The sequence below is a fragment of the Glycine soja genome, chromosome 4, assembly GCF_004193775.1.
Source record: "Glycine soja cultivar W05 chromosome 4, ASM419377v2, whole genome shotgun sequence".
Taxonomy (NCBI): Eukaryota; Viridiplantae; Streptophyta; class Magnoliopsida; order Fabales; family Fabaceae; genus Glycine; species Glycine soja.
In genome coordinates this window covers 31,130,694-31,202,782 of record NC_041005.1, presented here as the reverse complement: position 1 = coordinate 31,202,782, position 72,089 = coordinate 31,130,694, and the positions used below count along the sequence as shown (strand labels likewise).

General features: G+C 37.4%; 1 protein-coding gene and 1 non-coding gene across 2 annotated transcripts; both read left to right on the top strand.

Moving 5' to 3' along the window:
- Nucleotides 1-11,319: 11,319 nt before the first annotated feature.
- On the top strand, nucleotides 11,320-11,426 carry LOC114411026. The gene has a single exon (XR_003666413.1). It is a non-coding gene; the product is annotated as a small nucleolar RNA R71 (small nucleolar RNA).
- Nucleotides 11,427-33,884: 22,458 nt separating this feature from the next.
- LOC114409590 (protein arginine N-methyltransferase PRMT10-like) lies at nucleotides 33,885-47,122 on the top strand. The gene is made up of 8 exons (XM_028373093.1): nucleotides 33,885-34,175; nucleotides 34,765-34,957; nucleotides 35,351-35,456; nucleotides 36,297-36,486; nucleotides 44,506-44,691; nucleotides 44,771-44,854; nucleotides 45,554-45,769; nucleotides 46,745-47,122. Exons 1-7 carry the CDS (start codon nucleotides 33,987-33,989, stop codon nucleotides 45,728-45,730), a joined length of 1,125 nt encoding a protein of 374 aa, XP_028228894.1. The 5' UTR covers nucleotides 33,885-33,986; the 3' UTR covers nucleotides 45,731-45,769; nucleotides 46,745-47,122.
- The last annotated feature ends 24,967 nt before the right edge of the window (nucleotides 47,123-72,089 follow it).

Below are 72,089 nucleotides of genomic sequence, written 5' to 3'. Positions count from 1 at the left end.
TACTAGTACCCAAGGGTCCACCTTTATGAGAAAGCAAGAGATCGACTCATCGAGAGGGCAGGTCATCCAAAAAGATTGGACACGAGATGTAGGAAATCTATGCAGTTAACATGATTTTTAGGGATGCAGACACATGCAACCTTTGTTGTGAAATTTGGTAATGCTGACCGCACATGAAACAAAGCAATGCAATGGAAATTTGTACAATGTTCATGACATTCTTTCCCTATTTCGTGATTTTGATTTTGATTTAATTTTTTTTGGAAAACACAGATTGACTGTCCTTTTGAAAAAAGGTGATAATTCATGCAACCTTATCCTATCTTTTGCAAATCTCTCCGGGAACTCCCTCAGAGTGTATATTCTGTTTGATTCAGTCACGACCATTTTGGAGCGACGACAATGGAGTCGTTTGACGTTTAATCCCTCTATTGAAATTCCAGGGCTTGTATCCCTTTTTTTTCTTGTTTAAAAACATCGACGGGTGAGAACTTTTGATCTGCCCCTATGTTCACTTGAGGCTCATGCACGATGCCCATCATTGCCCCAGTGTAAGGCTTTGAGGTACCAATTGTTATCTTTCGTCATGACCTTGTAGTTGGGAACCTATCGGGTGAGAACTTCTAATCTGCCCCTAGGCTCGCTTGAGGTTTTTGCATGGTGCCTTTCATTGCCCCAGTGTAGGGCTTAGAGGTACCAATTGTTGTCTAGTTTTCACAACCTCGTAGTGAGGAAGAATGAAAGAAGCAGTTGACTCTTGCAAAAAAAAATTTCCAAGGACGAGAAATAGTTGAAGGATTTTTCAGTTGATGGATTTAAGTCAAATGACTCCTATGTAGAAGCAAGATGTTTTGATGTCTTGATGATGCTAAAGGATCAAGTGCTTCTAAGTTTTATTCAAGACAAGAATCCAAGAAAATCAAAATATATGATCAAGTTGATCTCTAGAATCTTTAGGAAGAAGTTTCCAAATTGAAAATACAAAAGGTTTGACCAAAGAATTCTATCATTTCAAATTGAGATTTTCTCTATGGTAATCGATTACCGGCAGTTGAAAATGTTTATCACAGTCACTAGAAATTTGAATTCAAAATTTATAATGTGTAATTGATTACCAGAGGGGATTTTCAGAAAATAATTGCCAAGAGTCACACCTACTCAAAATTTTTATGAATGACCATCAAAGGTGACTTGGAAACACGAACTTAAAGGGAGTTTTCATTGCCCAAAAAGTTTTATCCTCTTAAAAGATTAAGAGTTTTTCTGAACTGAAATATTTTATCCTCTCAAAAAGATTCCTTGGTCAACCACTTGCATATTCAATAAGGAATTTTGATTGATCTTCATTGTACATTCTATCTCTTTTAAGAGAGATTTCTTCTTCTCTTCTTCTTATTTATGAAAAGGGATTAAGAGACCGTGGGTCTCTTGTTGTAGGGGATTCTTGAACACAAGGGAAGGGTTGTCCCTGTGTGCATTGTTAATCCGTAAAGAGAGAGTGAAAGTTTAATTGGGGAATAATCTCCGTATCTTAATTCAACCCCCATTTTTCTTAAGGTAACTGAGGCCAACATCCTATTCTTGATAACTCACTTCTCTCTAAAAAGACAAACTTTCCGGAATGATAAAATGAGGTCATATGAACGTCTTGAAAACACAGTCAATCAAATGTTTTTTTTTTCTTTTTGAACCTTTTTTTTATTTTTATTTTTATTTTGAAATTTTTTTGTTTTGAACTTTACTTGTTGTTTTACAGCAGCCCCACCAACGTGCAAGACGAGTAATCTCTGATTGAATGGTCTTGGAAGTCCAAACTCAAGAGCACAGGTCGCTTGAGCAAATGGACCAATGGCTTGCACTCAATTCTGGTGAAAGTTGAAAATCCTGACGAGTCATTAGAGACATCTAACAACAGCTTTCAAAATTGCCCCATGTGTGGCATCTCTTGTTAATGTCAGGATATACATGCGATTCTCCTCAAATTTCAGCCAGCACGCATCAATTAGACCTTGCACCTTACGCTTCAAAGCCCTACAATGCTCAATGGAACGCCCCGGGGCTTCTCCGTGACAAGCACACGTTGCGTTCGAGTCGTATTCTCGGAGAAATGGAGGTTGATGAACCTTGGTTGGGGTTATGGCTACCATTGAATTATCAAGTAGATATGGGAGCAAGTCAGCCTAGGACACCGGAATTGGGGTGAATTCTACAGGCTTTCTCGTTGCAAAATTCATTTCTTGGTTGGTGTTTTTGGATTGTGCTAAAGGTGATGTTCGTCATTGGAAGTGCAGTAGACAGACTTTGTGGTTGTTTTAGGGATGGCCTTTGTGGATAACTGGGCGGTGGGTAAGGAGAAGGTTGGTTATTGGCTGAGTAATGACATTGTTGGGTTGGTGGGAAACTTGGCTGTATAGGAATGGCAGTCACAGCATGGGCTTCTCCTTCATCCTCACCCTCTTTATTTGCCCCAGTTTTCTCATTCGTCCAAGCAGGATGACTAAATTTGCCTCTTTTCAGACCCACATCGATCCTTTCACTGGCAAAGACCAAATCCACAAAGCTTTGAAGGTGCGTAACCCACCATTTCCATAATAGAACATTGGTAACGTGTCTACTATCATTGTGATAATCTCTTTCTCTGTTATTGGGGGCGCTACTTGAGCTGCCAAGTCTCTCCATCTTTGGGCGTATCCTTTGAAAGATCCGTGCCCTCTTTTTGCACATGTTCTGTAGTTGCATCTTATCCGAAGCCATTATACTGACACTGCCTAACGAAGGCAACCACTAGGTCCTTCCAAGAATGGACTCGGGAAGGTTCCAAGTTAGTGTACCAGGTAACAGTTACCCCAGTAAGACTTTCTTGGAAGGAATGTATCAGCAATTCATCATTTTTTGTGTATGCCCCCATCTTCTGACAATACATCTTTAGATGGTTCTTGGGGCAAGTAGTCCCCTTGTACTCGTCAAAGTCTGGCACCTTGAACTTGGGAGGGGTGATGATATTGGGTACTAGGAACAACTCTTCTAGTTTAGCAAAGGCATAATCTTTACCTCCTTCAATGGCCCTGGGCCTTTCCTCTAGATGATCCAACTTTCCCATTTCTGTCATAGCATGAGGGTTTTTACTTGTCTTGGAATGCAAGAGGTGTAGTTGTGGGTGATACTGAGGGCCCTCTAGAGGGTTTTGTAGGGGTATACCACCAACTGCTTGCCCTTCAGTGGCATATCTGAGGCAAGACTCGAAGTCGGCTAGATTGTGGTGGGGAATTTCATGTGTCTCCCCCACGGTTTAAGAGACATGTGCATGATCAGTTTGGGGTTGTTGGCTCTCAATGGGTATAGGAGTGGAGTTGTTGACATTATTATTGGGAGTGTACGCCACATTGGGTGGCGTATAGTTGAGAGGCAAACCATATGGCGGGAAGGCGTGCTCGTTTTGAATTTGAACATCATGGGGGCCGCCCGTACTTCCCAAATCTTTGCCTACCATATCTGAGGTTGGATGATTCATTGATGCCGGATGGGGACGTCGGGTTCACCTTAGCAACAACGCTGGTAGCGGCAATTGCAACCGCATTGGCTTCCATTATCTTCTTCACGCTCATCATGGCCTCAATCATTGTGGCCATTTTCTCTTTAATGGCCTCCATGTCGGCCTTTATCTTCTCTTGTATCTCCTCTACTTCACCCATTACTCTAGCTCTAGCACAAGTTCGGTGAGGGCACCGTAAAGCATGTTTTTTTCCTTTTTTATAACAATGATTAAGTTTTTTTTTTCAAGGAAAGAATGCAATGAGCAATGCAACCAATGAACAACATGGATGTATGCGAATGATGCACAGTTGAAGTATTACGAATTTGTACACTGGATATGGGGTTGAATCAATTTAGATTTTCAACATGGTCCATGACATCTTCGTCAAGGTGAAACTGGAAGTAACAGGGACATCAGCAACCCTAAATGTGTTTGGCAGTAGACGAAGCAGCGATGTAACACGATCTTTTGCCCCAATTTTTGCAAGATGGTCACTTCCATGCTTCAACTTGACTCGATGAACCTTTTCGTAAAAGCGGGAGCTTGGTTCAACCCCATATCCCAGGGAATGGCAATTTTGATCGCCAATACTTCAACAAAATTTCATAGGGATGAAAGACTCAAGAATACGCATGCTATGCATGGAAAATGTAATTATGAGATTGAGATGCCCGAAGAGACATCTTTTCTTAATTAACCACGCATTAGGTACCATGCTCAATCATTTTGTTTTGTTGTTTGTGTTTTTTTTTTTAATTTTAGAAATGGGTTTATGATCCCAACATGGTTGGCTCATGGTACCTAACACATGCAACTAAGAATGCATCATGAATTTTCATGCTTCCCCTTTTTTTTGTTTTTGTTTTGTAGAGGAAAATACAAGGATCATGTATGAGCAAACATGTAGAACAAAAAGTATGTTGAACGCATATGCATGATGATGCAATGACTCATGCAAAATGGGAATGTGATAACGGACAAATGCAGGAACGATATGTTCATTATGATGCTAAAGAGATGTTTATGCGGTGCATGATATGAATGCATTTACGGACACGAGAGCCCGGAAAATTATCTCTCCTTATTGCGCATTTGGGGGGCGCAGTGCCCCATGTGTGCAGTTAAGAAGACGATATGGATCTTCCGGCTTCCCATGACAAAAGACGAGACCCACATTCAACGCATGTGTGACGGTATGATGCAGATGCGCATGCATGAAACGGAAAGAAAACAACACAAAGGGGTAATTCACACATACGAGACTGCAGAGATCCAACTTTAATGCTACGTTTTGGGCATGATGGCGCCTCAACGTAGTATTAAAAATGTTACGTATTACTCTAAAGAAACCAAACATCACTAGCAAAACTATAAACTAGTGCTATTTACCAAAAAAATGCATGAGAACGAATGGCACGGAGCGTGTTTGCTCTTTGCCCCTATTCGGGAACCTATAGGACAATATCTAGGGGTCTCTAATAACTACTCCCAACGATTCATAGCTCACACGGCTGTTTTCTAGAGGTATCATCACTCAAGATAATAATATTGTGGCGGTATGGAATACCAGCGACAACACATTATAAAGAGAGAAAGCTCTAGACGAGGTTTCACTATTATCAAGCAAGTCGGAGACCTAGCATGATGATAGATTCACCTCCACTCCTTAAATTCCCATGAACCCGGGTATAGGGCCCCTTTTTTACTCAAACCCGTGGGTGCTTAGAATGCAGTGTAAAGAATGCGAAATAGACAACAATTATTTACATTTTACACAGTTCAACAAATTCACACACGAAGTTTCACAAATCCACAATTCCTTAAAATAGGCCTAACTCACAAAAATAGTCCCCAGTGGAGTCGCCAACTGTCGCAACGTGCCCTTCGTGGGCGAGCGAGGCGAGGCTCACAGGTGCGCTTTCCAAAGGAGGAAAGATGCGCGGAGTCGCCACCAACGTTTATTTGTGGAAAACGTCGGAAAAACCCAAGGAAACCGCTCAAAAAGAAAATTCTAAGTTCGGGAGTTGTATTTACGCTTGAGGAAGGTATTAGCACCTCTCACATTTGTCTCAAAGGACAATAGCCTATTTTTTAGAATTGTGGAAATTGTGTTACCTTAACTTTTATTTATTTTTATTTTTTGAGGTCGACAAAAGCGGGGCTTTTGCTCCAACGTACCCTCCATCGAAGAGGAAATCAGACCTACGTAGTTCTTTCCTAAGCGTGAATCAAGCGATTCTTTTTACTTGAAAGGTGATCACTTAAAGGTGTTGGGCCTTTAAAAATGATCCATTTAACTTGGTAAGAAAAGCTGAGATAAAACTTTCAAATTCTATTTTTTGTGGACGAGCTTGACTAGGCGAGTTGATTTTAGCCTTAGTTTCACTTTAGTTATTAGTCAATTCAATTAAGAATGAGAAATCCCAAAGAGAAAACGTCCGATTGATTTTTGTGCTTCATTTTACTAAAGATATTTTTTTGATTATTATATTATTATTTTACCTCTTTTTGATTTCCAACGTGGTTACGGCACGACCGAACGGTCGGAATTCATTTTAACAGAAATTAACGAATACTACAATTCAAACGATCGGTGGAAATTTATTTTATTTTTAGATTAGGCGAGGAATGACTTAAATAAATGACTTAAGCACGTCAAAAGGGGGTATAAAAAGCGAATGAAAACGAGAATAAAAATACGTGAAACAAAATGTGGACCACCACGGGTACATAGAATGAATTGAAAAGCTCGGTTTGAGGTACTTACCCGTTGAAGACTGAAGAAAATGAAGAACGAACGATGAATGTTGAAGAACGGTCTAGAATCTTCGCGTAATTACTCACGAAAACGTTATGGAAACGTTACAGAAGCGCCTCGGCTTGGATTTTCTTCACGGAAATAATTTTCCTCAACAATTTCGAGAGAATAAGAAGTGCCAAGAAAGCTGAACCCTTTTCTTCTTCACTCCTCCCCCTATTTATAGCAAAATAAGGGAGGCGCTTGCCACCCAGCTCGCCCAGGCGAGCAAGGTTGCTTCCTCCAGAAGCAACAGCCTTCTGGAGGAAGGATCTGGAAGGCCCAAGTGGGCCAGATTGCTATTTGTACCCCCCTTTTTACTAAATGCACCCCCTTCTATTTTTTTTGGTAATTCTTTTTCCGTAACGTTACGAAACTTTACGAATTTCGTAACGATACTTATTTTCCATCCGCAAGGTTACGAATCCTTACGGATTATGTATTTACTCTTTTTTAGCTTTCAAAGAAGTTACGGAAACTCACGGATAGCAAAAAAACACATCTTTTCGATTTCCGCCACATTACGGAATTTCACGGATCGCGCAAGCCTGCTTCCTTTTGATTTTCGGCACGTCTCGGGACTTCACATATTGTGCAACAAAGGGTGCCAAGTATCTTGAAGCGGCCAATCAAAGGTTGTATATTATCAAATAACAATCCCCGGACAAAATTAGGGTATGACACAACCCTATACTTTTTAAGCAAGGCATGCTTTGATTTGTTGCAAAAATGGGTTCCTTGATCACTAACGAATTCTTTAGGTACTCCAAACCTGCAAAACAGATTAGATCTGACAAAATCTACAACAACCTTAGCATCACTAGTTCTAGTGGGCTTGGCTTCCACCCATTTTGAAACATAATCAACTGCAAGGAGAATGTAAACATAACCAAAAGATACAGGAAAAAGGCCCATGAAATCTATACCCCAGACATCAAACACCTCACAGAATAGCATAGGTTGTTGTGGCATTTGTTGTCGCCATGTAAGTGCACTTCCTGCTCTCTGACACTGCTCACAAGTGCTACAAATCTTCCACGCATCTTTAAATATGGTGGGCCAATAAAATCCATAGTCAAGCACTTTGCGGGCTGTCCTTTGAACACCCAGATGACCTCCCGGTGCGGAAGAATGACAGAACTGCACGACTGACTCAGCCTCATGATCTGGAATGCATCGTCTAATAACCTGATCACAGCACAATTTCCACAAGTAGGGGTCATCCCAAATAAAATGCTTAGCATCACTTTTAATTTTATCTTTTTGGGCCTTAGATGCTAAGGGAGGAAAAACAGAAGCAACTAAATAATTGACAATGTTAGCAAACCAGGGAGTAGAAAGAGAATCATAAATACAATACAATATATATAAATGATCATCTGGGAAATCATCCCGAATGGGTGAGTCCTCATCAGACACATGTTTGATCCGACTCAAATGATCAGCAACTAAATTTTGTGCTCCGCTCCTATCACAGATCTCCAAGTCAAATTCTTGGAGCCAGAGCATCCATCGAATCAACCTAGGCTTTGAATCAGCCTTCTGCAACAAGTACTTTAAAGCTGCATGGTTAGTATAAACAATAATGCGAGTACCAAGCAAATAAGAACGAAATTTTTCAAGAGCAAAAACTATGGCTAGTAGCTCTTTCTCAGTAGTAGTATAATTCGCTTGGGTAGCATCTAAAGTCCTAGAAGCATAATATATCACCCTAGGCAATTTATCAATTTTATGAGCAAGGACAGCCCCCAATGCATAATTTGATGCATCACACATAAGCTCAAAAGGGGCTGTCCAGTCGGGTGCCTGGATGATGGGGGTGGTAGTCAGTGCTCTTTTGAGGCAATCAAAAGCCTCTTTGCATTTATCATTAAAGTTAAACTCCACCTCCTTTTGCAACAAGTTGGATAGTGGAAGGGCTACTTTACTAAAATCTCTTATAAAGCACCTGTAGAATCCTGCATGACCAAGAAAAGATCGCACCTCTCTCACGCAAGAGGGGTAAGGCAATTGTGAAATAATAGAAATTTTTGCAGGATCTACTTCAATGCCCTTATTGGAAATAATGTGGCCTAAAACTATACCTTGCTCAACCATAAAATGACATTTTTCAAAATTTAGAACAAGGTTAGTTTCAGTGCATCTATTCAAAACCTTTTCCAGACTATCCAAACAAACATCAAAAGAGGATCCATATACAGTGAAATCATCCATAAACACCTCTATGCAATTTTCTAAAAAATCACTAAAAATACTAATCATGCACCGCTGGAAGGTACTAGGGGCATTGCACAGGCCGAAAGGCGTCCTCCTATAGGCAAAAGCGTTGAAGGGGCAGGTGAATGTGGTATTTTCCTGATCCTCAGGAGCAATAGTGATTTGCATATAACCAGAAAAACCATCAAGGAAACAGTAGTGAGATTTACCTGCCAGGCATTCAAGCATCTGGTCAATGAATGGCAGTGGAAAATGGTCCTTTTTGGTAACCTGGTTCAGCCTCCTATAGTTGATGCATACTCTCCAACTGATCTGCACCCGAGTCGGAATCAGCTCCTCCTTCTCATTTTTTATCACGGTGAGGCCGGTTTTCTTTGGAACTACCTGGACGGGACTCACCCATTGGTTGTCGGAGATAGGATAAATGATTCCAGCTTGCAAAAGCTTGGTTACCTCCTTCTTCACTACATCAAGAATCACCGGGTTGAGTCTTCTCTGTGGCTGTCTTACTGGTTTAGCCCCATCTTCTAAATTTATTTGATGCATACATGTGGATGGGCTAATACCAGGAATGTCCGCCAGGGTCCAACCTATAGCCTTCTTATGCTTCTTGAGAACTGATAACAGCTTCTCCTCTTGCTCATCAACAAGGGAGGCAGATATAATTACTTGAAAACTTTTGCTATCATCCAAGTAAGCATATTTTAAATTTGATGGCAGAGGCTTCAATTCTGGTGTGGGCGGCTGGATAGTGGTAGAAAGAGATGGTTTCTCAGCCTGCACCTCATAAAGAAAGTCTGAGGTATGTGTACTTACTGAAACATGGTTAGTTCGATCTGACTCTATAAAATCAATCTCAAGAAGTAAGACATCACCAGAAGTGTAATCAATATCAAATTCAGATTCACTCTCAACATCAAATTCAGACATATGATCAAGTGAAAATTCAGATTCAATGCATGAAGAGTGACAGGCATGTAGATTAAAATGAAGATTAGTCATGTATTCATCAACAATATGGTCAATTATTTCAACACGAAATACAGAAATATCTTTAGATGGGTGTTTCATAGCATCAAGAATATTAAAATGAACAGTTATATCACCAAACTCCATAGATAGTGTGCCTGCATATACATCTATCTTAGTTCTAGCAGTTATCATAAAAGATCTGCCTAGAATGATGGGAACTGATCCTTTAGAAAATCCCTTTTCCATATTTAAAATATAAAAATCAACAGGGAAAATCAACTCACCAACTCTAACTAAGACATACTCTATGAAACCAACAGGATAGGCAACACTTCTATTAGCTAAATGAATTACCAAATCAGTTGACTGGAAAGGACCTAGAGATAGAGAATTAAAAATAGACAGAGGCATAACACTAACAGAAGCTCCTAAATCTAGCATGGCATTGTCAAACTTATTGTTCCCTATAATACAAGGTATGTTGAATGTACCTGGATCTTTACATTTTTCAGGGATTTGGGGAATAAATTTACCAATCAATGCGGAGACATTTCTGCCCATACTAATTCTTTCACTTCCTTTAAGCTTCCGCTTATTAGTGCACTGCTCCTTCAAGAATTTAGCATATCTTGGAAGTTGCTTTATTGCATCTAGTAGAGGTATGTTTACCTCTACTTTCCTAAATGTTTCCAAGATCTCCTTCTCTGCCTCTTCCATTTTTTTGTTGGAAATTGCTCTTGGAGGGAATGGAAGAGAGATATGTTGCTTCTCTTTAGATTCACCTGCACATAAATTGTTAGGTAACTTACTCTTTAAATTTGTGTCACCATCTTTTTCTGGAGTAGAGTGAGGTTGGGCAGGTTCATTGGCGGATGAGGAAGATGCTACTGGTTGAGGTCCTTGACACTGTTTTCCTGACCTCAATGTAATGGCACTCTCATTTTTGGGATTCTAGACAGATTGAGAAGGTAATCTATTAGAATTCTGGGACTGTTGTTGATTTAATTGTGTAGCCAACTGTCCCATCTGATTAGTTAAGCTCTGAATGGAGGCTCTGGTCTCTTGCTGAAACTGCATGTCTTGCATAGTCATTTGCCTCACAAGTTCTTCAAGGGAAGGTTGCGGAGGGGCCTCAACTGTTTGCTGTTTCTGGGGTTGTTGCTGTTGCTGTTGTTGTTGTTGCTGCTGGATTGGTGGAGGAACATATGGTCTACTTGGGCCAGCAGCATTTTGAAAATAAGTCTGTTGTTGTTGCTACTGCTGTTATGAAGGATTCGACCATCTAAGGTTGGGATGATTCCTCCATCCGAGATTGTACCTGTTGCTGGAGAGGTCATAATTATTCTGTTGTGGCTGATTTTGCTGTTGAGGTTGAGGAGGTCTGTTGTAGATGTTTGCAGCATAAGCTTCAGGCTGTTCAATTGCTTCAGATTGTTGCACAAAAGGGCAAAGGTCTGTGTGGTGGTCGACAGAGGAGCATAAACCATAGAGACTGGCGACAGGTGCAGATTTTTTATTCATGGCCAGTTGGGTTACCTGGTTAACCAAGGCATCTAGTTTACCTTCAAGCTTCTTAGTCTCACCTGATGAATTCGTGGCTACTTCATGCACTCCTCTAATGACAATAGCATCACTTATGGCACTAAATTGCTGGGAGTTTGAAGCCATCTTCTCAATTAAATTTCTGGCTTCAGCAGGGGTCATGTCTCCAAGGGCTCCACTACTGGCAGCATCTATCATACTTCTCTCCATGTTGTTGAGTCCTTCATAAAAATATTGGAGAAGAAGCTGCTTTGAAATCTGGTGGTGAGGGCAACTGGCACATAATTTTTTAAATCTCTCCTAGTATTCATATAGGTTCTCTCCACTAAGTTGTCTAATACCTGAAATATCCTTTCTGATGGTCGTGGTCCTGGAAGCAGGGAAAAAATTTTCTAAGAATACTCTCTTGAGGTCATCCCAGCTCGTGATAGACCTTGGAGCAAGGTAATATAGCCAGTCCTTTGCCATTCCCTCTAAAGAATGAGGAAAGGCCTTCAGAAATATGTGATCCTTCTGGACATCTGGTGGTTTCATGGTGGAGCAAACAATATGGAATTCTTTTAGATGCTTGTGTGTGTCTTCACCTGCAAGGCCATGAAACTTTGGAAGCAAATAGATCAGTCCAGTTTTAATAACATATGGGACATCCTCATCAGGGTATTGGATGCACAAGCTTTCGTAGGTGAAATCAGGTGCAATCATTTCCCTTAGAGTCCTCTCACGGGGTGGAGGTTGTGCCATATTCTCAGAATGTACAAAATTAGAATGTTCAAAATTATAATGCTCAAAATCACCAATATCAGAATGCTCAGGATGCTCAAAAGGTACTAAATGATGTCTAACTAATCTATGAAATGTCCTATCTATCTCAGGATCAAAGGGTTGTAAGTCAGATGGATTTCCTCTAGTCATACACTAAATTCAGCATGCACAACTAGTTGCCTTCTCATGCAAGTAACAGTGTAGGTTTGAACTACAGCTACCATTAAATGATATCCAAATGACTTGAAATTTTGTGAGCAACCTTATAAAATGATGAGAAGATATCACAAAAAATTTCAAATGAAAATTCGAAGTCTAACTATATAAGCTAAAAATGATAAGTTAAGAAAAATAAGAGAAAAATACTTGAAAAATAAAAAAACTTTTGACAGAATCACTTTTTTTGGACGATGGAGACCTCAGCCAGCATAACAAAAGCTGCCACGGCGTAGGAAATTTTTTTCTACCCCAAATACATATACAATAATTGTGATTCTGATAACCGGAGCAAAAGTTATGGCCATTTAAAGTTTTGACAAAAATCAAATTTGATACTTTTTTGGAACTTTCAAATCTGACCAAACTAAAGGCTCTAGATATTTTTCCCACAAAATATAGATTAAAAGAAGTTACCACAAAAAAATTCAGCCAAAAATAACAACTCTAGCTACTGAAACAAAAAATCTCAAATAATTCAGCAATGGTGGTCACTAAAATCCGTCGTTACATGATTTCCACAACTACAATGTTTTGCCGCATGCAAAAGTGGTCGCTAAATCCATCGCAAAACACCCAAAACTGAAACAGGGGAAGCGCTTAACAGAAAAACTAAAACAAAACACACACTAAACAAAATACCAAGACACTAAACAACACTAACACACACACTAACACAACACTAACAATTAAACATAAAACACGAAAGAATTAAACACTAACACGACACTAGCTATTATGAACCTTTGGACACTGCTCCCCGGCAACGGTGCCAAATTTGATCTAGGCCGTACCCGAATCAAATAAATATTAAAATGTAGTAGGAAGTGATCCTAGGTCGTTTTCCAACGAGCAATGATAAACCAAATGTTCATAACAGATAGTAGGAAATAGTAACAAATTGGGGGGGGGGGGGGGGTTGTTTGTTTTTGTAAATTAAACAACGAGTAAAATTTAATTAGAAAATATCATAATTAAAATATGTTGCTTCCCCTTGATTCACAAACAAGTCTCTTATCCTAGGTTGCGAGAATTTATCCTTATTCAGTTCAACCACTTAATCCAACCCTAAATTAAATTACTAAGCGAAATTCAACATAAGGCATTCATTATGTGATTAAGCATCACATACACCAATTACTCATAAATGATCATTAAGCATGAACGTAAATTAAGCGCAGAGACAATTAATCAAGCACTAAGCATGCATGAATTAATAGCAACAAATTCAGAGTAATTAGTGAAGAGGAAAAAGAACTGAACAGAATTCAACAATAATAATAGAACCTCAAAGAGAATTGTGCTTAATCCTCAAGAGAAAACAACGCTGGGGACTTAGCCTTCCATTAATCAGATAGAGAACAAAATTTTATTGATAAAACTAAAAGTCTGAACTGGAATTGTAAAAAAACGAAAAATAGAAGAGAGAGAGGAGAGAGAGAGAGAGCTAAACTAGAACCTTGGTGCTGTTATATAGTTTTTCAGCCCCAAAGCTTACAAATCTGTTTTAAATCCAAGCCCATAAGTAAAATCAAATCAAATCTAGATAAGATAAGATAAGATAAGATCTAGATGAGATCAAATCTAAATAATATCTAGATAAGATACGATCTAATTTTGTAGAATAAATTAGTCTGTCCTCTTCAAGTTCAAGCCCAATTCTGGATTCAAGCCCAATGCTTCATTAATTCCTGAAATTAGATTAAAAACATCATGATGGAAGCTTGCTTGTGGAGCTTCTATGGAGGCTGGATCTTTGAGCTTCAATGAGGTCCTTCAATGGTGATTTTACACTATGGAGATGCAGCGGAAGGCAAAGGAGAAGAGGAGAGGGGAGGCACCATCCACTAGGGAATAAGCCAAGGAAGAAGGAGCTTCACCACCAAGAATTGCCTTGGATAAGAAGCTTGAAGAGGATGCTTTAATGGAGGAAAAGAAAGAGAGAAGGGGGAGCACGAAATTGAAGGAATAAAAGAGGGAAAGAAGTGGAACTTTGAAGTGTGTCTCATAATACTTTCATTCATCAAAGTTACAACAAGTGTTACACATGTTTCTATTTATAGACTAGGTAGCTTCCTTGAGAAGCTTTCTTGAGAAAACTTCCTTGAGAAGCTTCTTTGAGAAAACTTCCTTGAGAAGCTAGAGCTTAGCTACACACACCCCTCTAATAACTAAGCTCACCTCCTTGAGAAGCATCCTTGAAAAGATTCCTAAAGAAGCTAGAGCTTAGCAACACACACCTCTCTAATAGCTAAGCTCACGTCCTTGAGATGAGAAGCTAGAACTTAGCTACACACCCCCTATAATAGCTAAGCTCACCCCCATGACAAAATACATGAAAATACAAAAGAAGTCCCTACTACAAAGACTACTCAAAATGCCTCGAAATACAAGGCTAAAACCCTATAATACTAGAATGGCCAAAATACAAGGCCTAAACGAAGGAAAAAACATATTCTAATATTTACAAAGATAAGCGGGCTCATACTTAGCCCATGGGCTCAAAATCTACCCTAAGGCTCATGAGAACCCTAGGGCCTTCCCTTGGATCTCTAGCCCAATCTACTTGGAGTCTTCTATCCAATGCCCTTGCGGGGTAGGATTGCATCACATCAAATTAGCTGAATGGGCCCAAATAATAAAGCTGCCTAATAAATTTGACAATTAAGACTAATCAGTATTTAAAATGGTGCAAAAAGGGTTAAGAAATAGGAGAAAATAATGGCACATCACTCGCGCTAAGCGCGATGTCGCGATTTTAGAGCCTATTTAAGCCTAAATTGTCAGAATTAGGGTACACAACAGATGATTTTGAGAGACCAGAGCTGCATATTTTTGCACAGACTTTGAGAATAGTGCTTTGGAGGTAGTAGAGAGGCAATAACTGTGCAAAGAAGCCTAGGGTTCTACATTTTTAGAGAGATTTGTGAGTGTTAGAGTGATTGTGAGGTGCTAAGAAGAGGAGGAGGGATCCCCCTTCTTGTGTAAGCAACAATTATTTTGTACTCTCTATCTCATTTGTGTTAGGGTTTCTGTGTATGGCTAGCTAAAAACCCTAGTTGGGGATTTCTAATGAACAGTTGATGTAATTACTTTTCATATCTAATTAATTATGTTTTGTGTGTTCAATTCTTCTTTCAATACTTAATTACTGCATGCTCTTGGCCTGATCATCCATTTGTGTGTACTGTTAGGTGACTTTAGCATTGGGAAATGTACTGTTGCCTTAGAACTTGATAGAAGTAGGACTAAATAACTACATTACCAGGGATGGATTGTGGGGTTTCGGTTTTCTAAATATGTTGTCATGATAATGCTGTTTAAGTTAAGCCTAGTCTTACAAGATGGATCTGCAGATGAAGCTTAGGTTAAATTAGTCTAAACTTACGAGGGATCGAGGTTTAGTACTTTAGGCTATAGCATAGAACACAAGAACATGATTAATTAGAGAAATATCCTCATATGCATCAACTTGTTTGTTAGAAAGACCCAACGCTTTCTACCTATTGCTGTCAACTTTTACTTACTTGCATTTACTGTTTTTACCATAAGAATTAGTCTACTTATGTTTTTAACCATCAATTATCAATGTTTGTTCCAACAATGCCTTACATCTAAATAAAACTCTGTCTAATAAGCAAGTTCCCTGAGTTTGGAACTCGAATAACTCCATTTTAATTTTAAATACTTGACGACCCGGTGCGCTTTCTGGTATTTCATTTCCCATGAATATATTTGTTGAAAATTGGAGAAAAAGGAACCATATGGGAAAGTGAACGGTAGGAGGGACTCTTTCCACCGCAAAATGCAAGGGTTGTGGTTATGGGCAAAATTGAGGGCCCTCCAAAGTCTTTTGCAGGGGTACACCACCAACTGCTTGCCCCTTAGTGGCATATCTGAGGCCAGGCTTGAAGTCAGCTAGATTGTGGTGGGGTATTGCATGTGTCTCCCCCATGGGTTGAGAGACATGTGCATGATCAGATTGAAGTTGTTGGCCCTCAATGAGTATGGAAGTGGAGTTGTTGACATTCTCATCGGGAGTGTGCACCACATTGGGTCGGTTATAGTTGGGCGGCAAGCCAGATGGCGGGAAGGCATGCTTGTTCTGAACATGCACAAAATGGGGGTCGTCCGTACTTCCCAACTCTTTGCCTCCCTGACCTACCATTTCCGAGGTTGGATGATTTATTTGGTTGAGGCCAGATGGGGGAGTCGGGTCCACCTCAGAAATGGTGCTGGTAGCGGCAACTACAGCTGCATTGTACCTCCATTATCTTCTTCATGCTCATCATTATGGTCATTTGCTCTTTCATGGCCTCCATGTCGGCCTTCATATGCTCTTGCACCTCCTCTATTTCACCCATTACTCTAGCTCTAGCATATGTTCGATAAGGGCACCGTAAAGCGCATTCTTTCCTTTTGATAACAATGATTACAGTTCTGATTTCAAGGAAAGAATGCAAAGATCAATGCAACCAATGAAAAGCATGGATGTATGTGAATGATGCATTGTCGAAGTATTGCAAATTTTAAACGGGACATTCAGTAGGACACAGGGTCGAATCAATTCAGACGACATTCTTTATTACATCTTGCCAAAGTCAAAGTGAAACTGGAAGTAACATGGACATCAACAGTCCTTATTTTTGTAACTCATGTGTTGGCAGTAGACAAAGAAGCGATGTAACTCGATTCATCTTCTACCCCAATTTTTGCAAGCCGGTTACTTCCATACTTGACATGTGCTTGGTTCAACCCCATAATCCGAGGAAAAGAAATTTTGATTGGCAATACTTTTGCGACCTATCATAAAGCTGAATGACTAGGGCATACTCATGATATGCATGGCAAATGTAATTATGAGATGCCCTAAGAACCATCATTCCCTAGCTAACCATGCATTAGGTACCATGTTCAATCATTTTTTTAAGAGAAATAAGTGTATAATCCCAACATGGTTGGTTTATAGCCATCATCATGGTACCTCAAAGAAGCCTCTTGAGAAAGCTTCTCAAAGAAGCCACGATGAAGCTTCTGGAGAAAGCCTCTTAATGAAGCTTTTAGAGAAAACTACATGAAGCTGCCTCGGTAAAAACGCTGCCCAGCCTTTGTTAACCATTGGATCTTCTCGAAATGTGGTCTGCAACTTCACAAGACACTTGTCCATGATCTGACCGTTGGGATCTTTGAGAAGATGTCTGGAGTCTGCTAGAAGTTTCCGTTCCCGAGAGCATCTCTTATTTAAGCATTTCAACCTTTGCTTTCGTGTAGCTTAGGAAAAACGCCATTTCTTCTTCTTTCTTTCTTCCAAAGTCATTTCTAAAGTTCCAAGCACTTTCTCCATCACCCACAACCACCATTAGCCACCACAAACCATCATTGTTCTCCACACCGAGAGGAACCCTTCAACCAAAGCGGAATCTTCCAACTTGGCTTGCGGTTTTGGTAGAGAACGAAACCCTAATCTGACCTTTCGTTTTCTTTCGAGGTAACCATGGTTCTACGCTTGTCTCTTGTTAGTTTCATCTTGTCTTTGCATCTTTTCTGACTTTGGAACCGCCATTGTATGTCTTATGCTTCCTTTGAAAAACCTTAGAGAAAGAGACTTTGAAAACGTTATCCTTTCATGAAATGCATGTTATTTTTGTAACCTACACTGAACCCCGGTCACATTGGCGTGGTCGGAATTTCCAAATGATGTTCCTTTGTAAAACCGGAAATGCTCTCAGCTCTTTCATGTAGTGATGTGGGTTTTTGACCCAGAGCACTGTTACTAGCTTTATTTTCTGAAATCCATACTAAGTCTCCTTCGTTTTGGCATAGTAGAGGCTTGCGTGGAATCGACGAGCAAGGACGAAAAGGAATCTTCAAGTGACGCGACGAGGAATCCGCGGGGTAGCTCACGATAGGTAAGGGGAGTTTATTATAAAATTTACCGTTTTAACACCATAGTTAGGGTCAGGGAACCTAGCTATGAGGATATCTGCCTGACCCTGTCGCATGCTGATTTTTCTTCAAAGAAAATTACGTTTTAACTAATGGGATGCGATATATATATATATATATATATATATGTGTGTGTGTGTGTGTGTGTGTGTGTGTGTGTGTGTGTGTGTGTGTGTGTGTGTGTGTGTGTGTGTGTGTGTGTGTGTGTGTATTGTGATGAATGATATTGCTGTGGTTGTTTGATTTGTGTTGTTTGAAGACCTGTGAGTGTGAATCTTAGGCATGAAAGATATATATGTATATATGTGCGAAATGCAATTTGTTATTGATGTTGCTATTGAGGATTTTAATTGATATGTGATGATAATGATGATTATGATGATATTGATTTGAGATGACGTTGTTAATAAAGACCATGTCAACATGAATTGTTATATGTGAATATAAAATGAGGTTGTTGTTGTTGTTGATAATGCATTGAGACGAGATGATATTTATGTTGAGAATGACATGGAAATGGAATGTTGATTGATGTTGGAAATGCATTAGCATGTGCATGTTATGTATGTTCGTGGGGGGCACTGTGCACTGACCTTCCAGGGTCTTTAGCACTAGCTTTTGGCCGCGTTCATACGTTGGATGTTGTGTATGTTCGTGGGGGGCACTATGCACTGACCTTCCAGGGTCTTTGGCACTAGCTTTTGGCCACGAACATACGTCGTATGGAGTGTATGTCATGGGGGGTAGAGTGCACTGACCTTGTCGGATGGCCCAGACGTGGGTAACTAGCGTGGTTAGAGAATCTAAGCATTTCTGAGGGGATGCTTAGGCGCTTTAATTGGTCCATGGTCTTTGGCACTTACTTTTGGCCGTGATCATAGCTCATACGACACAGGAAATAGAGTAATTGTTGCCAAGTGTACTTTGTACTAGGGGGCTGTCACCTGGTAGGGAACACCTTTGGGCTCCCAGGCTGATCACCTTTGGGAGGGGGGCTGTTACATGCACAACTGGGTGGTCTCGACAAACTCAGCACAGTTCCCTAAGTGAGAGTGTCGTGTGGACACACTTAGGCTATTTCCTGAGATTTGGTTGTTGTTGGTACGTACCACATTGCATCTGAGTGTTGAGTCAGGTGCATGCATCATTCTATGCAGTCTTGATTGGGTCCAGGATGGATGATGAGTAATTGTTGGTTGTGAATGATGAATATTTGTTGGATATGAGTGTTGAATAATGATTGTTGTGTATGCTTATCATGTTTGCCTATGTTCCTTGCTAATTGTGGTTATTTGGAATTGGTATTGGTTCTTTTATAATAAACTCACCCTTGCAATTTTGTATCATGTGGTTGATACCTGTGATGATCACGAACCTTGTTCGTGGGAGCAGAATGACAGTGGCAGGGTGTAGGGAGTAAGATTCTGGTGAGGAGCTGCCAAGCTGACATGATGACGTTGGCGTTATTTTGGGAAAGAGTTGTGTTTTGTAATTAACTCCTCCGTAGTTGGTTTTTAAGTTTTATTTTGTTGAGTTAAAGATGTAAAACTGGAATTTTAATTTTATATATATATATATATATATATATATATATATATATATATGAACATATTTAATTTTCGTTATGTGTATGACATGTACTGAATTATTGTTTCTATGTAATTATGCATATTAACTTAAGTAATGGCGTGTTGTTGGATGAATTTATGTTGTGACAAAATCACTTTTATTTTCATAATCAAAAATTAAGGGAGTTCTTTTTATAAAAATTGAAATTATCGAATATTAGAGTGTGGATACCGTAGCGACGAGGCAGGTCGTTACACTATCAGCGATAATGCATCACTAAAAGAGGAAAACTCTAGATGAGGCTTCACTGTCATCAAGCGAGTCGGAGACCCAACATGACCACAGATCGACCTCCACTCCTTATGGCTCACATAGACTCGAGTATAGGGTCGAATATCTCAATGTGTGTGCGAGGTGTAGGTGTCATGTGTGTGTAGAAAAAAAATATTTCTAACTATGAATGTAATCGATAGACAAACACACACCAAATGCAACAACATAACAAAGGTTATATACAACTATGGACAAAACAAAAGATAGAAGGGAAAAGGGAACATAAATAACGAAGTCATGATAAAAAAACATTTCACACTTACTAAATGGCCTAACTCTCTAATTGTCCCCAGCGGAGTCGCCAACTATCGCAATCTACCCTTCGGTGGGGGCGCAAAAAGGCCAAAACATGGCCCAAAGCGTTTGTCTCCAAGGGAGAAAACAAGCGGAGTCGCCACCAACGTTTATTTGAGGAAAACACTAGAAAAACCAAAAAGATGATGGTTTGTGAATTTTGAAAATGAGGGTTCGGGAGTCATTTACGCACGGGGAAGGTATTAGCACCTCACGCGCCCGTCACAAGGGACGGTAGCCTCTAATCGAGTGTGCAAATCATGACTTCAATATTAATTATTTTCCCTTTTATTTTTTTATGTATTTTCCCTTTTTTATGTTTTTTTTTTATTTTTTGGGGTCGACAAGGGTGTTGCCCTTGCTCCTATGTATCCTCTGGTGCGATGAGGAAATCAGACCTACGTAGTTCTTAATTCTGAAATCAGACCTACAATCTCTTGATTTTATTTTTTGATGAAATGAGGAAGTTTATGAGTTATTTTTTTTTTGGTTTTTGCTTATTAATCTTCAATCCTTTTTTAAAGATAACTTGCAGCGTTAATGATCTGTTAAAACTTACTTACAAAAGAAAAGCGATTACTGATGATCGAAGAAGGAGATGAAGATGCACACAAACAATAAAGAGGACCCCTAAGGGTGCATAGAGTGAATTCAAAACTTCAAAATCAAAACTAACCGGTCAAAGAATGAAGAACGATGAAGAATGGACAAAGAACGACCGAAGAACAACCAAAGAATGATATAGAAATTGATTGCAGTCGTGATTCGGCGATGTTTTAGCTTCTTTTTCTCTTCTTTCTTCTTCTTTTCTCTTCCTTCTTCTCAATTATGGACCTATGGACCTTGGAACCTCTTTCCTTCAGCCCCCTCACGCTTGTTTATTACAAATGAGGGGTGAAGGTTGCACAGCAGCTCGCCTGGGCGAGCTAGGTTGCTTTTGGACAAGCTGGTTGCTTCATCCCTAAGCTTTCTTGTGGGCCCAGGGACTGAAAAATGTCCCAAAGTGACCATTTTGCCCTTCTTTTGAATATTTTGCACATTTCCTTCCGAAACGTCACAAAACCCTTTGGACTGCACGGCAATTAGTATTAAGCAGCTCAATTCGGCCTGCAAGAATCCAAATGTTGGCAAACGATTGTCCCTGGACGAAATAAGGGTATGACAAGTATAAAATTTTATTTTTTGTTGTGCTTCCTGCTTCATTTATAGGTTTCAAGAATGTGACTGTTGTGGGGACCAAAGCCTTCTAAAAGTATATGTTTTCTCATAGAGCTTGTCTTATTGCAACGTGGTAGCTTGGGGTGGAGAGAGAAACACACAATAGTATTGTCTTTCTTCTAAGCAACATTCATGTTGTCTCCACTATTTATATGAAAATGGTTTTACAAAGAATGTGTGTTGGCCTGTCTCCTACACACTTGAAATTCAAATGATAAGTTAGTTTCAAAAAGATAGGGGAACAAAATGTACATAAACTTTTGAGCACAATTATCCTTGTTCTATGTACAATATATACTCTGAGGATTGGACGAAAGGAAACTTAGATATAAAACAGTGTGAAAGATTTTTAGCTCTATTTTGGATGTTCAAAAGGCTTAGCACATTGGATGCTAGTTTTCACAATTACTTTTGGATGCATGTTAGATTATAGTACGTTGGATGCTAGATAGGTCTTTTAAGAAAACAAGTATCAAAGATCATAAAATTGTATTGGGCGCATAAATAATATGATCAAAACATAGTTAAAGTTAGAAAGTTCAACACGAAAATTGTTTTGGACGAATATGTTCCTATAATACTCAATGAAATGCATTAGTCCATCAAATTATAATACCTTTGTTATAATCAAAACTACGAGATTTTTGAAGCATCCATGTCTTTGGTTCTAACAATCTCTCCCTTTTTATGATGACAAAACGTATTAAAATTTTGATCAAGAATATAACATAATCATGCAAAGAGGCATCAAAGACAGAATTAAGTTACCATGATATGTTATGCAAGAGAATATATATATATATATTCTCTTGCATAACATATCCAAGAAAAAAGGTGAAGAAAGATGTAGACACCCCTTGAGTCCAACACTTTCTATCATGAAAAACATATATCATATATCAAAGCTTATGATGGTTACAAAAGGTAAGATACCACATCATATAAGGAGTATATAAGAAAAATAAAGGTATTAGAGTATAGATATTTCAAGATAAAGAAAATGACTTCAACCACTCACATATTAATGAAAGTTTCCATAAACAAGATGATGTATCATAATATAAGCAATAAGACAGAAATTGAAAGGGCTACATAAAAACTGATATCTCCCTAACTTATCAAAATTTAAATTCCCCCCTTTTGACATCAACAAAAAGGAATAGACAATGGAAAGATGATGGTGATTACTTATTGGAGTATTGATTTGTATTGAGGTAGGTGATAATTACAAGTTAGAAGCACAATATTTTTATTACAAAAAATACTATAATATATATTAGTGGTGTTAAAGAAAAGAAAAACAAAAGGTAAAGCTGTAGCTTCAAAACAAAAATCTTGACACGTGGTAATGATACATAATACACTTGTTAAAAAAATCAAATGATATTGCATGCAAAGGACGCATTCATAGTAAATCCGACACTTTGTAATAAGTTGGAATAACAAAAGGTTAATTTAACTTAGACAAAAATATGTGACAAATGGGTGTAAGTTGTAAATGGTTCTTAATTACATTTAAGTATCTACAATTTACAAAAAGAATCACATTTTTATTCAGAAAAAAGTACTTGCAAAATTCTACAATTTAAGTCTAGCGAAATTGAAACAATGATTTTCTTTTAAAAGAATTCGGAATTAAAAATATAGAAAATTTATCCTATTTTGGTTCCTCTAATTTCTTGATCTTTTAATAGTTGAGCCACAAAATAACAACTATTACTTTGTATGAATTTGACTTTGAAAACCAACATTTATCCAAAACATTGTCAATGACCTCAGGATTGGACATTAGATCAAACTCACCCTCTTGTAATGCACAAGAGAGAAATTATTACTATTTAAAACAAACTATTGTTACTTTCAACTTCAAAAATTTGGACAATGTAAGAGCTACCTTCTTTGAGTTGACTTTTCCATTTTTTTTTTTGTCTTCAAAATTTCACTTGAGCTTGTATTTTGTCCCCCTAGGCCATGAAAAAAGCAAACAAAATAAATTAATGATGGGATAACATTCAAATACAGATACTTTGATCATTAGAAAAAGAAAGTTATCTTTTTATCCATGAAATCATTTTAATTGTTGACCTTTGATAGCTATGAATACTCTAAATATTTATGATTCTCATAACTAAATTTTCAATTTTATCTGAAGTAGTTAAACTCTTTATTTGAGTTTAGTTTATGGGCCATGATCGAGGCCGTACCCGAATCAAATAAACATTAAAAATGCAGTATCAAGGAAGTGATCCTAGGTCGTCTCTCAGTGAGCAATGATCAACCAAACGTTCATAACATATGTTAATCAAACAGTAACGAAGTGGGGGGGTTGTTTGTTTTTGTAATTTAAATAGTAAGCAAACTTGAATAAGAAAATAACATAATTAAAACATGTTGTTTCCCCTTGATTCAAAAGCAAGTCTCTTATCCTAGGTTATGAAAATTTATCCCTAATCAGTTCAACCACTTAATCCAACTCTAAATTAATTAACTAAGCGAAAATTAACATAAGGTTGTCATTATGTGATTAAGCAACACATACACCAATTAATCCCTCTCACATGTTCATTAAGCATGAATGAAACTGATCATTAAGCATGAACGTAAATTAAGCACAGAGATAATTAATCAAGCATTAAGCATGCATGGATTAATAGCAACAAATACAGAGCAATTGGTAAAGGAGAAAAACTAATCAGAATTCAATAGTAATAACAAAACCTCAAAGAGAGTTGTGCTTGATCCTCAAGAGAAAACAGCACTGGAGACTTAGCCTTCCATTAATCAACAGAAAACGAAAATGAATTCAAAGGTAGAAGCAGAAAATGAAATTGCAAATTGAAGCAGAAAACGAACTTTGATTGCCACGTGAACAGTGCACGTGAACAATAATACGAAATTGAAAATGCAAAACCCTAAAATTTTTCTCCTATGTCAACAGTCTCCCTTCTACTAAAACCCTGGTGCTGTTATATAGGTCCTCAACCCCAAAGCTTACAAATCTGTTTTAAGTCCAAGCCCAAAAATGAAATAAAATAAAACTGGACGAAATAAAATAAAATTGTCTGTTCTCTTCAAGTCCAAGCCGGTTCAACCCAATTCTGGATCCAAGCCCAATTGCTTATAATTCTCCAGAATTTAAATTAAAAACACAAAATTAGTCAAGTAGGCCCAAATGATAAAACTGCATAATTAATTTGACAATTAAGGCTAATCAGTAATTAAAATGGTGACAAAAAGGGTTAAGAAATAGGAGAAAATAATGACACATCAGGCCATCCTTAGTTATTTGTCACAAGATAGGTAATAGTAAAAAGTAGGTGTTCCTCCAAAATTGTAGAAAAATAAAATAAACTTCACAATGAAAGATCATTTTTTTAATAGTAGTTAGCAAGTAGATTCGTCAAAATGGGTCATGGGCCAACCCGACCCGCCATGGGTTCAGACTGGTTCGGTTGAAAAAAAGAAGTGTCTTCGATTATCTTAAAAATTAGACTCAACCCACTTATGACTAGGCATGGATGTATGTGAATGATGCATTGTCGAAGTATTGCAAATTTTAAACGGGACATTCAATAGGACACAGGGTCGAATCAATTCAGACGACATTCTTTATTACATCTTGTCAAAGTCAAAGTGAAACTGGAAGTAACATGGACATCAACAGTCCTTATTTTTGTAACTCATGTGTTGGCAGTAGACAAAGAAGCGATGTAACTCGATTCATCTTCTACCCCAATTTTTGCAAGCCGGTTACTTCCATACTTGACATGTGCTTGGTTCAACCCCATAATCCGAGGAAAAGAAATTTTGATTGGCAATACTTTTGCGACCTATCATAAAGCTGAATGACTAGGGCATACTCATGATATGCATGGCAAATGTAATTATGAGATGCCCTAAGAACCATCATTCCCTAGCTAACCATGCATTAGGTACCATGTTCAATCATTTTTTTAAGAGAAATAAGTGTATAATCCCAACATGGTTGGTTTATAGCCATCATCATGGTACCCAACACATGTAACTAAGAATGTGGTGTGAACCTTCATGCTTCATTGTGACTTTCTTTTTGTTCTTTTTTTGTTCTTTTTTCTATTTTTTTTTTCTTTTTGTTTTTTCTTTGTGTTTTTTTTTTGGTTCCCCTTTTTTTTGTAGAGGAAAATGCAAGGACCATGCATGAGTGAACATAACATGTATGCAGTTGGCAGAACAAAAGCATGCTAAATGAAGATGTATGATGGTGCAATGACTCGTGCAAAAAGCAATGCATGAATATGATAAATGAAAAATGCAGGAATGATTTGTCCATTATGATGCTATGAAGAGATGCATGATGCGATCAAGGAACAAGCCGAAGTAAGTTTTCTATGTGCCCCCTAAGTTTAGGAATCTAATGGAAAGGATCCAAAAGTCCACTTTTAGTGATAATTCCCAAGGGTGGTTTCATGTAACCTTACTGGCTTCTAGAGATATCATCCTCTTAAGTTATACATTATGGCGATAGGGACTATCTGTAACACCCTGATATATATATCTATATATTATTAGTAATTATGTTTGATGTTTGATTATTTGTTGCGTTATTTTCATCCGTAATTATTTTTAAGGAAGTTAATTTAGTTAATAGAGGGGTGTGGATAGATAAGGACCTAGCTTCTCAAAGAAGCCTCTTGAGAAAGCTTCTCAAAGAAGCCACGAGGAAGCTTCTGGAGGAAGCCTCTTAATGAAGCTTCTAGAGAAAACTACATGAAGCTGCCTCGGTAAAAACGCTGTCCAGCCTTCGTTAACCATTGGATCTTCTCGAAATTTGGTCTGCAACTTCACAAGACACTTGTCCATGATCTGACCGTTGGGATCTTTGAGAAGATGTCTGGAGTCTGCTAGAAATTTCCGTTCCCGAGAGCATCTCTTATTTAAGCATTTCAACCTTTGCTTTCGTGTAGCTTAGGAAAAACGTCATTTCTTCTTCTTTCTTTCTTCCAAAGTCATTTCTAAAGTTCCAAGCACTTTCTCCATCACCCACAACCACCATTAGCCACCACAAACAATCATTGTTCTCCACACCGAGAGGAACCCTTCAACCGAAGCGGAATCTTCCAACTTGGCTTGCGGTTTTGGTAGAGAACGAAACCCTAATCTGACCTTTCGTTTTCTTTCGAGGTAACCATGGTTCTACGCTTGTCTCTTGTTAGTTTCATCTTGTCTTTGCATCTTTTCTGACTTTGGAACCGCCATTGTATGTCTTATGCTTCCTTTGAAAAACCTTAGAGAAAAAGACTTTGAAAACGTTATCCTTTCATGAAATGCATGTTATTTTCGTAACCTACACTGAACCCCGGTCACATTGGCATGGTCGGAATTTCCAAATGATGTTCCTTTGTAAAACCGGAAATGCTCTCAGCTCTTTCATGTAGTGATGTGGGTGTTTGACCCAGAGCACTGTTACTAGCTTTATTTTCTGAAATCCATACTAAGTCTCCTTCGTTTTGGCATAGTAGAGGCTTGCGTGGAATCGACGAGCAAGGACGAAAAGGAATCTTCAAGTGACGCGACGAGGAATCCGCGGGGTAGCTCACGATAGGTAAGGGGAGTTTATTATAAAATTTACCGTTTTAACACCATAGTTAGGGTCAGGGAACCTAGCTATGAGGATATCTGCCTGACCCTGTTGCATGCTGATTTTTCTTCAAAGAAAATTACGTTTTAACTAATGGGATGCGATATATATATATATATATGTGTGTGTGTGTGTGTGTGTGTGTGTGTGTGTGTGTGTGTGTGTGTATTGTGATGAATGATATTGTTGTGGTTGTTTGATTTGTGTTGTTTGAAGACCTGTGAGTGTGAATCTTAGGCATGAAAGATATATATGTATATATGTGCGAAATGCAATTTGTTGTTGATGTTGCTATTGAGGATTTTAATTGATATGTGATGATAATGATGATTATGATGATATTGATTTGAGATGACGTTGTTAATAAAGACCATGTCAACATGAATTGTTATATGTGAATATAAAATGAGGTTGTTGTTGTTGTTGATAATGCATTGAGACGGGATGATATTTATGTTGAGAATGACATGGAAATGGAATGTTGATTGATGTTGGAAATGCATTAGCATGTGCATGTTATGTATGTTCGTGGGGGGCACTGTGCACTGACCTTCCAGGGTCTTTAGCACAGCTTTTGGCCGCGTTCATACGTTGGATGTTGTGTATGTTCGTGGGGGGCACTATGCACTGACCTTCCAGGGTCTTTGGCACTAGCTTTTGGCCACGAACATACGTCGTATGGAGTATATGTCATGGGGGGTAGAGTGCACTGACCTTGTCGGATGGCCCAGACGTGGGTAACTAGCGTGGTTAGAGAATCTAAGCATTTTGATTCGTCAAAATGGGTCATGGGCCAACCCGACCCGCCATGGGTTCAGACTGGTTCGGTTGAAAAAAAGAAGTGTCTTCGATTATCTTAAAAATTAGACTCAACCCACTTATGACTAGGCCCACCAGGTCTAAACTTGTGGTAGGTTGGGTTGACTCACCTAACCCACTAAAAGTTAAAATATAATTATATAACCCACTCCAATAGGCAATAACCTAGCCCACTACAGAACATGTTTTTCTTTCACACGCCTAACCCACTAACCACCTACTTGGCCACTCTTACTCTAAACCCTTAGGTCACACAATCAATGTCTCCCTTTGAACACGAACTCCCTCTCGAGTCTCTCTTTGTCCACTAGCATTATCTCCCCTCGCAATGTTGTTGCCATCACAATGCATCCATTTTAGTGCTAATGCATCGCAATTCATCCATCACGAGGTCCATGACCATGCAACGTTAACCTTTCATGATCTCGCCATCTTGATCTCTTACATTCTCGTCATGCCACCACCATGGCACCTCTGCTTTGTACCATGTCTCTACATTACCATGGCACCACCACAATAGCACCTCTGAAAACATTATTTAGTAATTGTTATGCCCTATCACTCTGCCAATTTTTTATTTTGCTTCTAATTAGATCTTCTAACTACAAGTCTAGTTTTGCTCTTTTTTCAACATACACTAGTTATTTAGTAAATGAATCTGAGAGAGGGTTTATGTGTAAATATTTAGAGGGGAAAAATCAGAGGGTGAGAAAGAGCAGGTTTATGAAATTCAGAGCTCGATTTGTTGTTGTGAGGAGAAGTAGTGTGAAATTTTTGTGGTGTGAAACTCAAAATACCCAATGTCATTTTATCTTATGATCTAATGTAGTATTGCATTTTCATGTATATTGTATAGTTTTTCAGAGAATGGTGCATCAATAGGAAATAAGTGAACATGTTAGATTATTATTGTAAGTTCTACCATGCTTGTATTATATTTATAATGTTGGATTACTCATTAATATCAGTTTGTTATTGTGTGAGGAGCAAACATGATGAATATTTTGAAGCGTGTAATGAATATTTTCCAGCTAATGATTTATAAGAGTACTCACTATAGAACTAATAATATATTGTTTCTGAATTGACACTATCTTTGTTGAAAAGCACTAATACTATGATGAATTCTAATTTTGTCATTTTAATTTTTTGCTTGCCTAGGTTTTATTTTTGACTGAAAGTGAATGGTTGTTGAGCTCTCTTTGGACCTTTTGGTGTTGTCATTGAAAGAATTTGGTAGTTGGGAAGTAGGCATTTAACAAGTAACATCATCATAATTGTCTAACTATTTGATTGTAGTGATTAATTGTCTGATTGTGTATTTATGTGGTGATAGTAGTGTGTTTTGAATTCTGGTTGTGTTGTGATAGTTGTGACTTGTGAATTGTGTAAATTGTAAGTGATTGTGTAGTAATTTGGTGTTGTGTAACTGTGTAAGTATAATGTAACTTGGTTTTGAATTCTATTGTAAATTTTGCACTATGTGATAATAGAATGGAATATGAAATTGTTGAGAATTACATGAAGGCATGTATTCTATACCATAAGAGACTAAGAATAATAATGATAGAGCAAGTAAGAGGCCTAGGATAACTACATCCAAAGTTTGGGATCATTTTACTAAAATTGGAATTATAGATGGCAAAGAAAAAGCTAAATGCAATCACTGTGGACAATAATATGTTTGTGGTGATACAAAAATAGGGACTTCATCCATGATTCGTCATTTTCCAATGTGTGAACTATTGAAATAGAAAAAAAATGCAAAATTGAAAAATATGATAATTGATCGAGCAAAGAGATTGAGGTCTAGGGAAATAGGCCAAAACCATGTAGAAGATTTTTTTTCCAAGACATATCATTCAACATGGGTTGTCATTTAGTTTTATTGAGTATGAGTAGATTAGGGAATTGCTTTTGTTTCTACATCTTTGGTTAAAAATTTCAAGTAGAAATACATTTGTGTCTAACCTTTGAAGTATTATGATGATGAAAAAGAAAAAGTGAAACTTGCAATGCGTAGAGCTCATAGTAAGATTTGTTTGACTACTTATTGTTGGACTTGCATAGCTTAAGAAGGTTATATTTGTGTGATTGCTCATTTTTTTGATGTTAATTGGAAACTAAATAGTAAGATTATTATATTTTCTAAATTGAACCCTCCACACGGTGGTCATGAAAATGGTAGAATTTTTTTTTGAAGTCTTGCTTGATTGGGCAATAGGCAATAAAATCTTTTCTATAACATTGGACAATGCTAGTGCCAATAATTCAATGGTAGATATTATGAAAACTCAATTTAATCTACAAAATAGTTAGATTTGTAATTGTGAGTACTTTCATGTGAGGTGCAGTGCGCATGTATTCAATCTTATTGTTCAAGAAGTCTTAGAGGTGGTTGGCGGTGCTTTGAAAAAGATAAGATAGTATAAAACGTGAGAGCATCACAAACAAGAAAGATTGCATTCAAAGGTGTGTTCTTCAAGTGGAGGTATTGATACTAAGGTGGATTTGAGAATGGATGTAGCCACCAGATGAAATTCCACCTATGTTATGCTTGAAAGTGCAATTAAGTACCAACGTGTTTTCGGTTATTTAACTATTTGTGACAGAAACTATGTTCATTGTTCATCAAATGATGGATGTAAAAAGGCTAAAAAAATGTGAGTTCTTGAAGCTCTTTTATGTCAAGACTAATTTGATTTTGGACTTATCTTATCCTACATTTAATCACTACATTATGCAAGTATAGAAAATTGAATGTTTGTTGTGTGAATATGTTGTGAGTAATGATATGGTGATTAAAGTGATGACTTTGAAAATGTTGGGCAAGTTTACCAAGTATTGACATGAGTATTGTGAGATTCTTGCTATTGTAATCATTCTTGACCCATGATTAAAGTTTGGAGCGATTCGGTTTGCTTATACTAATATTCCTTCTACTTGTGAAGAGAAGATTACTAATTTAAGGAAAAAGATTGAAAATTTGTTTGATGAATATGTGAAAGCAAAATCAAGTGAGTCTAATGCTTCAACTTCTCAACAAATTTCTCTTCCATCACAACACGTTTCTTATATAGATGATGAACAAGTGATTGATGCATTTGATGTAAGTTAACTAAATTGTTTAAAGTACTTTATTTATTTCATTTAATTTTAGTTTTTTAAATATTTGTCATTGACTATTGTATTTCATTTCCTTGTAATGTCTTAGGAATATGTTGACTATTTGAGCCAACATGCCAATGACAATGGAAAGTCTGTATTGGAACTTTATTTGGAGGAATGGAATCTTAATTTAAAGTGTTTTGATAAATTAGATGTGTCAGGCTATTGGAGGGATCATCAAGACTGTTTTCCAAACCTATCTCAGATGGCCTATGATGTCTTGAGAATTCCAATCACTAGAGTTACTAGTGAGCCCACTTTTAGTTTAGATCTCGTGCACTAACCAAGTATCATTGTTCCATTCTTCCTGAAAATGTTGAATTGTTCATTCTAACCCAAATTTGGTTGTATGATTTTGAAGAACCAGGTAATTTTTATAACTTATTCACTATTTCGTTATTAATTTTTTTTACCACTTAATTGTTCATTGTTAAATAGCTAACTTAGTTTTTTAATTGTAGATGAAGATAAAGTAAATGTTAAACCACAAGTAAGTATTGTTTTAAGACTTCAAAGTTCTAGACTTTTAGTATTTTGTAATATTGGTTTTAGACTTCAAAATTCAAAGTTCTAGACTTAAATTTTGTTTATCTACTGTCTTGTTCAGGATTATTTTATTTAGTGTTTTGTTTAAGACTATTTTCAAAATTTTTGTTATTATATAGTTCTAGCTTGTGATAATATGTCTTATTGTAGGTGTGGTGTGTGGATAGTAGAAAATTTAATTTAACTAATATTTTTTAAAAAAAAAATTAGTTTTTTGATGAATTTCTTTTTTGTATTTTTAATTATTTTTTAATTTTAGGTGGACTGGTTGGCCAACCGTTTAAACCAGACCACTTTTTTCAAGGCTTAACCTTAAGTGAGTTGGGTTGACTTATTTATAGGATGGATCGAGGTGAGTCAGGGCCAACGGACCAGGCCACCTTTTATTATAGTTATACTCTAGCAAGTACACTTGACCTAGAATTTGTGTACATAGAATCTTTCCTTATTCGGCAGCTTCACATCCACCCACCTAATATAAAAACACACCATATCACCACAAAGAAGAAGATAAGGGATTTCATAAAATTTTGTAAGGGCAAGGAAAAAAAAAGAGAAATTATACTTGTACAACAATATATACAACTAAGAGAGAGAAAAGGAAGATAGATTTGAAGAGAAATAATACTTGTACAACGAATCTTACTACAAAGAGAGAGAGGGAGAAAAGTGAGAGGAGAGAGAAAATGGTATGATAAAGAGTAATAAATGACATGATAAAGAGAGATAGACACATAAAATGGTGTTGTAAATTGTTGTAAGAATTATTGTACATGTATTGTATCTCAAATTTGAATTTGAAATGTAATAAATGATAGGTGAAGGAGAGAGATAAACACAAAAATAATGTTGTATAAATTGTTGTGCGTGTATCACTTCTAAAAAAACATTGTCAAGAAGGAGAAAACTTACTACACCAAAATGTTTTGATTTGATTTTTCCAATATAATAGAGCACAAAATTCATTATTTAATTTACACACGCACATATATGTTTGCACACACACTTACATATTCGGATTAGATAAATGATTGACATGTGTGTCAGCAGAACATTATTTTTATTAATAGTAATATATATACTAGTATTTTAGTTTAAATAATGAAAATTAAAGATTTATTTCATATAATTAAATTTTACAATAATTAATTATTTAAAATTTATAAAATTATATTATAATTAATTTTTTTCTGAAGATATATATTTTAAACTTAGGAATTAACTAAGAAGGTTTAGCTTTTATTTAAGATATGGATCTTTAGTTTAAGTATGTTAGTTGTTGTAAATTCCCAGTACTTATCTACAATTCTAATGGATAAAAAAACATGACAAATAATTTATATTATAATATAAAATGATTTTTAATTAGAGAAAAAAGGTTATGACTAGTTTACACCGTCCTTCCATCATAATCTATCATGTATAATACGTTTGTTAACTTTTAAAATAATTATCTTAAAATTCATACGATGGTGATTTGTAATAATTGGATTACAATACATGATCATTAAACTCTTTTAATTATTGTTGATTTCTTTTAAAAAATATTGAAATTCAATTTAAAAATCAAAAAGAAAAAAAATAAATTAAACCAATTTTTTTTAAAAAAATGTTACGAATGATAAAAAAAAATCTATGAAGGAAATATTTTAAAAACACTTTCATTAAAGGGTCTCACCAGGACACTCATTAAAGAATAAAAAGGAGAATTTTTTTATTGAAAATCACATGAAAATGCATTTTTTACTAATCACATTAAAAATGTCTCTTTTTTAGGTGACACTTTGCATTCATTAAAAAAATGTTTAAATATATTTTCCATTCTTATAACTTAGTCCATTTGAATTTTCCTACCTAAATTTCACTTTTTTAAAAATAAATAAATTACTACCTGATTTTTTTATGTTTGATTTGAGTATCTTTTGATTAAGATGTGTTAAGTGATGTCCTAATAATATGTTATTGAGGTATATAGGTTATTATAAATTTCTAATATTTATGTTTAATTTTTATGGATAAAAAGAACTTATGATGAATAATTTATATGACATAAAATGATTTTTAATTATTGATAATTTCATTTAAAATTATATTAAAATTTAATTTAGAAATAAAAAATGAAAAGATATATTGGACCAAATTAAAAAATGTTACGAGTAATCTACAAAAATCTATCACTGAAGAAAATATTTTAAAAACACTTTCATTAAAAGATAGTCGTTAATTAAAAATACACTTAATTAATATAACCATTCTAATTATAGAGAGAATTTAAGAAAAAAATAATTTTTAAAAGAAGAGAGTTGAATAATAAAACCCGAAAACACAGCTCATAAAAATAACGGTAGACTAGAGAAGCAAAGCAAAGGCCGCCCTTGCAGTGCCGCCAAAGCAACCCTGCCCTAAAAATTGAACAGGGCAGAGAGCGAGTGAACATGGGAACCTCCGCGAACGCTGTCGCAGGTGGTCGTGGCGGCGCCCCTGTCCCCAAAGACGTCGACTACGCCAATTACTTCTGCACCTACGCTTTCCTCTACCACCAGAAGGAGATGCTCTCCGACCGCGTTCGCATGGACGCTTATTTCAACGCCATTTTTGAAAACAAACGCCACTTCGCTGGCAAGGTACTCACCCCTCTTCTTCATTCTTTATTACCGTTTCACCCCTCTAACCTGCTACTAACATTTAAGTTCCATAAAGTAAGTGTAGTCATCTTATATGAAACTACCCAACTTTTAGCAGAGAATGTACTGCATCTATGCTCTGTCTTAATTTTTTTAGAAAAAAAATGGGATTTTGTTTTGCTATTTCGTGTAAACAAAAGATGAGGTAAAATAAAACTCGTGAAATTAGATTACTGAGTTCAGCTTCGATGCTAAAATGGAAGTTATAGAGTTGTAGAAATGTTTTCAAGAGCGTGAGGCGAGCCCTGGCACAACGGTAAAGTTGTGCCTTAGTGACCGTTGGTCATGCGGTTGAATCCGGAAATAGTCTCTTTGCATATGCAAGCAAGGGTAAGGCTGCCTACATACCTTCGCTCAGCGCAGAGCCTCTGGGCACCGGAGTAGGTTAGTTTTTATAGAATAAATTAAGCGTAACCTTTGCTATTGTGTTATAACTTGAGTGTGCTGGTTAGGGTTGTTGCTTGTGTTTATGTTGTTTTGTTTGTGGGAGTGATTTTGAGCTGACTTGGTGAGATAATTTTGGGAGAAGACTGTTTTGGATGTGGGGACTGGAAGTGGCATTCTTGCTATATGGTCGGCACAGGCAGGTGCGAGGAAGGTGTATGCAGTGGAAGCTACCAAGATGTCGGAACACGCACGTGCACTCATCAAAGCGAATAATCTCCAGGACGTAGTTGAGGTCATCGAGGGATCGATGGAGGAAGTTACCTTGCCAGAGAGAGGTTAGAACTTTTAGGATCTGTTTAGTTTGTATGATAGAACTTTTTTTTGTCTCCAGTTCTTTTGTCCATTAATGATTACAAAAATGGCACTTTTTTACATTTTGTTAGTTATTTTAAAGGATTTGCGGGGAAGAAAACAACAGTTTTTTGGTGTTTTCATGATTTTCTATACAACTTTTTGAAAACAATAAAGTGAAAAACAAGATGATTTTATTTTTGCAATTATTGGTTAAAATAGGAAACGGAAAATGCTTTCTTAAATTAAACAAGCATCTTGCTTTCTGTGTTTTATGAGTAATTTGAAATTGTTGATTTTTTCCCTCTCTATCTAAATTATGTTTTGTTTTAATTGTTTGGCTTAAACATTGTTGACTTGTTGTATAACTTTTGCAGTTGATGTGATCATCTCTGAATGGATGGGTTATTTTCTTCTGCGTGAATCTATGTTTGATTCAGTTATACATGCTCGTGATTGCTGGCTCAAACCGACAGGAGTGATGTATGTATTGCTGTAACTATTTTTCTGCAATAATGCAGAGAAAAATATTAATATTATGATGCATCTACCTGATTTGATGTTTTGTGGCTTCTTGATATGCACCTTACTCCTTACCTATTCTTCTATTTGTGGTTTTATCTTGTGTTAAATAGATAATGTTTAGTTCATTCTTCATGTAGCAGCATTTCATTCTTTCTTTGGGATTTTGTTGAGATCTACTAGAGTAGTTTTGGCCACTAAATATTTGATTTTATTTCTATATTGTATTGTATATGCAAAATGTTACCAGCAGCAGTTAGTTTTTGAAGTTTAATTATTAATAAAAAAATGTTAAACTTAAATCTTAAATTTTGTTTCCATGTTTAAAACTAGAGCTACACGCAACTGACACAAGGCACAAGGTTTTGTTCTGTGTAGCATATTCTATAGTTTTCAACAGAATTGGGCTAGCTTCAAAGTCCATAGTCATTAGTCAACGTATGTAGTGCCAAACCTAAGAAATTGACTTAAATATAAAACTATTTTATAAATTGAGACAAAGGAATTAGGAATGCATTTGCTCTGGTCCTATACTTGTACCTATTTTTCAGTTGACTTATTGTCTTGGCAAGTTGTGCTTAACATGCTCTTTTTCTTACATTACCAATGGTGAATTGGTGACAATTTACATATATAAATGATTTGGTTATTGCCTCCGAAGGTAACTGTTTGTCACGAAAGTGGCATGGTTATGATTATGAATTGCTATTGTTATGAAAATCTCTAGTGCATATGAGTATTTCTTTGGTTGCTTTAGATGTTACCTATGTAATTAGTGATTTAAGCGGCTTTATTTGGCAGGTATCCTAGTCATGCTCGCATGTGGATGGCACCTATCCGGACTGGGATAGTAGATCACAAATTGGGTGATTATGAGTCGACTATGGATGATTGGCACAACTTTGTTGATGAAACAAAAACCTACTATGGTGTTGATATGGGCACTTTAACGAAACCTTTTTCAGAGGAGCAGAGGAAATATTATCTACAGGCAAGTTGTATACTTTGGTGCACCTTAAGTGTGATGATTCATTTTTTTGAAATAAAATTTTGATCATAGTTGGAAGTGTATCAGTTCTTATAATTAAGTTGGTGTTAGTCTCTCTTTATCTGTTTTAAATTTGTGAATCGGTTGTGACTTGTAAAAGTTAAATTTGGTAGTGTTATCGTGTTTGTTGAAGTTGGGTGATGGCTTGTACAAACACAATTCTATGTGTTTTACTAGATTGAATGATCCTAATCACTACTTGGAACTCATTTTTGCTGGGATTGTGATTGGATTGCTTGCTGGTGTGTTAAAAGGGGAGTGGGGGGAACGTGTGTTTCTAGGATCCTTCATGAACATGAACAATGAATAGTGGGTTAAGCCACTTGCAGAAAATCCTTGATCCGAAAATTACTTTACCCTCCAAAACGTAAACCGAATTCTAGAAATCCCATTGAGGCCTTTTAATTGTCTGAAAATGAACCCTCTTTGATTCAGAAGTCCCTGCCGCCATGAAGTTGTGGGCACCTTGTCTACTGTGTCAGTTTGCAAGTGTACGAGTGTTAGGGATTTAGGCCCACAACAAGACTAGATGCTGGGTTTGGACCTAAAGAGGCCCAATATTTGGAAGGTTTATTGATGCAAGCTCCATTGGAGCTTGTAGGCCTAGGATCTTCTTCATCAATGGATTCCTTTGCTTCTTGGAAGATAAATGGCAGCGGAATGGAGAAGGAAGAGAGAGAGGAGACGCCACTTCAAGGAGAAGATGAGTCTAGAAGAAGCTCACCACCATAGGAGGCCATGGATAAGAGCTTGGAGGAAGAAGGAGATGAATGAAGGGAGAGGGAGAGAAGAGCACGAAATTTTGTGCTCAAAAGGAGCTCTGAAATCTGAAGTTAATATTCAAATGATCAAAGTTGAAAAAAAATGCACACACATGACCTCTATTTATAGCCTAAGTGTCACACAAAATTGGAGGGAAATTCAAATTTCACTTGAATTTGAAATTGAATTTGTGGAGCCAAACTTTGGAGCCAAAATTTCACTAATTATGATTAGTGAATTTTAGTTATGGTTCAGCCCACTAATCCAAGATCAATTCCAAGATTCTCCACTAAGTGTGCTTAGGTGTCATGAGGCATGAAAAGCATGAAGGACATGCACAAAGTGTGACTATATGATGTGGCAATGGGGTGTAGTAAGCAAATGCTCACCTCCCCCTCTAAAATTTAATTGGATTGGGCTTCTACCAATTCAATTAAATTTATTTCCAACCACACACATCAAATATCCACTTAGTGCATGTGAAATTACAAAACTACCCCTAATACAAAAACTAGTCTAGGTGCCCTAAAATACAAGGGCTGAAAAATCCTATATTTCTAGGGTACCTTACCTACATTATGGAGCCCTAAATACAAGGCCCAAAATTAATGAAACCTTAATCTAATATGTACCAAGATAAGTGGGCTCATACTTAGCCCATGGGCCCGAAATCTACCCTAAGGCTCATGAGAACCCTAGGGCCTTCTCTTGCATTTTTGACCCAATCTTCTTGGAGTCTTCTATCCAATGCCCTTGGGGGGTAGGATTGCATCATTCCCTCCCCCTTGAAAAGGATTTGACCTCAAATCCAGAGGTTCTTGAAACTCATGGATTCTTTCCTCAACACCTGTAAAAAGAATGAAAACATATGTATTAGTGATGTTGGGTATGTTAGAGTATGGTAAGGACTGAAAACTCCTTTCCTGGTCATCTTCCCATGAGAGAATATAGTTCCTCACCAACTCAATGAGTGGTGCTACAAGTATAGAAAAATATGGGACAAACTTTTTGTAAAAGTTTGTTAAGATATTGAAGCCCCAAATTTCCCTTATACTTGGTGGAGTAGGCCACTCAGGAATGACCTTTATTCTCTTAGGGTTCATGGAAAGCCCTTGATCACTATTTAAAAAGTTAAGGAAAGTAATGGAATAATACATACCTTTTTCTTTATTTTCATGTTGATTATTCCTAAAAAGAATTACGACAAACCTAAGGTGTCCCACATGAGCACCTAGGTTTGCATTGAAACAAAAAATAAGAACAAACCTACCTAATGAGTCCCTATGTACACAAATCATGAAGATGTTGGGTGCATGAGTGATTTTACAAAAGAGTGTTGCACCACTCAACACATTCATTATACCACCTATCATAGGGATTTGGTGCCTAATAATACCTATTTTAGGCACAAACAAAGCACAAGGATTTAAGCTCTTGCGAACCAAACCCTCATCCAACAACTCCTTTACTTGAGGAATAACCTCAAGTTCAAGAGGTAAGGCGGTGCTAAGGGAAGTTTCCCTTGATAGGAGAAGGTAGAAAGATTGTTTAAGAAGGAGTGCTATTTTAATATCACATTTTGTTGCAAAATGATTTTCCTTGTTAACAATCTTCTTGGAGGAATCCTTTTCCTCCTTTTCCTTCCCCTTGGCCTTTGAACACAAGGCCTTACTATCCTTCTTTTTCTTTTGTTTTTCTAGTTTTTCTTCCTCATCCCTCTTATCTTTCATAGTTAGTTGATCTTTGGCCACCTGTGAAGGTGTTTGAGGATGCCACACAAATTTGGTGCCAAGATGGGTGAGGGTAATTTCATTAGTTAGGCCATTGTAAATGATCTTCCTATCAAATTGCCATGGCCTTCCTAAAAGAATATGTCCTGCCTCCATGGGAACTATATCACAATTAACTTCATCCTTATATGTCCCAATGGAGAAAGGTACCTTCACTTGTTGGTTAACTATCATTTCCCCTTGCTCATTGAGCCATTGAAGTTTATACGGTTTTGGGTGGGGAATGATAGTAAGGTTCAACTTGGAAACTAATCTTGTGCTACAACAATTGCAACAAGATCCACTATCCACAATGAGAGAACAAGTTTTATCTAAAATTTTGCATCTTGTATGAAAGATGTTCTCTCTTTGGGATTGAGATAGATCACAAGATTGACCTCCAAGGAGCCTTCTAACCATTAAGAGGTCACCTTCTTCATGGGGGTAGACTTCCTCACTAGACTCTTCACCCCTTACTTCATCTTCACTTCCACTAGAGGAAGGGCAAGAAGTAGTCTCCTCTTGACTACTATAAATGTCTTGACCCCTCATGATCATGGTTTTCTTTGTGGGGCATTGAGAGGCAATGTGACCTCTCCCAAGACATTTGAAGCATTTAATGTTGCTAGTCCTATCTTGGGAACTAGTCTTAGGGGTGTATTTTTCTATGGTCTTACCCTTATCTTCCTTGGGTTTTGAAGGTGCAGCCCCTAAAATTCCATGGGCTTGGTCCTTCCTTGGATAAGAGTGAGAGCCATAAGATCTTGAAGAAGGCTTTCTTTTAAGGTGTTGCTCCACTCTTATACAAAGTTGGACTAGCTCATCTAGGTCCCTATATGGAAGGAGTTCAACCTTGTCCCTCACTTCCATATTGAGCCCACTAAGGAACCTAGCTATGCTTGTTCTTTCCTCCTCCCTAAGTCCAGCTCTTAAAAGGAGTAGTTCCATTTGTTGTCTATATTCTTCAACACTCATACTCCCTTGTCTAAGCCTTTGGAGCTTGTCCATAAGCTCTCTTTCATAGTAGGAGGGAATGTGCCTCTTCCTAAGGGCACTCTTAAGATCATTCCAATACTCTACTGGAGGATCCCCATGAATCCTTCGTTCTTTAACAAGGGAAGTCCACCAATAGAGGGCATACCCTTGAAAGCTAAGGGTAGCCAATGGAACTTTTCTCTCTTCGCTAATATGATGGCAAGCAAAGAGTTGTTCAACCTTCATTTCCCAATCTAAGTAGGCCTCAACATTATCTTTTCCGTGGAAATATGGGAGGCTAATGTTAACCTCTTGAGGCCTTCTATCCTTTTCTCTTCTTTGGGAGTGATGTTTAGTATGTGAACTATGAAGCCCTCTATAATAGTCGCTAAGTTCTTCACATAAACTCTTGCAAGAGTCATGACTACTATAGGAGGCATGTTTTTCTCTTTTCATTTCTTTCATTATTTTTCTTCTTTCTTCCTCTCTTATTTTCTCTCTTTCATCTTGACTTATTTCTTCCACTCTTTTTTTACCTTTTTCTTTTCTCTCTTGTTTTTCTTTCCACAACTTAAGGGATCTCAACTCATCTAATATCTTATACAAGGGGTCCTTAGGAGTAGAACCCTCACCATTAACACTAGATGAAGAATGAAGACTCATGTTGGTTCCTAAGTTATGGTTCTTTCTTGTTGGGGCTTTGAAAACAAAAGGTAAAAGAAACTATGGTTGAAACTAGCCAAAATAAACACTAAAAGAGGTGTGAAAGATAAGGTAAAAACTAATTGGTAAAAGGCAAGCTATCTAGGTGGTTTGATAATGGAGGGTAAAAGAAATAAGCTATGAAAGTAAGCAAGAAATTAAAGTGCAAGAAATGCAAACTAGGCGGATCCTAAGAGTGTTTGGATGACCTCATTTAAGGTTCCCAACAAAACACTCACTATCCTAAGGGAAAATTGCCTAAAATTATTACACACAAATGGAAGTAGGGTGACCTAGCGGAGGCTCCCAACTTACTTCCAATGAAAGGCCTTTTTGTTACAAAATTTGAAAACAAAGCAAATTGCCAATTACAAAATTACAAAGAAAAAAAAAGTCCTCAATTGTGGTGGCTATTCTCTCTTTAGTGTTTCACTCAATTTGGAGTGCTTCTTAGTCCAATAGCTCTTAAGGTGGTTGGCCCCTTTCTTCTTGACTCAAATTCTTCAAGATATGGCACCAATCCTCCTTTCCAATTCCCTATATGGCAACTCACAACCAAGGAAACAAAGAGACAAGCAATAACCAAAGACCAAAAAAAATGAAATGAAAGCTAAACCAATAGAGTTTTAACAAGACAAATTTTCAAGGATTATTCAACAATTAAAGCAATGAAAAGCACAAAAAAGCAAGCTAGGACTCAAAGAGAAACCTAGAATGGCTCTAGAGTAGAGTAGAAAAACTCTAAAAAAAAAAAGACTCAAGAAACCTCTAGTTTTGGCACTTGTTTTCACAATAATTTTCAATTGAAATTTCAGAACTAGGATTGGTATAAAATAGGCACCAATTATAGAACAAATTTTGAGCCAAAACAACAAGTACACTTTCCTTTCACTTTTCTTTTTTTTCCTGGACACTGATTTTTCTGCCAACTTGTGAGATTTTTCTTATTTTTTCCTTTAATCCAAATCGCTTGTTTCTTTTTTTATAATTTTGGTCCAGATGTCTAGAAAATTCAGTAAAAGTTTCAGCTCAAACAACGTAGTGACCAGTTCCCAGTAATTTATACAAGTTCGTATGTTCAAGCTGCCAGCACCAGCGATTTCAACCTAGAAATCAAGAGTAGTGTTTGTGTTGCTTAAGGCTTGGATAGTTACAATTTGTGTTTGCTTATGCTCAATTATCTTGAGTAACACAATTAAAGAGAGCTTAAGACTTATTTTGATTCACAAATCCAGCCACAACTCAGCACCACAACTCAACTTCATCATAGGCATCATGTAGGAAACTTAGAAAGCAAAAAAAAAAAGTTCAAGAACAAGACTACTTCTAGGAATTGATTTAGAACATGTTATGAACTAAATAACATGCATGAATTAGACTCAAAATTCAAAAGATAGGCTAAGAATGACAAGAATACATGAACAAATGTATCTAGAATTCAATCAACAAAATAAAATTCAACACAAACTTAGAACATAATGTGACAATTACTATGACAAAACATGACTCTAAGACAACATGGATTAGGTGATTTACACTTAGATTTTTGTGTTTTTTTTTTCTAATCAATATTTTGGAACAAAATTTAGATCTAAAGGTTCAGCACAAGAATATTATGAATGAAAATTGATAGAACCTAAAATCAACACAAAAACAAGATTCAAGAGTAGATCTACAAAATTTGAACCATAGAAATGCAAGAACAAGTGTAGATCTAAGATTTAATCGGTTTATTTTTTTTAATCTACTCTACACAGCACCAAACCACAAGACAATGGAGGATATACATGGAGAATAAGATGAAGAACAAGGAATTAAAGAGAATTCACCGAACAAAAAGATAGAGGAAGCAAAAGAACATCACCTAGATGAAGATGCTCTTGATACCACATGATGCAAGCTCCATTGGAGCTTGTAGGCCTAGGATCTTCTTCATCAATGGATTCCTTTGCTTCTTGGAAGATAAATGGCAGCGGAATGGAGAAGGAAGAGAGAGAGGAGACGCCACTTCAAGGAGAAGATGAGTCTAGAAGAAGCTCACCACCATAGGAGGCCATGGATAAGAGCTTGGAGGAAGAAGGAGATGAATGAAGGGAGAGGGAGAGAAGAGCACGAAATTTTGTGCTCAAAAGGAGCTCTGAAATCTGAAGTTAATATTCAAATGATCAAAGTTGAAAAAAAATGCACACACATGACCTCTATTTATAGCCTAAGTGTCACACAAAATTGGAGGGAAATTCAAATTTCACTTGAATTTGAAATTGAATTTGTGGAGCCAAACTTTGGAGCCAAAATTTCACTAATTATGATTAGTGAATTTTAGTTATGGTTCAGCCCACTAATCCAAGATCAATTCCAAGATTCTCCACTAAGTGTGCTTAGGTGTCATGAGGCATGAAAAGCATGAAGGACATGCACAAAGTGTGACTATATGATGTGGCAATGGGGTGTAGTAAGCAAATGCTCACCTCCCCCTCTAAAATTTAATTGGATTGGGCTTCTACCAATTCAATTAAATTTATTTCCAACCACACACATCAAATATCCACTTAGTGCATGTGAAATTACAAAACTACCCCTAATACAAAAACTAGTCTAGGTGCCCTAAAATACAAGGGCTGAAAAATCCTATATTTCTAGGGTACCTTACCTACATTATGGAGCCCTAAATACAAGGCCCAAAATTAATGAAACCTTAATCTAATATGTACCAAGATAAGTGGGCTCATACTTAGCCCATGGGCCCGAAATCTACCCTAAGGCTCATGAGAACCCTAGGGCCTTCTCTTGCATTTTTGACCCAATCTTCTTGGAGTCTTCTATCCAATGCCCTTGGGGGGTAGGATTGCATCATTTATGTCTATGTGCAAGTGTGTTCTGGGCTTCTGTGCAAGTGGCTGGATGCTGTGTCTCTGTGCTTGTGTTTGTGCACTGCATCATTGTGTGGGAGCTGGGCTTGTGTTTCTGTGTTACTTCTGTGACCTGTTTTCCTTTGATGTGTTCTGCTTCTGCATCTATGTGATTGTGTGGTTTGATCATGAGCCCCCTTCATTTCTTTAGGGTCGGCTGAGACAATGAGACTGATATTTTAGTGGCCTGTCCTTCATTCCCTTGTTTTTGTCTAGATTTCTTATGCTGAAAATGCCATCTGCTACTGGTCAAACCTTTGTGAGTTTTATTGTTTTAGTTGTAACTTTACAACTTTTGTTTATTAGGAAGTCTTTTATCTTGGTATGAGTTCACAAATCACGTTCATTATGCTTTGAACCATAATTTACTCGTGTTATTTTATGTGTGCATACATGTACGAGTGGTGTGTGTATTCTTGAATATAACATTATATGTTAGGAAGGATCTTACTTTTTACGTTACAATCCCATGTTTATGCATGTATGGGTGGTGTGTGTATTCTTGAATATAACATTATATGTTAGGAAGGATCTTACATTTTACGTTACAATCCCATGTTTATGTGTCTACTTCCTTTCTCAGATCCTAGGTTGGATCTACAAGGTTGACAACATTGGTGGTTATTTCACCTTAAGAAATTGCATAATATTGAAAGATATGGTGATAAAATTATTAACTTAAATCGTTTCTTTTTTATTTGTGGGGTGTTCTTAGATGTATAAATGTAGCACATTGAAACTGGCTTCCAATGCCAGAATATAAAATATAGAAGGATAAATCATTTGTTAACACTAAATTTTCTATTGCACATGAAACTAATTTATGCTTGCTGTGATTTCTTTAGACATCATTGTGGAACAGCCTTCATCCCCATCAAGTCATAGGAACTGCTGGTATAATAAAGGAAATTGATTGTTTAACTGCCACTGTGGCTGACATAGAGAAAGTTAGATCAAATTTTTCTATGTCAATAACCGTGGAAAACACAAAGTTATGTGGATTTGGAGGGTGGTTTGATGTACATTTTCGGGTAAGTTACTCTGACCTTTTTAACAGAATTGTATATATCAATATCATAAATCCCAATGTTCCCTGTTTTTACCCACCAGGGAAGAAGTGAGGATCCAGCTGAACACGAGATTGAGTTAACTACAGCTCCCAGTGTAGATTATGGTACACACTGGGGCCAACAGGTTTGTGCTGCGTCAACTTCTTGGTAGTTGATTTATCCATGAAATAATTTGTCATTATCATTTTCTCTAATATAGGTTCATTACTTTTGAGAACAATTGAACACTGTTAAAGGAATAGATTGTTCCTTGTTTTAACTTCCTTAGAGTTATGTTTGGTTTGCTAAAAAATTAAACGGGCTGGACAACACTACATACTCGTTCCATGTTTGACTTTAAAAATCGTCATAGGACAGGATAAAACAAAGACAAAGCACAGGTCAAAAGTTTTAAATATTTGATGCTTTCTTCGTCTCCTCTGTAGTTTTCTTGTGACTTCTCTTCCTCAACTCTCCTCCTCCATCCTTTCTTCTCCTTCTCTCTCATAACTACTTGTACCTTGCATGAATCTCCAAACAGCAAACAGATAAAAAAGTTGTGTTGAGTTGAGTTATGACTCAGCTACTTGTAGTGTGCTGTTCTGCTAGTGTAGTTCTTTAATTTGCTTCAAACACACCCTTAAAGTGCTTGTTCTATTGATGAAATACATGTTAAATTTTTTATAGAGAAAGGGAGATAGGCAAAGGCTTAACTTTCATACTTTATGATGGATGGGGCATTTTTCTCTGTAGCATTTATTTGTTTTGAGTCAACCTATGCCATGACTTTTATCCAGCTGTGTTTGATAATGTTGGTTTCATAATATATTTAATCATTTGACAGGTTTTCCTCTTGCATCCTCCCATGCGTCTGAATGAAGGTGATGATTTAAGGGTTTCTTTTCTAATGAGTCGCTCAAAGGAAAACCATCGTTTGATGGAGGTTGAACTTGGATGTGAGATTCATCAGCATTCTGGCAAGATACTTGCACCTTTCAAAAATAAGTACTACATTGAGTAGCAATCTGGATTTCAAATTCTGGGGACTGCAAGATACAAGGTATAATTATATATAATTACATAATGATATTATACAAGAGAAATGATATCTGTACAATAATTTGTACAACAAAATATACAACTAAGAAAGAGAAAGAGATAACAGAAAAAAATTGAATTTAAATTGTAATAAATGATAGGATTGAGGAGAGAGACACGCACAAAATATGATGTATAAATTGTATAAACTTGTTGTATGTGTATCATATCTCATTATATAGTGAGTCTTACTAACTAGTGTCCTTAGAACATTGGTTAAAGAATTAAAAGAGAAAAATATTTATTGTATAAATCAAAGGAGAACGTAAAAAAGACCATGAGCAGTGTAATTTTCCACCTCCCAATAAAAGTATTTCTAATTTAAGATCCTTAACCAATACCCTTAGGACAAAGGCTTTGGTTAGCCTTTGCCCTATATAATTACATCATATACCAGTTGCCTTGGTTAATTGTATCCTTATGGTGGAGTCTACTTTAACAGTCTTTTCTACCAAGAACTTTTAATATTTTGAAGGAAAATCATTCTTATTAGCAAAGATAACTAAGGACCTTAATTATAATATTTATGAATCTAGCTCTTGGACTTCACTTTGATAACCAATTGAATAACTTCAATAGATATTTTGATTATATTATCAAATGAAAAGGATGGCCACATTTTTTTCCCAATGTTATAAATCATTTACACATGTCGAATTGGGTAGTTTTGCTTTTTCAACATTATTTATTATTAATTAAAAATTCAATAAAGATGAGGTCCTAACTAAAGAATAGTCTAATACCTTAATTGGTTTGTTATAGAAAGGTCTTCAAATAATAATTAAATAGCTACTTTTAACTAATGAAGCAGTTGGTTTAGCTTATTTTTTGCGAAATAATCAAATTGTTTTTAGTTTCATTAGAGTTTTTTGAAGAAAAAAAAAAATAAGGAACTATATCTCTAGAATTAATTGTTACCATTTTTTCTTTTCATCAGGAACGGCTCATATTTTGTAATCATATAGAATTGTATGGTTCTTAATTATGTAGTAAGAGGAAAAAAAGTAGTTGCCGCCATTTGCAACATACCGGTTTCCAATCATTTGGTTGTTAATGACTTGCCACTCAAGTACGTTTAGCATGCCTCAGTGGTGATGATTGGATAACCCTCGTCGTGCTGGTTGTGTTTACCTGTGTTTTAAGGGAAGCATGTGGCCCTTTTAGTTTTATAATATTTTCTGCTGAAGTTTGTATTAGTTGGTTAATTATATAGGATTCCTGATATTTTTTCTGTTTTGGCGTTCCATCTTACAACAAACTTTTCTTTTTCAATTGGCGTTTATAATTATACGACGAGACAATAGTGATGTTGTGATCTGTTGGATATAGAGATTTCCTTGTTTGGCAAACAAGGCTTTGGATATTGGTGCATAAAGTCACCGGCTCTAAAAAGTTTCATCGGAGATTTAGGATTTTGGACAAACTTTTTCATAAGTACTTAGGAGAGAAATATAAAAAAAAATGAAATTTACTTTTTCACAACCTAATGCATAAGTTTTAGAGCATCTTTAATATATCTTGAGGATAGATCTTAAGTTAAGTTGAAGATCTGATCTTTTCCTAATCCAGTAATAAAGCACCATTCAAGATCTTCACTGTATAGATTCAGTTTTTGGGAAAGAACTGGGAATATCTGTATAGTTTTCAAATTTTGTTTTTTATCAAATGTGACAGTTACTTGTAAAATGCCTAAGGAAGAATAACACTTGTCATGACTCAACAGAAAGAGATGATGGAGAAGAAAAAAAAAACAAACCAACCAAAAAAAAATAAATAAAAAAATGTGAGGGAAGAGGAAGAAAAGTTGAAAGAAGGAGAAGAAGTGGGGAAGAAGGAGCGGCGTCCAGGAGAGAGAAGAAGCGTCCAGGAGAGAGAAGAAAGAAGAAGAAAAAATGTGAGGAGAGGAAGAAAAATTGAAAGAAGAAAAATGTGAGGGAGAGGAAGAGAACGTGAGAGGAAGAAAAGTTGAAAGAAGAAGAAATGTGAGGAGAGAGGAAGCTGAAATGTGAGTGGAAGTGAAATTTATGTTCATTTTCGTATTTTTTAATATTTATAATTTTTTTCTTAATTATTATATATAATTTAATAAATATTTAAACAAAATATTTATAAGTGAGGTTCATGTGGAACCTATCGAGCTTTCTTATGTTGGTTGGTATAAGGGATCGGTACCTGGGGTGTGGATGTGGTGCTGTTGGTGTGTTGATTTGGTGGTTATAATGGACTTTTTTGAAGAATCACGAATTGGAAATACGCATTGGTGAAGGAGTGGCTCCACTTAGGGGAAAGGAGGTGAGAGAGGAAGTTATAAAAAAGGAAAGGCAATTTGGGAATATTAAAAATTATGGGGTGCAGGAAGTAATGGCCTAAAAAGATATCCTAGTAGAGCAGTCAGATTAATGGGCTGGTTTGTTTAAATTAAAAAATATTCTTAAAAAAGTATTTTTTTACAACAGTGATTTTTTTTAAGAAGCAACAAAAATAACGTTGTTTTAAAAAAAAATTTAGATAAACACATTAAAAAATAGAAAATTATTTATTTACTAAAAAATGTTTTTTATAAAAAAAATAAGATTAAATAAAGGAGCCCAATACCAACCTATTGCATCTACCTTAAAATTTTCAAATTTTTTAACAGCATAAATGGCACACAACTAGGTAACAAAAATAACGTTGTTTTAAAAAAAAAATTTAGATAAACACATTAAAAAATAGAAAATTATTTATTTACTAAAAAATGTTTTTTATAAAAAAATAAGATTAAATAAAGGAGCCCAATACCAACCTATTGCATCTACCTTAAAATTTTCAAATTTTTTAACAACATAAATGGCACACAACTAGGTAGTAGTTAGATCTTTATCACAACTAGGGGTGAAAATAGGTTAGGTCAAACAAGGCTTTTGTTAAATAGGTCTAGTTTGTTAAAAAATTCAAGGCCTGAGCTTAACATGTTACTTGCCATAGACTTTATTTTTAAGACTGATCTGACCTATTTAAAAGTCTAACTTGACTTGTTAGCCTAGCATGTTAATATGATATAAGTTTATCACCTTTAAGATAACTTAGCTAAAAACCTATTTTGTAATAAGCTCTCTAATTAAATCATAAATTTGTCACTCAATAAGCTTCTATGTTTGAATCTTATTGTGTAGTCAACATTCAAAATATTTTTAAAAGATAAACAAATGTATGATTTGATACATTATAATAATAATAATAATAAAATGATTATAATTTATACTTAGTTAAATTGGTTGGCCTGCTAGATCTAAAAAGACTTTTTGAATGGCCTAAAACTTGATCTTTTTTAATCAAAGACTTTTATAAAAGTCTAAGTCTCACCTATTTTTGAAAAAGTTTGTGCCTAATGTAGGTTAGGCCACAGGTCCCTGTCGAAGGCCTAAGCCTATTCTTACCCCTAATCACAACACATACATGCAATCCATAATCAATCTAAAATGAGATAAATTTTTCTTCCTTTCACATTCTCTTCTCAAAATTGAGACCACCATTGACAAGCAAGGAAGAATTTATTGAAACTTATGCATATAGCACATGAATATGCTTATTCAACTCAATAACAAAATTAATAACATCATCCACTCATATCAAGCTTAATCAAAGTTTCTAACAACAAAGCACTATTAACATCAACTCTAAAAATTAGAGAATCACAATCATATACATAGACCATAAAAAATAAGATTCAAAGAAAGATTAAGGGATATGTCTCACTTTTAGTCCATTGTTATGACTTAGAAAGAAAGGGATTTGGTGTCCTCCCCCTTACCTAAGGAAGTTGTGAGATAGATATAGAAAAAGGGAAGAGAGTTGAGCTGTTAACTTGTTCCTCGAATCTTCAGTGGAACCTTCTTTATCTTGAGATGAAAATGGATTTGGAGTGTAGAAGATAACTTGAGAGAAATAGGTCATTTTGAGAGAAAGAAGAACACATAAAGATAGAGGGGAAAAAGGGTGTTTGTGACATGTGAAGCTGATATTTATCCCATAATAGTTGTCCCTAAGTCAAGATTGTTTCAAAGAGGGAATGTCGGCTTATCAAGTAAAAAGTTGATATTTACCCCGAACAGTTGTCCCTGAGTCGATATTGTCTCAAAGAGCTAATGTCGGCTTATCAAGTAGAAATCTAATATTTATCTTAGAACAGTTGCCCCTAAGTCGATATTGTCTCAAAGAGACAATGTTGACTTATCGAGTAGAAAGCTTATACCACGTGGTGGTTTCGTGTGCCCGTGGTTGTTGAGCGTCCATCCATTTTTTAGGCGTGGTTTGTCTGACATGCTCTAACTGTTCTTTTTTTTTCAAAAGCCTATAATTGCTCTTGAAATAACAACAATCACACTAGAAAAGGATTAAATAGTGTGTTAATCAAAGATAATGACTTTTAATTATTATAGATTCAGACATACATGTGTGTATATATATATATATATATGTTGAGTTTCCACCGAAAAGAAATGAGTTTTGATAAAGCTAAGTTTAATCATTTAGTAACTATGTAAATAAAGTTCTAAAACAATTTTTCAAGCAAAAACTTGGTATAAAAAGAGTGACAGAAAGCACTAAGAGAATGCTTAATAAAATCGTTAAGAAGAGACACAAAAACACTTGATTTATACCGGTTAACTCAAAAAGAGCTATGTCCAATCCTCCTTTATACAACAGTAAAGGGTTCCACTAATCAAAACTTGATTACAAAATCAATATTTTGTACTGGCACTTTTGGCTATACAAGTGTTCTTTTAGCCACTTCTGGCACTATCTTAGACCTTCGTTAAATCTAAGAAAACCCAAGTAATGTTTAACACTAAGCCACTCCTGACTTTCACAAACAGTAGTTTGAATGAATACAAACATTAAATAACACTCAACAAGTGGATAAATAATAAAGCTTAAGTATAAGATAACTTTTCTTAAAAAAGGATAAACAATGAAAGCTAAAATGAATCGTCTAGTGATTTCTATAGAGTTTTGCTTTAAAGTTATTCTCGTTTTCTTGTAATAATTTCATTGTCTTGCTTTTTGGGCATAGTCTACCTTTTATGGACTTCAGTGAAAGATCTGTTATGGGATTGGTGTTGAGTCCTTGAAATGATTGTTGTCTCACTCTGGAAGATAAGGTTACATGACATGTTTTGATTCAAGAGGAAAAAACAAAGGTAAAGACAATTGCATGTGCTCCTTGTACTTGTTGAAATTGACCCTTGAGGAATATTTTGTGTAGACCTTCTATTCTCTTCTATTCTGTCTTTTCCTTAAATTCAAATATTAACAATTCAAATAAAGAAAGGCAAAATGAATTTTTATGAGAGAATATGCGTACTTCCCTTTTCGGTTAGCATAATCTTTTCGTACAACACTAGACTTAATAAAAAATAAGTATGAGACTTATACCAACTGGACACAAGTGTTAATCATACTCAATGTATAACATTGGTTTATATAACAAGTGGACACTTATGGTTTTAGTGCGTTGGACGCTTGTTAATAGTTAACAGGATGTTTCCCTCCGAGCGTAGACAATATATGTAGATAACAGTTAAGTCCTTTAGTAAAGTTGATCCTGCCTAGTTGTCATAAACTCATTAATTTATCAACAATTTTTAATCTTTTTTAATCATTAAAATCTAAGGTAGGTGTGAAAATGGTCGTCCAAACCTAACAACCCTTTTTCATGATGGCTGTCGTACCCTAATTTTGTCTGGGGATGATTGTTTGCCAATATTTGGATTCTTGTCAGTCGAATTGAGCTGCTTAACACCAATTGTCGTGCAATCCGTAGGGTTTTGCGATGTTTTGGAAGGAAATGTGAAAAATATTCAAAAGAAGGGCAAAAGGGTCACTTTTGGGGTATTTTCAACCCCTGGGCCCACCTGGGTCCACTAGGAAGCTTAGGGCTGAAGTAATCAGCTAGCTTGGGCGAGCTAGGTTACTTCTGGAGGAAGCAAGTAGCTCGCCTGGGCGAGCTGCTGTGCAACCTCCACCCTTCATTTCCTATAAATAGGCGTGACGGGGCTAAGGAGAAGGGTCCAACATCATATATTAAGAGGTTTTCATTGAAATTAGTGAGAAGAAGGAGAAAGAAGAAGAAAAATCAAGGTCGAGGCACTTCCGTAACGCTTTCGTAATGTTTTCGTGACCGATTCCGTGATCGTTCTTCGTCCGTTTTTCATCGTTCTTCGTCGTTCTTCATTCTTCGACTAGTTAGTTTTTATTTTTTGAAGTTGTGAATTCATTCTATGCACCCTTAGGGGTCCATCCTTGCTTTACATGTCTTCATCTTCATTCTTCTACCATTGGTGATCTTTTTCTTTGTTTAAAGTGAGTTTCGACCGATTAATTGTGCCGTAATCTCACTTAATCATTGTTAAAATGAATTTCAACTGATCGTTTGTGTTGTAATCTCGTTTAATCACTGTTAAAATAAATTTCGACTGATCGTTTGTGTCGTAAACTCTTTCCATCAGTGTAAACAAAGTTTCAACCAGTCATTTACTTTGCACGTCCTCTTCTAATGAGTTTGAAAATAACCAAGTGGAACCAAAGCTAAAATCAACTCATAATCAAGCTTTTATCCATAAAAATCGCTTGAATCCGTTTGAGGTCTAACGCCTTAATGGTATTTTTACTCTTAAACGGTTAAAATGAACCTTTTAAAGTCTAAAATAAACTCTATGCATAATTTTCTTTCTTTAAAGAACTACGTAGGTCTAAGTTTCTCATCGCAATTGAGGATACGTAGGAGCAAGAGCCTCGCTCTTGTCAACCCCAAAAAGATAAAAAACATAAAAAAGGGAAAACAAAATAAAAATTGAAGTCATGATTTTGCACATTTGGTTAAAGGATGCCGTCCCTTGAGACGGACGTGTGGGGTGCTAATACCTTCCCCGCACGTAAACAACTCCCGAACCTTTTATCCTTTAAATTAGTAGACCGCATTTTGGTTTTTCTAACGTTTTTCTCAAATAAAAATTGGTGGTGACTCCACGCATTTTCCTTCCTTGGAAGATGCACTTGTGAGCCTCGCGTCGCCCTCCCGCCGAAGGGTAGATTGCGACAGTTGGCGAATCTGTTGGGGACTTTTCTTTAGAGATTTAGGCCATTTAATATGTGTGCATTCTTTATCATGACTTCTCTTTTGTTTGTTTCCCTTTCTTTCTTTTATGTTCTTATATGCATATAACTCTTTTAATGTTTTTTGTGTAGTTGTTTATTTTAATGCATGCATTGATAAATATTTGTTCATTTGATGCACACACAACACCTACACTTTTAGCACACACTGTGAGTTGTTAAGGGTCCTATACTCGGGTCCATGGGAACATAGGAAGCGAAGGTGAATCTGTGGTCATGCTAAGTCTCCGACTTGCTTGATGATAGTGAAACCTCATCTAGAGTTTTTCTCTTTGATGATACATTGTCGCTGATAGTCCCTACCGCCACAATGTTTGATATCAAAGAGGATGATGTCTCTAGAAACCTTTGAAAGCTAGGTGCAACCACCTTGGTAATTATCACTAAATAGCGAGCTTTTAGATCCCCCCATTAGGTTCCTGAAATAGGGGTACGGAGCAAACACGCTACGTGTTGTTTCCTTGACATTACCATGCATATCTTTATAATGTCATGTTTGTGTGCGTCTCTCCTATGCTTGTTGTGTTGTTATTTGATGGCATTACCATGCTTGTTCATCTAGAACGTTTCTTTTCATGCTATCAACCACGTGCTCCCACGCATGTATACCTATATTGCATCGTCACTCATGCATTGCTTTTGTCTCATCATTTCGGTCATGGGAAGTTAGAAGGTCCGCATCACCTTCTTAAATGCATACATGGGGCACCATGGTAATGACTATAAATGAACCATGATGCTCAATGCCTTGTGAGTAAGAAGAGGTGATCTTTCAGGCTCTCATGTCTGTAAAATGCATTTATGCCATGCATAGCATAAGCATTCTTTCATGCATTCATCATATTTCCTCCAACATCAAGCTTTCCACAAGACATATGGAAAGATCTGGGATCTGGCTATGATAGAAGTCTTTGTTGAAGCCATAGCGTCCCTCACTCTCTATTATGATTAGCCACTAAGATGCTTCACGTTTGGGGACTTTCAGTTAGTACTAACTGTGGAAGAGTTTGAAGAGATCTTGGGATGCCCACTAGGAGGAAGAAAGCCATATCTCTTTTCTGGGTTCTACCCCTCCTTGGCGAGGATAGCCAAGGTGGTCAAAATCTCGGCACAAGAATTGGACGAAGTAAAACAAATTAGAAATGGGGTAGTCGGAATACCAAGGAAGCACTTGGAGGAGAAGGCAAAGTCTTTGGCAGATCAAGGTGAATGGGCTTCATTCATTAATGTCTTGGCGCTATTGGTATTTGGAGTCGTCCTTTTTCCAAATGTGGATGGGCTAGTGGATTTAGCAGTGATCGACGCCTTCCTTGCTTATCACCATAGCAAAGAAAGCCCAGTCGTTGCTGTTTTGGCTGATGCCTATGACACATTTGACCGAAGATGCGAGAAGAGTGGTGCAAGGATTGTCTGCTGCACGCCCGCTCTTTATGTATGGCTGGTCTCGCACCTCTTTTGTCATGAAAGTAGACCCGTCTGGTTACCGCATGTGTGCCGAGAAAGGGAAGGCAAATTGGGAGCAACTCTTGGCTAGTAGGGTAGGGGCATCCATTAATTGGTTCCCCTGATGGAAGGAAGGAAGAGCCGGAGTTTTGTCCTCATGTGAAGGGTTCTCAAACGTCCCCTTGATGGGAACGAGGGGTTGTATCAATTATAATCCCGTCCGATGCGAGCTAAAGACCCAAAGGGGAAGGAGAAGGTGGGCACAGAAGAGAGCGACAAGGCAAGCCCTATTCCAGATGAGGAGGTCTCGGTCGAGAGGTTTGCTAAGGGAGAGGAAGACTTCGGCAGAAAAAGAATATCCGCTGAAGAAGCAAATGAGTTCAAGGTAATCAAGCAACTCAATAAAGCTCCAGCTAGGGTCTCCCTGTTGGGACTACTCATGAACTCGGAGCCTCATCGGGCACTTCTGGTCAAGATCTTGAATGAGGCCCATGTCATCCAAGACATATCTGTGGAGGGCTTCGAGGGCATCATCAACAATATTACCGCCAACAATTATCTCACCTTCGCCGATGGGGAGATACCCATTGAGGATCGAGGACATAATAGGGCCTTGCATGTGTCTGTTAAATGTTTGGAACACATCATGGCCAAGGTGATGATTGACAACGGCTCGTCGCTTAATGTCATGCCCAAGAGTACATTGGAAAAATTGCCTTTCAATGCATCACACCTGAGGCCAAGCTCCATGGTGGTGCAGGCTTTTGACAGCAGCCGCCGGGATGTAAGGGGTGAGATTGATCTCCCAATTCAGATTGGACCCCACACATGCCAGATCACTTTTCAAGTGATAGATATCAACCCGACCTATAGCTGCCTTTTAGGTCGGCCTTGGATTCACTCAATCGGGGTAGTCCTTTCAACGCTCCACCAAAGGTTGAAATTTGTAGTGGAAGGGCAATTAATCACAGTCTCAGGGGAGGAAGACATTCTTGTAAGTTTTCCTTCTTCTATGCCATATGTGGAAGCCGTGGAGGAGTCCTTAGAGACATCCTTTCAAGCTTTGGAAGTGGTAAGCAACGCTTATGTCGAGTCTTCCCCGGTGCAACCGTGCTCATCCGATGCCGCTTTGATGGTAGCTCGTGTGATGTTAAGGCATGGGTACGAGCCCAAAAGGGGTTTGGGTCGAAACGGAAATGGCGTGGTGAGCTTGGTAGTGTTCAAAGGGAACCACGGAAGGTTCGAGCTAGGATATAAGACTACACGTGCCGACGTGAGAAGAAGTGCCCTAGAAAGGAGGGGTAGAAGCATGGGCCAGCTGCATGGACCACAAGTGAAAGGGATTTCCTTATGTCACATCAGCGAAAGCTTCATCAGCGTGGGCTGGATGTGTGAAGGGTGGGTCGCCATGATCCACGATGAAGTCCCTCAAGAGCAATCAAATTGGGTACGACCGTGTCCCCCAGAGTTTGAGTTAGGGAACTGGCAAATTGTCGAGCAACCTGGAATTTTCGTGGCGAACATAATGTAATTTTTTAGTCTAAACCCTATAGCTGGACCTAGGCTTTAGGGTTTTCTCCTTGTTTGGGTTTGTCTTTTGCTATCAAATATATATAAATGCAATATTTCTTCATTTGTTCTTGCACTATCATGCATTCTCATTCGTCTACATGTTTATTTTTGTTGCGATCAAACGATACATATTCGATAATGAGTCCTATGAAGGTACTAATACCGAGGACCCAGACGTCAATTTTGAGCAGCTAGTAAACCAAATTGAGGATGAAGAAGATGAGGATTGGGAGCTTCCCCCAGAGCTAAGGAGGATGGTCGAACAAGAAGAAAGGGAAATGAAGCCACACCAAGAAGAGACGAAAATCGTAAACTTGGGTGTTGGCGAGGAAAAAAAAGAGGTCTAGGTTGGCATACCAAGATATGCCAATTTTAAGTCCTGACATCGTGCAACATCGTTTACCTTTGAATCTTGAGTGTTCCTCGGTCAAGCAAAAGCTGTGAAGGGTAAAGCCCGAGATTTCCTTGAAAATAAAGGAAGAAGTGAAAAAGAAATTTGACACCAGCTTCTTGGCAGTTGCTCGATACCCGGAATGGGTTGCCAACATAGTGCCAGTCCTTAAGAAGGATGGGAAGGTACGAATGTGTGTGGAGTATCAGGATCTAAATCGGGCCGGTCCAAAGGACAACTTCCCTTTACCGCACATCGATGTCCTTGTAGACAACACTGCCAACTTTGCTTTATTTTCTTTCATGGACGGGTTCTTGGGCTACAACCAAATAAAGATGGCGTTGGAGGACATGGAAAAGATGACCTTCGTCACCCTGTGGGGGACGTTCTGCTACAAAGTGATGTCCTTTGGGCTTAAGAATGTTGGGGCAACCTACCAACGAGCTATGGTAGCATTATTCCATGACATGATGCACAAAGAAATTGAAGTCTACGTGGATGATATGATTGCCAAGTCTAAGACCGAGGAGCAACATCTCATCAACTTACAGAAGTTGTTTGAAAGGATGCGTAAGTACCAATTTAAGATTGAATCCCGCCAAGTGCACTTTTGGGGTTAAGTCAGGAAAATTGCTCGATTTTATCGTAAGCCAAAAAGGGATAGAGGTAGACCCAGACAAGGTGAAAGCCATCCTTGAAATGCCCAAGCCACCCACCGAGAAGCAGGTCCGAGGCTTCCTAGGGCGTCTGAATTATATAGCGAGGTTCATATCGCAGCTAACCGCTACTTGTGAGCCTCTCTTCAAACTATTGCGCAAGAACCAGTCTGTCCAATGGAACGATGACCGCCAAGTGGCATTTGGGAGGATCAAGCGATGCCTTATGAATCCTCCTGTCCTTGTGCCACCGGTGCCCAGAAGGCCCTTTATCCTATACATGACTGTGTTGGATGAGTCAATGGGGTGTATGCTAGGGCAGCATGACGAGTTCGAAAAGAGGGAACAAGCTGTCTATTACCTAAGCAAAAATGAACTATTCTTTGCTTGAAAGGACGTGTTGTGCCTTAGTGTGGGCAGCCCAACGTCTAAGGTAGTACATGCTGAGCTACACCACTTGGTTGGTATCCAAGATGGACCCAGTCAAGTACATATTTGAAAAGCCCACTCTCATTGGACGGATTGCTCCGTGGCAGGTTCTACTGTCAGAATTCGACATTGTTTATGCCACTTAAAAGGCGATAAAGGGAAGCGCCTTGGAGTTTTATGCCAACGCCTAGCCCACGAAGGAGGGAGTCAGAGACAAACGCTCCTGGGTGAGGGGCCAGTGGATCCCTTTCGATGAGGATGCCATTAACCAGTTTCTGGGGCATCCATTGATCTTGGAAGAGAGCCAACGTTGTGAGTACAGCCAGAGGAGGAGCCAAGCCTCAGGTTTCGACGAGGAGGCTATCAGCCAATTGCTGTGCGTTCCGGGGTAGGACTTTTCTTGGAGCATAGCGGGGAGACGGGTGCGGATCATGCGCACAAGCATGACCAACCTCACACAGATTAGGATGACGTTGCTGCTTAGCAACATTCTCCCCAACGACCATAACTTAGACCTCCCCCTGTCGAAGTATCAGCTGGTCTACGCCATCCTGACTCAGGTGAGTGTACATGTTGCCCAGCTGATCTCAGATGCTATGTATCAGTTTGTAGGGATAGCGCCTCCTAGACACCCAGTGGACCCGGAGAAGTCCAATAGGGCCCTGGGGTTTCCTGCTTTGATCACAGGCCTGTGCCAATTCTATGGAGTGCCGGTCAACCCCACCAAGCTTATCCGGCCTCCCATCAGCAGAGCCTTTATTGAGAAATACTGCATGCCTAGGCAAGCCCAGCAGCAGGAGGAGGGCCAGCAGCAGCCAGCTGTAGATGTGCCACTACCGCCTCTACAGGAGACACCATCCCTGGAGTCTATCTCCACTCACCTGCGAAGGATAGAGCTCTAGATGCACAGGTACATGCAGCATGTGAGTGGCCAGCAGGCGGCCAATCACCAGGGTTAGGTGCAACTGAATGAGACCTTCTACCGATACACTTTGCACCAGCAGAGCTAGGACACCAGTCCTTTCCTGTGGCCTACCCCTGAGCAGTTCGAGGCCACGATTGCCTGGCCTGGTGATGAACCCAATTTTGAGACAGGAGCAGGACCTGCAGGGGAACCTGGGGACGATGGAAGAGCTCAGGAGAATGACGATATTGTCAACGTGCTGGATTTCTTCACTTGAGAAGGCAGAGTCACACGGCTGGGGTCGCCAAAAATAGTGATTTCATCTTTATTTGATGTTATTGCTTTTAGTTTTTATTTGTTATTTCATTTCGATAAAACTAAACCTTATGTTTGCTTTCGTTTATTTGTTATCTCATTGCGATAAAACTGGATGTTATGTTATTACTTTCAGTTGTTTGTTATCTCATTGTGATTAACCTTATCGCTTCTAGCATATTGTCGTATGTATGTTGCAATGGTTTGTCTGAAGCGCCAAAAAAATAGGGGGCGTCTTGTGTATTTTCATTCACACACCTTTTGTTCCTTTTGATAAAGTGTAATCTCGGATACCGACTTTGCCCGGGTTACAAACCTTTTCTAAAAAGTTTTTGCTTGAAAGAAATTAATTGAAAGAAAAAAAGCTAAGGGAAAGAAAACTAAAAAGGCCAACATGTTTTTGAAAAAGAATGACCGCCAGTTTTCTTTGGAAAATTCCCGGATCATAACACAAAAAGGTTTTTGAAGAAAAAAGAATGTGCGCCTAAAGGGTGAACGCAATGAAAGGTTTTCCCGAAATGCCTAAATGGACTTGGATGTATGCATGACTTGGTAAAGGAGCATTTTTTGGAAACATTGGGTTGATTGAATGGGGGAAACGAACCCTAAGCCTTAGTGTTTGCATGGTCACAAAGCTTTATGTTTGAGTGTCCACATTGATGTGTGCATGATCAGTTTTGCATAAATTTCTAATCATCATCGTCATATGCGTGTCATGGAAATGATTTGGGTCATTCCCTTATTCTTGAGCCACTTGCTAAACAAATATCCCGGCATACATCATGTCTCACCATTCGTAGGCCTTTTGAGCCAAACATCAACTTTTTGGCCATAACCTTGACCTAGGATGGAAATCTCCAACCTTACCCTCGAAAGAAAGAACAAACGGATCTTCCAAAAGAAGCTTCTTTTACCTTGGGTTGCAAGTGTGAGTTAAGAGAAAAGCAAAAGAAAAGAAAAATATAGGGAGGTTATTTCGACCGGACAATGTCTGAACAATGTGCAGAATTGTCAAAAGCAAAAAGGAAAGAAAAGTAACAATGACTTGGTTAAAGCCTGAAGGATGCTGAAGCAATCACTTGCTTAGTTACAAACCAAATCTTTGTGTCCGCTCTTGTTCCGCATCGACCCAAAGAGAAAAAAGGAAACAAAAAAGGAAAAGGGCCAGAACACCCAAAAGCCAAATTCCCACCAAAATCCAACTTCCTAAAAAATCCTGTTAATCCATGATTATGCATATTATCTTTGATTTGATGGGAAATGACTTACAAAGTCAAATCATGACATGTCTGTGGTTTGGGGTTAGGATGAAACACTTGCCTATGTGAGATTTTATACACTTTGAGCGGTTTTCCTCTATTTCAATTGGACCCAGTGTTTTCTTCTAATGCTCTTTTAGAAATGAAATGCAAATATCCTAAATCTATGAGGAATTCTATCAGCATGCTTTCCTTCCCCAGTAGTCACATTGTTTTTCTTCAAAAATATATGTTGCTCTGATTGGTTTGGAGGTTTGTTTCTTTGCTAAGCGTGTTCGTGTTTTAGTGAAAGATTTTCAAAGACTATTAAAGTCTTCTTTGCCTTCCAGAGACAATCAAGTCTGTTGGCATGTAGAGACAATCATGGCCATCTGTTTTCGTTGTTTTCAAGACTATTACAGTCTTCTTTGCCTTCCAGAGACAATCAAGTCTATTGGCATGCGAAGACAATCATGGTCATCCATTTTCGTTGTTTTCAAGACTATTGCAATCTTCTTTGCCTTCCAAAGACAATCAAGTCCATTGGCATGCAGAGACAATCATGGTCATCCACTTTCGTTGTTGTCAAGACTATTACAGTCTTCTTTGCCTTTCAGAGACAATCAAGTCCGTTGGCATGCGGAGACAATCATGGTCATCCATTTTTGTTGTTTTCAAGACTATTACAGTCTTCTTTGCCTTCTAGAGACAATCAAGTCCGTTGGTATGCAGAGACAATCATGGTCATCCGCTTTCGTTGTCTTCAAGACTATTATAGTCTTCTTTGCCTTCCAGAGACAATCATGTCCGTTGGCATGCAGAGACAACCATGTCTTCGACTCTTTATCTTTTCAAAGACTATCAAAGTCTTTCGTCAAGACTTCGATGTCTCCCTTACTTTGTAAGACCTCAAGGTCTTTTGTTGATATTCCCGATGCCTCTTATGCTCTTTCTTTTGATACGTTTCACTTGATGCAATCCTACCCCCCAAGGGTATTGGATAGAAGACTCCAAGAAGATTGGGCCAGAAATGCAAGAGAAGGCCCTAGGGTTCTTATGAGCCATAGGGTAGATTTCGGGCCCATGGGCTAAGTATGAGCCCACTTATCTTTGTACGTATTAGATTAAGGTTTCATTATTTTTGGGCCTTCTATTTAGGGCTCCATAATGTAGGCAGGGTACCCTAGAAATGTAAGATTTTTTAGCCTTTGTATTTTAGGGCACCTAGATTAGTTTTTGTATTAGGGGTAGTTTTGTAATTTCACATACATTAAGTGAATATTTGATGTGTGTGTTGGAAAATAAATTTAATTGAATTGGGAGAAGCCCAATCCAATTAAATTTTAGAGGGGGAGGTGAGCATTTGCTTGCTACACCCTACTGCCACATCATATAGTCACACTTTGTGCATGTCCTTCATGCTTTACGTGCCTCATGACACCTAAGCACACTTAGTGGAAAATCTTGGACTTGATCTTGGATTAGTGGGCTGAACCATAAATTTTGGCTCCACGATTTGGCTCCACAAATTCAATTTCAAATTCAAATGAAATTTGAATAGAAATTCAAATTTCCCTCCAATTTTGTGTGACACTTAGGCTATAAATAGAGGCCATGTGTGTGCATTTTTCAACTTTGATCATTTGAGAATTACACTTCAAAGTTCAGACCTGATTTGAGGCACAAAATTTCGTGCTCCTTCTTTCCTTCTCCCTCCCCTCAGCTTCTCCTTCTTCAAGCTCTTATCCATGGCTTCCTATGGTGGTGATGCAATCCTACCCTAAAAGGGCATTGGATAGAAGACTCCAAGAAGATTGGGCCAGAAATGCAAGAGAAGGCCCTAGGGTTCTTATGAGCCGTAGGGTAGATTTCGGGCCCATGGGCTAAGTATGAGCCCGCTTAACTTTGTACATATTGGATTGAGGTTTCATTATTTTTTTGGCCTTGTATTTAGGGCTTCATAATATAGGTAAGGTAACCTAGAAATGTAGGATTTTTCAGCCCTTGTAATTTCACATACATTAAGTGAATATTTGATGTGTGTGTTGGAAAATAAATTTAATTGAATTGGGGGAAGCCCAATCCAATTAAATTTTAGAGGGGGAGGTGAGCATTTGCTTGCTACACCCTACTGCCACATCATATAGTCACACTTTGTGCATGTCCTTCATGCTTTACATGCCTCATGAAACCTAAGCACACTTAGTGGAGAATCTTGGACTTGATCTTGGATTAGTGGGCTGAACCATAGCTAAAATTCACTAATTATAATTAGTGAAATTTTGGCTCCAAAATTTGGCTCCACAAATTCAATTTCAAATTCAAGTGAAATTTGAATAGAAACTCAAATTTCCCTCCAATTTTGTGTGACACTTAGGCTATAAATAGAGGCCATGTGTGTGCATTTTTTTGGAACTTTGATCATTTGAAAATTAAACTTCAGATTTCAGAGCTCTTTTAGAGCACAAAATTTCGTGCTATTCTCTTCCTCTCCCTTCATTAATCTCTTTCTTCCTCTAAGCTCTTATCCATGGCCTCCTATGGTGGTGAGCTTCTTCTAGACTTATCTTCTCCTTGAAGTGGCGTCTCCTTTCTCTCTTCCTTCTCCATTCCGCTGCCATTCATCTTCCAAGAAGAAAAGGAATCCATTGATGAAGAAGATCCTAGGCCTACAAGCTCCAATGGAGCTTACATGATGTGGTATCAGAGCATCTTCATCTAGGTGATATTCTTTTGCTTCCTCTATCTTTTTGTTCAGTGAATTCTCTTTAATTCCTTGTTCTTCATCTTATTCTCCATGTATATCCTCCATTGTCTTGTGGTTTGGTGTTGTTTAGAGTAGATTAAAAAAATAAATAAACCGATTAAATCTTAGATCTACACTTGTTCTTGCATTTCTATGGTTCAAATTTTGTAGATATACTCTTGAATCATGTTTTTGTGTTGATTTTAGGTTCTATCATTTTTCATTCATATTATTCTTGTGCTGAAACTTTAGATCTAAATTTTATTCCAAAATATTGATTAGAAAAAAAACACAAAAATCTAAGTGTAAATCACTTAATCCATGTTCTCTTAGAGTCATGTTTAGTCATAGTAATTGTCACATTATGTTCTAAGTTTGTGTTGAATTTTTATTTTGTTTATAGAATTCTAGATACATTTGTTCATGTATTCTTGTCATTCTTAGCCTATATTTTGAATTTTGAGTCTAATTCATGCATGTTATTTAGTTCATAACATGTTCTAAATCAATTCCTAGAAGTAATCTTGTTGTTGAACTTTTTTTTTTGTTTTCTAAGTTTCCTACATGATGCCTATGATGAAGTTGAGTTGTGGCTGGATTTGTGAATAAAAATAAGTCTTAAGCTCTCTTGAATTGTGTTATTCAAGATAATTGAGCATAAGCAAACACAAATTGTAACTATCCAAGCCTTAAGCAACATAAACACTACTCTTGATTTCTTGGTTGAAATCGTTGGTGCTGGCCGCTTGAACATATGAACTTGTACAAATTACTGGGAATTGGTCACTAAGAATTTTGTGCTGACAGTTTTACTGAATTTTCTAGACATCTGGACCAAAATTATAAAAAAATAACCAAGCGATTTGGATTAAAGGAAAAAATAAGAAAAATCACACAAGTTGGAAAAGAAATCAGTGTCAAGGAAAAAAAAATGCAAGGGAAGTGTGCTTGTTGTTTTGGCTCAAAATTTGTTCTATAATTGGTGCCTATTTTATATCAATCTTAGTTCTGAAATTTCAATTGAAAATTTGTGTGAAAACAAGTTCCAAAACTAGAGGTTTCTTGAGTCTTTTTTTTAGTTTTTTTTACTCTACTCTAGAGCCATTCTAAGTTTCTCTTTGAGTCCTAGCTTGCTTTTATGTGCTTTTCATTGCTTTAATTGTTGAATAATCCTTGAAAATTTGTCTTGTTAAAACTCTATTGGTTTAGCTTTCATTTCATTTTTTTGGTCTTTGGTTATTGCTTGTCTCTTTGTTTCCTTGTTTGTGAGTTTCCATATAGGGAATTGGAAAGGAGGATTGGTGCCATCCCTTGAAGAATTTGAGTCAAGAAGCAAGGGAAAACCACCTTAAGAGCTATTGGACTAAGAAGCACTCCAAATTGAGTGAATCACCAAAGTGAGAACAACCACCAAAATTGAGGACCTTTTTGTAATTTTGTAATTGACAATTTACTTACTTTCATTGCTTTCAAATTTTGTAACAAAAAGGCCTTTCATTGGAAGTAAGTTGGGAGCCTCCAATAGGTCACCCTACTTCCATTTGTGTGTAATAATTTTAGGCAATTTTCCCTTAGGATTGTGAGTGTTTTGTTGGGAACCTTAAATGTGGTCATCCTAACACTCTTAGGATTCGCCTAGTTTACATTTCTTGCTTGCTTTCATAGCTTATTTCCTTTACCTTCCATTGTTAAACCGCCTAGATAAATTGCCTTTGATGGTGTCTTGAAAGCACTTTGTTTTAAGGAAAGGCTTGATCTTGAGTTAATCTTGAAGCAAGGCTTTGTTTGCTGAAGCAATCTTGTATTAATCTTGAAGCCATGCTTATCTTTTGAAGCAACTTTGTTTGATTCTTCTTTTGACATCATCAAAATCATGTATACATACATTTACATTTCCCCCTTTTTGATGATGACAAACACGTGATTTCTTCTCGACACCATCAAAGCTTGCATGATTTACATTCTCCCCCTTTCTCAAGCAAATTCTTCTTGACATCATCAAAATCTGCATGATTTACATGCTTGTTGTTTTGGCTCAAAATTTGTTCTATAATTGGTGCCTAGTTTATACCAATTTTAGTTCTGAAATTTCAATTGAAAATTAGTGTGAAAACAAGTGCCAAAACTAGAGGTTTCTTGAGTCTTTTTTTTTTTGTTTTTTTTTTTTACTTTAATCTAGAGCCATTCTAAGTTTCTCTTTGAGTCCTAGCTTGCTTTTATGTTCTTTTCATTGCTTTAATTGTTGAATCATCCTTGAAAATTTGTCTTGTTAAAACTATATTGGTTTAGCTTTCATCTCATTTTTTTGGTCTTCGGTTATTTCTTGTCTCTTTGCTTCCTTGTTTGTGAGTTTCCATATAGGAAATTGGTGCCATCCCTTGAAGAATTTGAGTCAAGAAGCAAGGGAAAAATGAACTCAAGAGCTATTGGACTAAGAAGCACTCCAAATTGACTGAATCACCAAAGAGAGAACACAACCACCAAAATTGAGGACCTTTTTGTAATTTTGTAATTAACAATTTACTTACTTTCATTGCTTTCAAATTTTGTAACAAAAAGGCCTTTCATTGGAAGTAAGTTGGGAGCCTCCAATAGGTCACCCTACTTCCATTTGTGTGTAATAATTTTAGGCAATTTTCCCTTAGGATTGTGAGTGTTTTGTTGGGAACCTTAAATGTGGTCATCCAAACACTCTTAGGATTCGCCTAGTTTACATTTCTTGCTTACTTTCATAGCTTATTTCCTTTACCTTCCATTGTTAAACCGCCTAGATAGATTTCCTTTTACCAATTAGTTTTTACCTTATCTTTCACACCTCTTTTAGTGTTTATTTTGGCTAGTTTCAACCATAGTTTCTTTTACCTTTTGTTTTCAAACCCCCAACAAGAAAGAACCATAACTTAGGAACCAACATGAGTCTTCATTCTTCATCTAGAGTTAATGGTGAGGGTTCTACTCCTAAGGACCCCTTGTATAAGATATTAGATGAGTTTAGATCCCTTATGTTGTGGAAAGAAAAACAAGAGAGAAAAGAAAAAGGTAAAAAAAGAGTGGAAGAAATAAGGCAAGATGAAAGAGAGAAAATAACAGAGGAAGAAAGAAGAAAAATAATGAAAGAAATGAAAAGAGAAAAACATGCCTCCTATAGTAGTTATGACTCTTGCAAGAGTTTAAGTGAAGAACATAACGACTATTATAGAGGGCGCCATAGTTCACATACTAAACATGACTCCCAAAGAAGGGAAAAGGATAGAAGGCCTCAAGAGGTTAACATTAGCCCCCGTATTTCCATGGAAAAGATAATGTTTAGGCCTACTTAGATTGGGAAATGAAGGTTGAACAACTCTTTGCTTGCCATCATATTAGCGAAGAGAGAAAAGTTCCATTGGCTACCCTTAGCTTTCAAGGGTATGCCCTCTATTGGTGGACTTCCCTTGTTAGGGAACGAAGGATTCATGGGGATCCTCCAGTAGAGTATTGGAATGATCTTAAGAGTGCCCTTAGGAAGAGACACATTCCCTCCTACTATGAAAGGGAGCTAATGGACAAGCTCCAAAGGCTTAAACAAGGGAGTATGAGTGTTGAAGAATATAGACAAAAAATGGAACTACTCTTTTTAAGAGTTGGAGTTAGGGAGGTGGAAAGAACAAACATAGCTAGGTTCCTTAGTGGGCTTAATATAGAAGTGAGGGACAAGGTTGAACTCCTTCCATATAGGGACCTAGATGAGCTAGTCCAACTTTGTACAAGAGTGGAGCAACAACTTAAAAGAAAACCTTCTTTAAAATCTTATGGCTCTCACTCTTATCCAAGGAAGGACCAAGCCCATGGAATTTTGGGGGTTGCACCTTCAAAACCTAAGGAAGATAAGGGTAATACCATAGAGAAATACACCCCTAAGACTAGTTCCCAAGAAAGGACTAGCAACATTAAATGCTTCAAATGTCTTGGGAGAGGTCACATTGCCTCTCAATGCTCCACAAAGAAAACCATGATCATGAGGGGTCAAGACATTTATAGTAGTCAAAAGGAGACTACTTCTTGCCCTTCCTCTAGTGGAAGTGAAGATGATGTAAGGGGTGAAGAGTCTAGCGAAGAAGTCTACCCCCATGAAGAAGGTGACCTCTTAATGGTTAGAAGGCTCCTTGGAGGTCAATCTTGTGATCCATCTCAATCCTAAAGAGAGAACATCTTTCATACAAGATGCAAAATTTTAGATAAAACTTGTTCTCTCATTGTGGATAGTGGATCTTGTTGCAATTATTGTAGCACAAGATTAGTTTCCAAGTTGAACCTCACTATCATTCCTCACCCAAAACCTTATAAACTTCAATGGCTCAATGAGCAAGGGGAAATGATAGTTAACCAACAAGTGAAGGTACCTTTCTCCATTGGGACATATAAAGATGTAGTTAATTGTGATATAGTTCCCATGGAGGCAGGACATATTCTTTTAGGAAGGCCATGGCAATTTGATAAGAAGATCATTTACAATGGCCTAACTAATGAAATTACCCTCACCCATCTTGGCACTAAATTGGTGTTACATCCTCAAACAGCTTCACAAGTGGCTAAAGATCAACTAACTATGAAAGATAAGAGGGATAGGGAAGAAAAAGTAGAAATACAAAGGAAAAAGAAGGATAGTAAGGCCTTGTCTTCAAAGGCCAAGGGGAAGGAAAAGGAGGAAAAGGATTCCTCCAAGAAGATTGTTATGAAGGAAAATCATTTTGCAAAAAAAGGTGATATTAAAAGGGCACTCCTTCTTAAACAATCTTTCTACCTTCTCCTATCAAGGGAAACATCCCTTAGCACCGCCATACCTCTTGAGCTTGAGGTTATTCCTCAAGTAAAGGAGTTGTTGGATGAGGCTTTGGTTCGCAAGAGCTTAAATCCTTGTGCTTTGTTGGTGCCTAAAATAGGTATTATTAGGCACCAAATCCCTATGATAGGTGGTATGATGAATGTGTTGAGTGGTGCAACACTCTTTTGTAAAATCACTCGTGCACCCAACATCTTCATGATTTATGTACATAGGGACTCATTGGGTAGGTTTGTTCTTATTTTTTGTTTCAATGCAAACCTAGGTGCTCATGTGGGACACCTTAGGTTTGTTGTAATTTTTTGTAGGAATAATCAACATGAAAATAAAGAAAAAGGTATGTTTTATTCCATTAGTTTCCATAACTTTTTAAATAATGATCAAGGGCTTCCCATGGAACCTAAGAGAATAAAGGTCATTCCTGAGTGGCCTACTCCACCAAGTATAAGGGAAATTTGGGGCTTCAATATCTTAACAAACTTTTACAAAAGGTTTGTCCCATGTTTTTCTATACTTGTAGCACCACTCATTGAGTTGGTGAGGAATCATGTTCCTTCATGGGAAAATGCCCAGGAAATGGGTTTTCAGACCTTACCTTACTTCAACATACCAAACACCACTAATACATATGTTTTTGTTCTTTTTACGGGTGTTGAGGAAAAAATCCCAGAGTTTCATGAACCTCGGGATTTGAGGTCAAATCCTTTTCAAGGGGGAGGGAATGATGCAATCCTACCCCACAAGGGCATTGGATAGAAGACTCCAAGAAGATTGGACCGGAGATGCAAGAGAAGGCCGTAGGGTAGATTTCGGACCCATGGGCTAAGTATGAGCCAACTTAACTTTGTACATATTGGATTGAGGTTTCATTATTTTTTTGGCCTTGTATTTAGGGCTCCATAATATAGGTAAGGCAACCTAGAAATGTAGGATTTTTCAGCCCTTGTATTTTAGGGCACCTAGACTAGTTTTTGTATTAGGGGTAGTTTTGTAATTTCACATGCATTAAGCGAATATTTGATGTGTGTGGTTGGAAATAAATTTAATTGAATTGGGAGAAGCCCAATCCAATTAAATTTTAGAGGGGGGGTGATGCAAGCTCCATTGGAGCTTGTAGGCCTAGGATCTTCTTCATCAATGGATTCCTTTGCTTCTTGGAAGATAAATGGCAGTGGAATGAAGAAGGAAGAGAGAGAGGAGACGCCACTTCAAGGAGAAGATGAGTCTAGAAGAAGCTCACCACCATAGGAGGCCATGGATAAGAGCTTGGAGGAAGAAGGAGATGAATGAAGGGAGAGGGAGAGAAGAGCACGAAATTTTGTGCTCAAAAGGAGCTCTGAAATCTGAAGTTAATATTCAAATGATCAAAATTGAAAAAAATGCACACACATGACCTCTATTTATAGCCTAAGTGTCACACAAAATTGGAGGGAAATTCAAATTTCACTTGAATTTGAAATTGAATTTGTGGAGCCAAACTTTGGAGCCAAAATTTCACTAATTATGATTAGTGAATTTTAGTTATGGTTCAGCCCACTAATCCAAGATCAATTCCAAGATTCTCCACTAAGTGTGCTTAGGTGTCATGAGGCATGAAAAGCATGAAGGACATGCACAAAGTGTGACTATATGATGTGGCAATGGGGTGTAGTAAGCAAATGCTCACCTCCCCCTCTAAAATTTAATTGGATTGAGCTTCTACCAATTCAATTAAATTTATTTCCAACCACACACATCAAATATCCACTTAGTGCATGTGAAATTACAAAACTACCCCTAATACAAAAACTAGTCTAGGTGCCCTAAAATACAAGGGCTGAAAAATCCTATATTTCTAGGGTACCCTACCTACATTATGGAGCCCTAAATACAAGGCCCAAAAATAATGAAACCTTAATCTAATATTTACAAAGATAAGTGGGCTCATACTTAGCCCATGGGCCCGAAATCTACCCTAAGGCTCATAAGAACCCTAGGGCCTTCTCTTGCATCTTTGGCCCAATCTACTTGGAGTTTTCTATCCAATGCCCTTGCGGGGTAGGATTGCATCATTCCCTCCCCCTTGAAAAGGATTTGACCTCAAATCCCGAGGTTCTTGAAACTCTGGGCTTTTTTCCTCAACACCTGTAAAAAGAACAAAAACATATGTATTAGTGGTGTTTAGTATGTTGAAGTAAGGTAAGGTTTGAAAACTCATTTCCTGGGCATCTTCCCATGAAGGAACGTGGTTCCTCACCAACTCAATGAGTGGTGCTACAAGTATAGAGAAATATGGGGCAAACCTTTTGTAAAAGTTTGTTAAGTCTTGGAAGCCCCAAATTTTTCTTACACTTGGTGGAGCGGGCCACTCAGGAATGACATTTATTCTCTTAGGGTTCATGGGAACCCCTTGCTCACAATTTAAAAAATTAAGAAAAGTAAAGCAATAGAACATACATTTTTCTGTATTTTCATGTTGATTATTCCTACCAAAAAGTATGACAAACCTAAGGTGTCCCATATGAGTGACTAAGTTTGTATTGAAACTAAAAATAAGAACAAACCTACCTAATGAGTCCCTATGTACACAAATCATGAAGATGTTGGGTGCACGAGTGATTTTACAAAAGAGTGTTGCACCACCCAAAGCATTCATCACACCACCTATTTTAGGGATTTGGTGCCTAATAATACCTATTTTGGGCACCAACAAAGCACAAGGATTTAATCTCTTGCAAACCAAACCCTCATCCAACAACTCCTTTACTTGAGGAATAAACTCAAGCCTAAGAGATGTGGCAATGCTAACAAGTGTCTTTTTACAAAGGAGAAAATGTGGAGGTTGTCTAAGAAGGGAAATTTCTTTAATATTTGTCTTTATTTCAAAATGTCTTTCCTTCATAGCTAACCTCTTGGAGGAGACACTTACCTCCTTACACTCCTCCTTAACCATTAATGGTTGTCCTTCTTCTTGGGGGTAGATCTCTTCACTAGATTCTTCCCCTTTTGCTTCTTCACTTTTACTAGAGGAAGGTGAAGTAGTAGCCTCATCTTGGCTACTATAAATGTCTTGGCCCCTCATAATCATGGTTTTCTTGGTGGGGCATTGAGAAGTAATGTGTCCTCTTCCAAGACATTTAAAGCACTTCATGGAGCTAGTCTTGTCTTGCATACTAGCCTTAAGGGGTTGCTTTTCTATTGTCTTCCCCTTATCATCTTTGGGCTTAGAAGGTCTCACCCCTAAGATTCCTTGACCTTGGTCTTTCTTTGGATAAGAGTGAGAGCCATAAGATTTTGAAGTAGACTTCCTTTTAAGTTGTTGCTCTACCCTTATTTCCCAATCTAAATTAGCCTCTACATTGTCCTTCCCATGGAAGTATGGGAGTTTAATGTTAACCTCTTGAGGCTTTCTTTCATTTTCTCTCCTATGGGAGTGAGGTCTAAGATGTGACCTATGTCTTCCTTCATAATAGTCACGAAGTTCTTCACTTAGGCTCTTGCAAGAGTCATGACTACTATAGGAGGCATGTTTTTCTTTTCTTAACTCTTTTAGTATTTTCCTTCTTTCATCTTCCCTTATTTTCTCCTTTTCATCTTGACTTATTTCTTTCGCTCTTTTTTTTCCTTTTTCTTTTCTCTCTTGTTTTTCTTTCCACAACTTAAGGGATCTCAACTCATCTAATATCTTATACAAGGGGTCCTTAGGAGTAGAACCCTCACCATTAACACTAGATGAAGAATGAAGACTCATGTTGGTTCCTAAGTTATGGTTCTTTCTTGTTGGGGGTTTCAAAACAAAAGGTAAAATAAACTATGGTTGAAACTAGCCAAAATAAACACTAAAAGAGGTGTGAAAGATAAGGTAAAAACTAATTGGTAAAAGGCAAGCTATCTAGACGGTTTGACAATGGAGGGTAAAGGAAATAAGCCATGAAAATAAGCAAGAAATTAAAGTGCAAGAAATGCAAACTAGGCGGATCCTAAGAGTGTTTGGATGACCTCATTTAAGGTTCCCAACAAAACACTCACTATCCTAAGGGGAAATTGCCTAAAATTATTACACACAAATGGAAGTAGGGTGACCTAGCGGAGGCTCCCAACTTACTTCCAATGAAAGGCCTTTTTGTCACAAAATTTGAAAGCAAAGCAAATTGCCAATTACAAAATTACAAAGAAAAAAGTCCTCAATTGTGGTGGCTATTCTCTCTTTAGTGTTTCACTCAATTTGGAGTGCTTCTTAGTCCAATAGCTCTTAAGGTGGTTGGCCCCTTGCTTCTTGACTCAAATTCTTCAAGATATGGCACCAATCCTCCTTTCCAATTCCCTATATGACAACTTACAAGCAAGGAAACAAAGAGACAAGCAATAACCAAAGACCAAAAAAATGAAATGAAAGCTAAACCAATAGAGTTTTAACAAGACAAATTTCCAAGGATTATTCAACAATTAAAGCAATGAAAAGCACAAAAAAGCAAGCTAGGACTCAAAGAGAAACCTAGAATGGCTCTAGAGTAGAGTAGAAAAACTCTAAAAAAAAAGACTCAAGAAACCTGTAGTTTTGGCACTTGTTTTCACAATAATTTTCAATTTAAATTTCATAACTAGGATTGGTATAAAATAGGCACCAAT

Excerpts from the sequence above, each read along its gene's own strand:
- LOC114409590 (XM_028373093.1), top strand. The coding sequence starts at position 33,987 with ATGGGAACCTCCGCGAACGCTGTCGCAGGTGGTCGTGGCGGCGCCCCT. Across the intron at positions 34,958-35,350 it reads AGTTACCTTGCCAGAGAGAG|TTGATGTGATCATCTCTGAA; the intron begins GTTAGAACTTTT and ends TAACTTTTGCAG. Across the intron at positions 44,855-45,553 it reads GTACACACTGGGGCCAACAG|GTTTTCCTCTTGCATCCTCC; the intron begins GTTTGTGCTGCG and ends ATCATTTGACAG.